This window comes from Triticum urartu, chromosome 3 (assembly GCF_003073215.2).
Source record: "Triticum urartu cultivar G1812 chromosome 3, Tu2.1, whole genome shotgun sequence".
Lineage (NCBI taxonomy): Eukaryota > Viridiplantae > Streptophyta > Magnoliopsida > Poales > Poaceae > Triticum > Triticum urartu.
The window spans coordinates 68,827,269-68,897,771 of NC_053024.1; the positions used below are offsets into that span (position 1 = coordinate 68,827,269).

Sequence of the window (70,503 nt, forward strand, 5' to 3'; positions counted from 1 at the left end):
GACTCAAAACATTTTTTTTTCTAGACTCAACAACGCCAACGATTCGATCAAGCAGGGGGCTCCTAAGTCGGGGAAGGCTCTGATTACCAACTTGTAACGCCCTCGATGCGGCTATATCTCCCACGTGTCGAAGCACGACTTAGAGGCATAACCGCATTGAAAGCAATGTCGCAAGTGAGGTAATCTTCACACAACCCATGTAATACATAAGGGAAAGAGATACATAGTTGGCTTACAATCACCACTTCACACAATACATGAATAAAGCATTACATCATCCAGATACACTCAAGGTCCGACTATGGAACCAAAATAAAAGAAGACTACCCCAAATGCTACACAGATCTCCGATCGTCCCAACCGGGCTCCACTACTGATCAACTGAAATGAAACAACACAATGAACAAGATCTTCATCGAGCTCCTCCTTGAGCTCGGTTGCATCACCTGCACGGTTTCATCGGCACCTGCAAACTGGTTTTGGAAGTATCTGGTGAGTCACGGGGACTCAGCAATCTCGCACCCTCGCGATCAAGTCTATTTAAGCTTATGGGTAGGTAAAAAGGTATGATGTGGAGCTGCAGCAAGCGACTAGCATATTTGGTGGCTAACATATGCAAAAGAGAGCGAGAAGAGAAGGCAAAAGCACGGTCGAGAAACTATGATCAAGAAGTGATCCTAGAACAACCTACATCAAGCATAACTCCAACATCGTGTCCACTTCCCGGACTCCACCGAGAAGAGACCATCACAGTTACACACGTGGTTGATGCATTTTAATTAAGATAAACTTTAGGTTTTCTACAACCGGACATTAACAAATTCCCATCTGCCCATAACCGCGGGCACGGCTTTCGAAAGTTCATAACCCTGCATGGGTGTCCCAACTTAGCCCATCACAAGCTCTCACGGTCAACGAAGGATATTCCTTCTCCCAAGACAATCCGATCAGATTCGGCATCCCGGTTACAAGACATCCTCGACAATGGTAAAACAAGTCCAGCAACACCGTCCAAATGTGCCAACAAATCCCGATAGGAGCTGCACATATCTCGTTCTCAGGGCACACTCAGATGAGACATCCCAGAAGTAAAACCAACCCTCAAGTTGCCCCGAGGTGGCCCAGCAGTCTACTCGGTCGGACCAACACTCAGAGGAGCACTGGCCCAGGGGGGTTTAAATAAAGATGACCCTTGAGTCTGCAGAACCCAAGGGAAAGAAAAGGCTAGGTGGCGAATGGTAAAAGCAATGTTGGGCATTGCTGGAGGAGTTTTATTCAAGGCGAACTGTCAAGGGGTTCCCATTATAACCCAACCGTGTAAGGAACGCAAAATCCGGGAACATAACACCGATATGACGGAAACTAGGGCGGCAAGAGTGGAACAAAACACTAGGCATAAGGCCGAGCCTTCCACCCTTTACCAAGTATATAGATGCATTAATTAAATAAGAGATATTGTGATATCCCAACAAAATATCCATGTTCCAAACATGGAACAAGCTCCAATCTCCACCTGTAACTAACAAGGCTATAAGAGGGCTGAGCAAAGCGGTAACATAGCAAACAATGGTTTGCTAGGACAAGGTGGGTTAGAGGCTTGGCTTCACAATATGGGAGGCATGAAAAACAAGTGGTAGGTATCGCAGCATAGGCATAGCAAAAGAGCGAGCATCTAGCAAGCAAAGATAGAAGTGATTTCGAGGGTATGGTCATCTTGCCTGAAATCCCACAAGGAAGAAGAACGAGTCCATGAAGAAGACAAACGGACATAGACAAATGGATCCTCACAAACGCGACGTTATCGGAACCAACCCGAAGAAGCAACACCGGAAAAAAGCACACAACATAGTAAACAACCAACACATGAACATGGCATGATATGCGGGATGCGGTATGTGATGCATATGCATGATTTGGAAAGGAATGATTGAACCTGGCCTCAACATGGAAATCCAAGAGTGCCACTGGAAAGGTGAGTTGATTTCGGTTGAAATCGATATAAAGATCGCCGGAATCAGATGCACGGTTTGGAAATGGCAAGCAAAACAAATATGGCACTGGTCTGCGATAATCAGCACGAGACCATCTAATGCATCAAGAAAAATATGCTACAACACTCAAACATGGCAACAAAATACATGGCAGGGATCCACTCATGATGCTTGACAAAAGATGAACACTAAGATACGGCTAATTCACTCATTAACAGGTTCAAACAAGCATGACAAAAGAGCAAAAGATAACAGGTTTCAGACGTAGTGAAATTAACAGCATATCAGGAATTTATCATCAGGAAGCAATGTTTAGAGCATGATAACTACATGCTATAGGAACATATCATGGCAAATCAACGCATGGCATGAAGCTACGCAAAACATATAACAAAAGTCCCTTAGTGACCATGAGCCAAAAGGGATCAGAAAATACAATTGCAAGCGTGTGAACATAGCAAAAACATAAACAGATTCAGACTTGGTGAAAAACTGGAGCATGCAAAACAGATTAACAAGTAGGCATGTTTACGAGCTCGATGCACTCACTACAAAGCATTGCATGACAATGTAAGCATACACCCAGCAAATAGATATGGCATAGAAGCTAGAAATGGCAAGAACAACAACATATCATGCATGGATCAACAACAACAAGCTCGGCAAAATCACTAAACATGTTAACAATCTGCCAGGAACATTTTATAGCAAAAGTAGAGCTCGATTAACTCAAGCTAGGGTGCTCCATAATTGCAAACAAAGACATGGATGGATAGAGCACCACAATATTAACAAAACATCCTCACTGATCATCCTCAAAAGAGGCACGGATCACTAGGAAACAACATGAACATATGGCATAAAAATAATAATAGAGCAAGGACTTAGTGAAATTCTAAGTCCCTGAAATCAGCATCATTGAATAAGCTACTTTGCATGCTTGTGCTAGTCACCACAAAGATCACAAAAATACATGGCATACACCCCTGTAAAGATGGCATGGCATATTACAAAACACATCTAGAGCTCAGGATCATAGCATGCACACATTAATCATGGCAAAAATGACAAAAGGCTATTTGCTAAAAGCAGATCTGAAATAATCATCACATAGCCCTCTTCCAACGACATTTTGGGCATCAAGATGAGCTCAAATGAAAATGACGCAATGAGATGAAATGATGTACTCTTCGAGACGAACATTTTGATATGATACACGCACGAATCGGAGCCACGGTGATGAAGTTATGACATGATGAAAATGCAAAATAATACTGGGATCTGGGGACTCAGAGATATTTTGACCTCTCAGGGAAAGTCAACCCGGGACGGAGACGTGCGGGACGGAGGGATCCGGATCTGGACGGAGGCGCGTTTGGATCGGGGGAGTGGTAGATCTCGTCCCACTCTCTCCGGATCCGGCCGGAGTAACTCCGGCGAGCTCGAGGACGAACTCCGGTGGGGTGGCTCGGGCTCCGGCGAGCGTGCGGGGGCGGCGCCGGTGGACGACGCCGGCGAGGCGGCGGATGGCGTCGGTGATCGGAGACGAGCGGGGCGGCGCGGATGAAGGCGGCGACGCCGACGACATCGGGCGGTGGCGCGGCGGTGCACCGCCGAGGTGAGGCGGCGGGGCGACGCCGGCGAGAGGGCGCGGCGGCCGGCGCATGGCGGCGCTGTGAGGAGACGGGCGGCGGGGCAACAGGCGCGCGGGGCGCGGGCGCTCGGGCCCCTGCGCGGCTCGGGCGGGCCACGTCGGCTGGTGGGAGGACGGCGGGACAGGTGGCGGCGTCCGATAGGAGGAGAGCGGCGGCGGCGCGACGTGGCATGCTTCGATTGGTCGGAGTGAGGTGGCGGCGGCGAGCGGACATGTCCGGCGCGGGAAGAAATGTCCGGCGGCGCGGAGGGAGTTGGATCTAGGGTTTGTCTGCGCGAGAATTCGGAGGGAGGCACATATTTATAGGTAGAGGGAGCTAGGAGAGTCCAAATGAGGTGCGGTTTTCGGCCACGCAATCATGATCGAACGACCGAAAGGATGGAAGGGGTTTAGGTGGGTTTTGGGCCAATTTGGAGGGGTGTTGGGCTGCAACACACACGAGGCCTTTTCGGTCCCTCGGTTAACCGTTGGAGTATCAAACGAAGTCCAAATGGCACAAAACTTGACAGGCGGTCTACCGGTAGTAAACCAAGGCCACATGGCAAGTCTCGGTCCAATCCGAAAACGTTTAACACCCGCACACGAAAAGAGGTAGAAAGGGACACCGGGTGACATAGGAGCGCCGGATTGCAAAACGGACAACGGGAAAAATGCTCGGATGCATGAGACGAACATGTATGCAAATGAAATGCACATGATGACAAGATATGTAATGCATGACACGCAAGCAATGACAAGACAATAACAACGAATAACTGGAGGACAGCCGTTTTTTGGATGGTGATAATTTTTTTCACCCATCCGGAGCAATTCAGGAGTCTTTTCAGTTTGATTATCCAGATTCCATCAATTCAGGTTTATTCATTCTCAGCTTTCAGTTATCATTCTCCAATCTTACCAGTGCATCATCCAAGTATTCTCTAATCTGCTCGGGATCTCTTCGTTTCACTTGTATCTAAAAAATTCTCTCAAGTATCTTCATTCATTTTCCAATTCTTCCCGATGAATTGTGCCTTTGCTACTTTCTTGTTCAATTCTTACGATGGTTCGTTCAAGAGTAACTCTTCCTTCGTTATCATATATATGTATTCGTTCTTCCATTCCTACCGGTGGTTCATTGAAGACCTTCCGCAAGTTTGCGCTATATCTATATTTAATCTTTTCTACGAGAATAAGTAGTATGCCAAATCCATTGCTTGTCATCAATCTAAATTGGTGAAGGATAAGCATAATGCAATCCTTATTCTTGTTTCATCGAGTAAATTCAATTCCTTATTCCGGAGGTTCATCAAGTTCTTGGTTTTCAATTGTTTCATCTTTTCTTTCCCGGAGTTCCAAGCTCTCGCATTTATATCACCACGGAGATCCATCTAATTCATTATAAGGCTTCACTTTGTGTTGTCAACTTCTCTTTCTTTTCATCATCCTTTTATTACCGGAGTTCTTTCAGCTTTCCTTTCGTTTGACCATTCTTTTATTACCGGAGTTCTTTGAGAGTTTCTTCATGGTGGCTCATCAAGGATTTAATTCCTTCTCGAAGTGTTCATCGAGATTCTTTTCAGGGAAGCTCATGTATTCTTCATCTTGCAATCCGGAGTGCAATTCTTTTTACCTTATCTTTTGAGGTGGTGTTATGTCATTGTTGATAATTTCCCTTCGTCTTTCATGATTCACAGGTTTTCAAGAGTGACATATCTAAATCCATCATTTTCTCTTCGCTCAAGACATCTTTTCAACCAATTAACCTCTTCATTGGATTTATCTTGGGTTATATTTCACCTAAAGCTTTCCCTAAGGATTTTGCTAATTATGCTGCTTATAAACGCCTAGTCTTCATTTATCCTCCCGGAGAAATTAGTTTCTCGTCTCCTTGTTCATATCTATCCAATCTATTGTTTTAGTTAGTGGCAGAATTTCACCTCATAATTTTGGGATATTTTCCATAAGCCCACTACAAGCTTATTCGTTTTGTTGTTGGTTTTCCAACAACTCCGTTCGACCCTTCTCCTAAGGATGCCTTCTCAAGCTCTTTTGTGGCAGAAGTTGGCATTTTCTTCTCCATTCTTTTCTTTCAATTATCTATCTTCTATTTCTTTCTCCCTGTCGGAGTAATCGACCACAGGTACCCCGAGGACGGCAAGAAAATATTTCAAGACATCGGGGCTAGCAAAGCCCCTCAGTCCGACTGCGCCAGCCAGCCGGCTGCCAACTCCGCCAGCCAGCCGGCTGCCGACTGCAGCCCGAGGCGACATCGACAAGACCCCGACGTGGCAGCCATACCGCGGACGAGACAATTGTACCCGAGCACTATTCACGTGTCATCTCAGCCATCATGTATAGTGTCACTTGTCCCCTGGCACTATTTATGAAGTGACCCAGGGGACAAGGATGACACCCACCATGCCTAGCCCATGCCACTACCTAGCTTACATCCTAAGCTACCTCACACTATAAAAAGAGGCACACATCCATCCATCCAGGGGATGGACACTCACGGGCACAAGGCCTAGCATATACGCAAGCTAGCTAGCAACCATCCATCCATTCATACACACATGGAGACAAACACACTCACGGCCACAAGCCACAGCCATGCATGGCCGGCCACTAGCATGCCTCATACAGGCATATAGGAGGCCAAATGCCTATGGCACTGACCTCAGATACAGCTCTAGGAGCAACTCTGTACCAGATATACCGGATACACTCAGACATGCAGCAGTAGGAGTATTATCTCTCCGGAGAGCTCCAAAGCTGGGTAAACTACCGTGTGCTACTCGCATACCCGCTCCCGGTCCTATCAGCAGCAGTCTTACCCACACACTAAGCCCTTGTGGCATCTGTCGACTCGCAAGCCCCCCGTGAGAAATACCACGACAGTTGGCGCCCACCGTGGGGCGATACTATGCTACCGCGCTGCTGCTGGTTTCGCTGTCCGGGCGGGACCATTTTCGTCATCTCCGCCGCGGCGTCGCGCCGTCTCTCCGGTAGCGCTCGGGGGCTCGACTTCAACTCGCCCCCGGAGCGGCCGGGCGGGACGGCGCGCCCTCGCCGTCATCCTCTTCGTCTTCACCACCGCGGCGTCACGCCGTCCCTCCGATAGCGGTCGGGGGCTCGACATCGACATGCCCCCGGAATGGCCGTGAGGGGCGCCGCGTCCTCGCCGTTGGCCTTGCCTTCTTCACGACCACCGCAACATCGGCCGTCCGTCCGTGCGCGCGCCGCGCGCGGGGCCTCATTTCGGTCGGCCGTGGCCATCCATGCGCCGCTCGCATCTGTTTTCCTCCGTGTTGTGCCTTGCTCCGGCCGAAACGCGCTGTTCCATATACGCTAGCTAGCTAGATGCAAGTCAACAGTCAAACCATTGGCCATACACTAGCAAAATACTACCCCATACACTACCCAGATGCAAACCAGATGAACTTCGCACGTTGGCGCGACCTCGACGCTCGATCTATGCGTGCTGCCACTGGCAGCGCTCCGGCGCGCGCAGCCACTCGCGTGCTCCTCGCCGCTGCGCTTGCACCGGACCCCCTGGTCCTCTTCTCCGGCTCCTGCCTCGTTCGCCCGGCCGTCCCAGGACAGACCGCGTCCGGCCCTCCACCCACGGCAGGCTCCTGTCGCCGGCGCCATTTGGCCCCGCCTCCGGTCGCTCCGCGCCTGGACGGTTGACCGCGCGCGGTCTGCGCCGCCTCGCGACGCCCGGCCGACTCCTGCAGCCTCTACCTCGACTTGGCCGCGCCGCGTCCCGCCTCCTGGCCGGCCCCTTCCGCGCCCGCCGGCTCCGCCTCCTCCCGAGGCCCGGTCGCGCCTGCTGGCTCCCACTCCGCCTGTGGCCGCCTCCGTCGCCAGGTCGGCTCCTGCTCGTCCGTCGTCGCCCCGGACAGCTCCGCTCCGCCCCGCGCGTTGGCGAACCTCTCCGCCTCCGTCCACGCCTCCCGGGTCTCCCGTGCCCTCCGTGCGCCTAGCCCGGGCCGGCTCCTCCCCCGCCGGGTCCTCAGCGCCGGCTCCTCCCGCGCCTGGCCTCCTCCGCCGCCGCCCAGGCTCGCCGACTCGGCCCCGCCCCGGCTCGCCGCCTAAGGCCTCGCCCGCGGCTGAGAGCTCCGCCCACGGCCGGCTCGCCGCCTCCGGCTGCGTCCGACTCCAGCGCCGGCTCCTCCCGCGCCTGGCCTCCTCCGCCGCCGCCCAGGCTCGCCGACTCGTCCCCGCCCCGGCTCGCCGCCTAAGGCCTCGCCCGCGGCCGAGAGCTCTGCCCACGGCCGGCTCGCCGCCTCCGGCTGCGTCCGACTCCAGCTCCGCACCCCACGCTGCCTCTCGCCGCCCAGGCCTGCCGTCTCCCCCGCCGGCCCCGCATGCCCGCGGCCGGGTCGCCGTCGCGCCCGTCGGCTCCCGCTCGCCCGCGGCCGGGTCGCCGTCAGCCGGCCCCGCGCGTGCGCGGACCCCCCTTCGTGGCTGCTCTGGCAGAAAAGAGAGAAAGAAAAAGCAGCCCGGCTGAAAAAGTCAGAGGCCGGCTTACAAAAAAAAAGTGGTGGAGTCCGGCTGCTCGCGTGGAGTCGGATAAAGAAGTGGCCGAGTGCCCACAGCCGGCTGTGAAAGAGAGAAAAAAAAAAGAGAGATAAAGAAGAGGCCGATTGCCTGGTGGCCGACTGCTCGCGTGGCCGGGTGCCTAGCCGGCCGCCCGAAAAGTCAGGCCGGGTTCCCAGCCGGCCGACTGCCAAAAAAAAGTGGGAGGCAGGCTGAAAAGAGAAAAGTCAAGCCAGTTAGAGTTGGACCTGAAAAAAAATAAAAAATAAAGAAGGGTCCAGCTCCCCGCGTGGATTCGGACAGAAAGAAAAAAAAGTGAGAGAGATGTGCGTTCGACAGCATGCAACCGGCTGGAATATGCGTCCGACTGCCAGATGCGCGTCCGACCGCTGACTGCCCGGCCGGCTGTAGAGAGCCCGACTGTTGTGCCGGAGTCCGCCTGCCCGGCCGGCAGACGATAAAAAGAGAAGAGGAAAAAAGAATCAACTTCAACAAAGAAGACAAAGTAGTTGCCGGGAGATCCGGCCCGACTGCTCAGCAGTCGGCCCGAATCTCGGGGGCTACACCCAGCGAGTGCGCTGACGCGCCCCCGCGAGAGAGAAGACAAAGTAGTTGCCGGGAGATCCGGCCCGACTGCTCAGCAGTCGACCCGAATCTCGGGGGCTACACCCAGCGGGTGCGCTGACGCGCCCCCGCGAAGATTGCAGACAAGAGAAGAGTTTTGTCCGGCTGTCAGCAGCCGGCAGAAAAAAAGGGGCGTTGCAAGACGCCTCGCCGCCTGGCCGGTCGAGCCTGACCGGCCGGAACCCCCCTTCAAGCACCCGGGGGCTGCACCCAGCGGGTGCGCCGACGCGCTCCGCGAGCGCCGAGTGACGCCGGCTGTCTTCAACGACCGCGACTACACGAAAATCAATGTGAGCTCCTCACCCGCATATTTTTTGCACCACGCAAGCATGGATAACCACGAGCGATGCTCGGGGGCTGTCTCCGCGTTTTATTACAGTAGCATCACTGTTCGCCCCGGCGCCAGCCAGAGTTGGCCCGGGGGCTGGCCGCTTGGCCTGAGGCGTTAGTTCTCGCAGACGGCTTAGTACCGTGTGCGATACCAAAGGCCCACTCTTAGTCACAGACCGCAGAGCGGCTGTCCGACTAGCGAGAGTGAGCGCTGGAGGTCACCCATGTGAAAAACGTCCGGGAAGAAAAACGGATCAGGCGACCCGGTCGTTTCCTTTACAAGTATCTACTCGGTTGAATCTGCTCCTAGACTCTGAGTACTGTACACTCCACTTCGCGGCCCACTCTTAGCCACATACCGCAGAGCGGCTGTTCGGCAAGCAAGAGCACAAGCCAAAAAGCGGAGGGAACGCGAAAAAGATTAAGGGGGCTCGGACGAAACCGAGTCGGCACCCTTCGCATAAAACTTGCAATGCTAAAAGCAAACATTTGATATATCTGCATGGACTAACTTTGTCTTTTTTTCTTGACAATTTCCATGAACACTCGCCAAAAAACCTCCGCCCAACTTTGCCAAGTTGCCCGGAGGCTCGGGGGCTACTGTCGGAGTAATCGACCACGGGTACCCCGAGGACGGCAAGAAATATTTCAAGACATCGGGGCTAGAAAAGCCCCTCAGTCCGACTGCGCCAGCCAGCCGGCTGCCGACTCCGCCAGCCAGCCGGCTGCCGACTGCAGCCCGAAGCGACATCGACAAGACCCCGACGTGGCGGCCATACCGCGGACGAGACAATTGTACCCGAGCACTATTCACGTGTCATCTCAGCCATCATGTATAGTGTCACTTGTCCCCTGGCACTATTTATGAAGTGACCCAGGGGACAAGGATGACACCCACCATGCCTAGCCCATGCCACTACCTAGCTTAAATCCTAAGCTCTTACATCCTAAGCTACCTCACACTATAAAAAGAGGCACACATCCATCCATCCAGGGGATGGACACTCACGGGCACAAGGCCTAGCATATACGCAAGCTAGCAAGCAAGCTAGCTAGCAACCATCCATCCATTCATACACACATGGAGACAAACACACTCACGGCCACAAGCCACAGCCATGCATGGTCGGCCACTAGCATGCCTCATACAGGCATATACGAGGCCAGATGCCTATGGCACTGACCTCAGATACAGCTCTAGGAGCAACTCTGTACCAGATATACCGGATACACTCAGACATGCAGCAGTAGGAGTATTATCTCTCCGGAGAGCTCCGAAGCTGGGTAAACTATCGTGTGCTACTCGCATACCCGCTCCCAGTCCTATCAGCAGCAGTCTTACCCACACACTAAGCCCTTATGGCATCTGTCGACTCGCAAGCCCCCCGTGAGAAATACCACGACACTCCCGGAGGCCTTGTGATGTTGCTCTTTTCAATCATCATCTCGAATTGTGAAGATCATGATCTTTACTTGCCTACCCTTTTAACCGGAGTGTGTGCCCGCTGCTCAAGTTCTTTTCATCTTATCAACTCTTGTATCACTTTTCAAACGGAGTGCTGTCCGAATTGGTTCTTCCTTGTTCCTCGTTCCTAACGGAGTGTTTTCCAACTTCCATCACCTCCATGGTATTATTCCTTCCAAGTTGTTCAATTTTTTAAGGTTCTTTGGTTTCACTCGTTTGTCAAAGAAGCAATTTAGTTTTACCTTTTCTCTCCCTCTTTCGTTTTCCCTCCGGTGCCATCCTAGATCTCGGGACGAGATCCTCTCGTAGTGGTGGAGTGTTCTAACGCCACAAGACCGGAGCTGCAGATGCCTTCCAGGGTTTCCGGGTTTCGTTGTGTGTTTTGTTTCATCTGTTGCATTCATCTTTGCATCGTGTGCATTGCATCATGTCATCCGCATCATGTTTATAACATTTAAATGGTTAAAAAATTTGTTTGCATTAAATTGCTAAATGCACATGAGGATTTACCGGGATTGTTGTTTGATGTTTCCGGCCTCATTAAAATGCCTAACTGTGTATTTTACTCATGTTTCACCTCTTGCCATGTTTAACAACATTTAATATTGTTGGGTACATAAACGAGAGAGAACTAAATAATTGATGTGGTGTTCCGTCAATATGCAACTCGTTGCATATTGAGCTCTACTTAACTTGTAGTTTTGTTTGTGCCCTTTGCCATGCCATGCATATTTAAACCGGACATGCATCATACTTGGTTGTGCATCATGCCATGTTGATGTGATGGTTGTTTACTATGTTGTGTGCTTCTTTTCGGTGTTGCTTCTTCGGGTTGGTTCCGATAACGCCGCGTTTGTGAGGAACCGTTCGACTACGTCCGTTTGTCTTCTTCATGGACTCGTTCTTCTTCCTTGCGGGATTTCAGGCAAGATGGCCATACCCTCGAAATCACTTCTATCTTTGCTTGCTAGTTGCTCGCTCTTTTGCTATGCCTATGTTGCGATACCTACCACTTGCTTATCATGCCTCCCATATTGTTAAGCCAAGCCTCTAACCCACCTTGTACTAGCAAACCGTTGTTTGGCTATGTTATCGCTTTGCTCAGCCCCTCTTATAGCGTTGATAGTTGCAGGTGAAGATTGGAGTTTGTTCCATGTTGGAACATGGATATTTTGTTGGGATATCACAATATCTCTTATTTAATTAATGCATCTATATACTTGGTAAAGGGTGGAAGGCTCGGCCTTATGCCTGGTGTTTTGTTCCACTCTTGCCGCCCTAGTTTCCGTCATATCGGTGTTATGTTCCTGGATTTTGTGTTCCTTACACGGTTAGGTTATAATGGGAACCCCTTGACAGTTCGCCTTGAATAAAACTCCTCCAGCAAGGCCCAACATTGGTTTTACCATTTGCCACCTAGCCTTTTCTTTTCCTTGGGTTCTGCAGACTCAAGGGTCATCTTTATTTAAACCCCCGGGCCAGTGCTCCTCTGAGTGTTGGTCCAACCTGTCAACTGCCGGTGGCCACCAGGGGCAACTCTGGGCTGGCCTACCGGAACCTTGGACAATCCGGTGTGCCCTGAGAACGAGATATGTGAAGCTCCTATCGGGATTTGTCGGCACATTCGGGTGGCTTTGCTGGACTTGTTTTATCATTATCGAGGATGTCTTGTAACCAGGATGCCGAGTCTGATCGGATTGTCTTGGGAGAAGGAATATCCTTCGTTGACCGTGAGAGCTTGTGATGGGCTAAGTTGGGACACCCCTGCAGGGTATTGAACTTTCGAAAGCCGTGCCTGCGGTTATGGGAAGATGGGAATTTGTTAATGTCCGATTGTAGAAAACCTAAAGTTGATCTTAATTAAAATACATCAACCGTGTGTGTAGCCGTGATGGTCTCTTCTCGGCGGGGTCCGGGAAGTGAACACGGTGTTGGAGTTATGCTTGACGTAGGTTGTTCTAGGATCACTTCTTGATCATAGTTTCTCGACCGTGCTTTTGCCTTCTCTTCTCGCTCTCTTTTGTGTATGTTAGCCACCAAATATGCTTGTCGCTTGCTGCAGCTCCACATCATACCTTTTACCTACCCATAAGCTTAAATAGACTTGATCGCGAGGGTGCGAGATTGTTGAGTCCCCGTGACTCACCAGATACTTCCAAAACCAGTTTGCAGGTGCCGATGTTACCGAGCAGGTGACGCAACCGAGCTCAAGGAGGAGCTCGATGAAGATCTTGTCCATTGTGTTGTTTCGTTTCAGTCGATCAGTAGTGGAGCCTAGTTGGGACGATCGGGGATCTGTGTAGCATTTGGGGTAGTCTTCTTTCATTTTGGTTCCGTAGTCGGACCTTGATTGTATCTGGATGATGTAATGCTTTATTCATGTATTGTGTGAAGTGGCGATTGTAAGCCAACTATGTATCTCTTTCCCTTATGTATTACATGGGTTGTGTGAAGATTACCTCACTTGCGACATTGCTTTCAATGCGGTTATGCCTCTAAGTCGTGCTTCGACATGTGGGAGATATAGACGCATCGAGGGCGTTACAACCGTATACTCGATCGCTCGTGTCAAATACATGGCAACCCCGACAAGCCAGCCAACCACACCAACAGGGATTGTTGGGTGTTCAAGCAGGCCAGCAAGTTAAATGCCGAAAACAAAGATAAGGGGTCGCATAGTGATGACGAGGAGGAGCCCCGGCAGCCGAACACCGGATGACAGAAGAGGTTCCCCCCCACAAGTGCGGACGGTGAACATGATATACGCAACCCACATCCCCAAGAGGGAGCGGAAGCGTGCGCTAAGGGACGTATATGCGTTGGAGCCAGTCGCCCCAAAGTTCAACCCATGGTCCTCTTGCCCGATCACCTTCGATCGCAGGGACCACCCCACTAGTATCTGTCATGGCGGATTCACCGCGCTGGTTCTAGACCCAATCATTGACGGATTTCACCTCACTCGAGTCCTTATGGACGGCGGCAGCAGCCTGAACCTGTTTACCAGGACACAGTGCGCAAAATGGGTATAGACCCCTCAAGGATGAAACCCACAAAAACGACCTTCAAAGGCGTCATACCAGGTGTAGAGGCCCATTGCACAGGCTCAGTCACACTGGAAGTGGTCTTCGGATCCCCGGATAACTTCCGAAGCAAGGAGTTAATCTTCGATATAGTCCCGTTCCGCAGTGGCTATCATGCACTGCTCGGGCGAACCGCATTTGCGAGATTCAATGCGGTACCGCATTATGCATACCTTAAGCTCAAGATGCTAGGACCTCGGGGGGTCATCACAGTTAATGGAAACACAGAGCGCTCTCTCCGCATGGAGGAGCACACTGCGGCCCTCGCAGCAGAAGCACAAAGCAGCCTCTTAAGGCAATCCACTAGTTCGGCGATTAAGGACCCGGACACCTTCAAGCGCGCCCGGAGTAATCGGCAACAAGACCGCCTGGCACGTTCCGAGCTCGCATAGCAATGTGGCCCCCACCCCAGTCCCAGCCAAGTGGCGAAATCCGTGCCGCGCGTACATAATTACGCATTGAAAATACCATGGGCATAGGTGGGGAGGGGGCATGACTACGACACGCCCCAAGACGCGGCTCAACCGCACTAGGGGCTTCCCGCTTTGTTATTTTATCTCTTTCAGGACTTTAATCTCTAGAAACCCTGTCCGGCAGTATGATTGCCGAACACATGATGCAGCAATCAAGGAGGCAGAAAGCTATGTCGCACCACGGAACTCCCAGGTGGATTACGATAACGAGTGAAATACTTGCTTTAATGCCATTCCTCGGCTTGCCCTTGGAGGGGACATGTCAAATAGTCCTACTTTTTGCTTATCGCACTACTTGTATCATTTTGCTTTAATGCACCTTTTTGAATAAACAATGCATAGCACTAGACCATTATCTCATTCTTTATTCTTCCTTATTTATATATATATATGTTCATTTCATGACATCCAGCACCCGTACACTCTGGTACGGCTAATACACTAGGGGCTTAAGCATACCCCATAATACGGCGTGAGAAGTCCGAACAATTTAGACAGTGCGGCACCGCGAACTTATAACATTATATGCATCAGCTCCGAATCATGACTTGGGTCAATAGTTGGGTTTGCCCGGCTCCCATGTTTTGGTACCTTACGTTCCGCTATATCGGCTAAGGTAGCACTGGAAGAACTACTGCAATTGTGCCCTGGTTCAGCTGGGCTAAGCACCTCAGTAGAGAAAGCTAAAACTGACTGTCATGATAAGGCGAGAGACTGGTCGCTGTTCGAGAGGTTTCGAGTCCCTAAAGACTTATGCCGCTTAGAGCAAGGAGTCGTCTTTGTCCGGATTAAGGCGTGTATAGCGCCCCAAATTCGGCCTTCCGAATACTAGGGGCTTCGCCAAAATTTAAAATTATAGAATTCTATGGCTAAGTGAGAGTGATAAAGCATTATAGTCCGATTGCCTTGTTCGTTGTGCTGAGCACCTCCCTCGAAGGACCCAAAAATGGGAACAAGAGTGCTCAGGTTTATCCCGAACACCCCAGCACTCGTGGCATGGGGGCAGAAGCCGACGACTAGCCATCTCTCAGATTTGATAAACAGCCGAACAGAAGGTAATATTTTAAATTCAAACAAGCGTTGCATAGCGCATATGAACAAGTTTTCATACCACGGGATAACACGAGCAAGTTCATTCAAATATTACATCTTTCACACACTCGTCCGCTACAAGACGGGCACCCTTCAGGACACCCTCATAATACATCTCGGGGTGGCGATGCTCCTTGCCCTGCGGCGGCCCCTCCTTCACCAGCTTCTCGGCGTCCATCTTGGCCCAGTGCACCTTCGCACGGGCGAAAGCCCAACGTGCACCCTCGATGCAGACGGACCGCTTGATGACTTCCAGCCGTGGGCAGGAATCCACAAGCCGCCTCACCAGGCCGAAGTAGCTGTTGGGAAGGGCGTCGCCAGGCCACATCCGGACTATAAAGCCCTTCATGGCCTGTTCGGCCGCCTTGTGCAGCTCGACCAGTTGCTTCAGCTGGTCGCTCATAGGCATCGGGTGTTCGGTCCCAGTATACTGAGACCAGAACAGCTTCTCCGTCGAGCTTCCCTCCTCGGCCTGGTAAAACTTTGCGGCATCCGACACGCTGCGGGGCAAATCTGCGAATGCTCCTGGAGAGCTCCGGACTCAGGTAAGTAACAAGTAATTTACTTTCACATGCTTGCTTTGCATATTGAATGCCTTACCCGCCGCTATCTTCCTCATCGCCTCAATCTCCTGGAGGGCCTTTTGGGCTTCAGCCTTGGCACTCTTTGCGCTCTCAAGGGCCGCGGCAAGCTCAGATTCTCGCGTCTTCGAGTCAAGCTCCAACGCCTCGTGCTTCGTCACAAGAGCTTGGAGCTCTTGCTGCACCTCGCCCACCCACGCCTCTTGCTTTTCCCGCTCGATGCGCTCCCGGGCCGCTTTGTTTTCGGCCTCGGACAGCGCTTGCTTCAGGGTCGCCACTTCGGTCGTGGCCCCTGGCAAATTCATAATGATCTTGTCATTTTGCAATCACATCTTTTTTTGCATATATATATATATATAGACAAGGTATTACTTACCTTTGTTCTCCTCGAGCTGCCTCTTGACAAGGCCGAGCTCTTTCTCGGACCCCTCGAGGTCCTGCTTCAGTGCGGCGACCTCCGCAGTCAGTGCGGCAGAGGCCAGCAGCGAAGCCTGCATACGCATATAGACATACTTATATTAGACTCCTGCAGATATTATTTGATCCTCTATTCGGCTTTTCTTTGTGAACACCAAATAGAGCATCAGGGGCTACTGTCTATGCGGTAATATTTTCCCTATATTTTAAATACTTACCTCAAAGCTTGTTAGAAGGCTGGCACAGGCTTCAGTAGCGGACTGAACCTTCTTGATCACCGCACTCATAATAGTGCGGTGATTTTCGTCGATGGAAGCGCCGCGAAGCACTCCCAGCAGGTTGTCCGGTGCCTCTAGATGGACATAGGTCACCGGCACGGGCGTCTTACCCCTTTTGGAAGGGGGCCGCCTGCCCGAGTCCGGAACCACTGGAGGTTCCGGCGCGGTGTTCGGCTGAGAACCGAACTCGGAGCCCCTAGGAGCCTTGCTCCCTTTTCTCCTGGAGTCCGAAAGGTCGCCTTGAGGCGCCCCCAGGACTGTCTCCCCCAGGCTCGGTGCCCCCTGAGACAATACCTCAGCGTTGTCCGTAGGCCAAGGGGAGGAGGCGGTCGGAAGTGGATCGCTATCCATATCCGACGAATCCAAGGAGCCGTCCGACGAGGATACGTCGATACGGGTTTGGGGAGGTCTGCATAATCATATTTGGCGTTAAGGGAAGCGGTGCGACAAAGGTATGCTATGAGTTACTCTGGTATCCGAATACTTACGACTTCGCCAGGGGCTTGGCCCTGAGCAGCCACTCGTCTTCGCCTTCGGCGGCGGTGGTGGAGTAGTCCGGAAGGAGAGTCCTTCCCTTCTTGGACCCTTCGGCCTCCCCGGTCGGGGCGGCCTTCCTTTTCTTGTCTCCCCCGGTTGGAGGGGGAGCATCTTCATCTTCCTCATCCTCATCTTCGTGAGAGGAGTGCGTCTCGGAGTTATCGGACGATGAGTCCGATACCACTTGGCGCTGGGAACTCTTGCGGGTTCCCTTGGCCTTCTTCTTGGTCTTCTCCGGTACCTTATAAGGAGCCGAAGTCAGCATCTCCGTCAGGAGAGCGTCCGCAGTGTCTTCGGGCAGAGGGGTCGGACAGTCAATCTACTCCGATGCCTCCACCCAGTCCTGTCAAAGGCATGGGAGCTCAGACCCTGCACATGGTTAAGTTATAGGAAATAAATACCCTACCAGATGTACAGAACTTACCGGATTCGTGGGGCGCTTTGCGCTTAGCCCGCGGTCCTCGGTGAGAGAGGGGGGGACCTCGGCGCCCTTGAACAGCACCCTCCAGACGTCTTTGTGCGTCGTGTCGAAGAGCTCGCTTAGAGTCTGGTGCCGGGCCGGGTCGAACTCCCATAAGTTAAAATCCCGTTGTTGACACGGGAGGATCCGGCGGAAGAGCATGACCTAGACTATGTTGACAAGCTTAAGTTTCTTGCTTGTCATGTTCCGGATACACTTCTGGAGTCCGTCTAGCTCCACCGATGAACCCCAGGACAGGCCCTTCTCCTTTCAGGAAGTGAGCTGCTTGGGGATTCCGGATCGAAACTCGGGGGCCGCCACCCAGTTGGTGTTGCGCGGCTCGGTGATGTAGAACCACCCCGATTGCCACCCCTTTATGGTCTCCACGAAGGAGCCCTCGAGCCATGTAACGTTGGGCATCTTGCCCACCATGGCTCTGCCGCATTCCGCTTGTTGGTCGCCCACCACCTTCGGCTTGATATTGAAGGTCTTCAGCCACATGCCGAAGTGGGCCGGATGCGGAGGAAGGCCTCGCACACGACGATGAACGCCAAGATGTTGAGGATAAAGTTCGGGGCCGGATCATGAAAGTCCATCCCATAGTAGAACATGAGGCCGCAGACAAATGGATGGAGGGGAAACCCCAGTCCGCGGACGAAGTGGTGAAGGAAGACCACCCTCTCATGAGGTTCTGGGGTAGGGATGACCTGCCCCGCGGCTGGCAGCCGGTGCGCGATATCCGTGGCTAAGTATCTGGCTCCGCGTAACTTTTTGATGTGCCCCTCCGTGACAGAGGAGGCCATCCACTTGCCTCCCACTCCGGACGTGTTTGGAGAGAGTTGAGGAGGAGGATGCGGACTTGGGCGCTGGAGCTTGAGTGCGCGAGAATGGATGAGCAAGGATGAAGAAGGCGTAGGTAGAAAAAGGTGAGATATTATCCCTTTATAAGGGCGGACTAAACTATGCGCCTCCATTAGCCTGGTAAAACTCGCTTGTCCACCAAGCGTTGTAATTGATGGCGCGGTTGGGTAACCCACGTCCGTATTGATGAGAATCCTGTAATAAGGGGAACATGATCTCTGCTTTGACAAGACGTGTCAAGAAACCGCCTTGCGTTATGTGCGGGGCTGGTTGAAGAAAAACGGTTCAAATAATTACCGGGCCGTGGCATGATGTCATGCTGCCAAAACATGTCGGCAGATTAGATTTGTGGAAATATTATTCTCTCTACGGTGGTATGTGGAACTTATTTTGCAGGGTCAGACACTATCCTTGTATTAAAATTCTTCCGTGGTGTATTCGGAGGAGGAACCCTCCTTGCAATGCCGAAGACAACACTGTGCGCCGGACTCATCGTCATTGAAGCCTGGTTCAGGGGCTACTGAGGGAGTCCTGGATTAGGGGGTCTCCGGACAGCCGGACTATATCCTTTGGCCGGACTGTTGGACTATGAAGATACAAGATTGAAGACTTCGTCCCGTGTCTGGATGGGACTCTACTTGGCGTGGAAGGCAAGCTAGGCAATACGGATATGTATATCTCCTCCTTTGCAACCGACCTTGTGTAACCCTAGCCCCCTCCGGTGTCTATATAAACCGGAGGGTTTTAGTTCGTAGGACAACATACAATCATACCATAGGCTATCTTCTAGGGTTTAGCCTCTCCGATCTCGTTGTAGATCAACTCTTGTACTACTCATATTATCAAGAATAATCAAGCAGGATGTCGGTGTCAAAACTGGCGGATCTCGGGTAGGGGGTCCCGAACTGTGCGTCTAGGCCGGATGGTAACAGGAGGCAAGGGACACAAAGTTTTACCCGGGTTCGGGCCCTCTCGATGGAGGTAAAACCCTACGTCCTGCTTGATTAATATTGATGATATGGGTAGTACAAGAGTAGATCTACCACGAGATCAGAGAGGCTAAACCCTAGAAGCTAGCCTATGGTATGATTGTTGTTGTGTATGTTGTCCTACGGACTAAAACCCTCCGGTTTATATAGACACCGGATAGGGTTAGGGTTACATAGAGTCGGTTACAATGGTAGGAGATCTACATATCTGTATCGCCAAGCTTGCCTTCCACGCCAAGGAAAGTCCCTTCCGAACATGGGACGAAGTCTTCAATCTTGTATCTTCATAGTCCAGGAGTCCGGCTGAAGGTATAGTCCGGCCATCCGGACACCCCCTAATCCAGGACTCCCTCAGTAGCCCCCGAACCAGGCTTCAATGACGATGAGGCAGATTGTCTTCGGCATTGCAAGGCGGGTTCTCCTCCAAATTCCATGTACCTGTTGAATAAAGTCCAGTTTCTTGTAGATGTTGCGCTTCTTGGCTTCTACGCCCAATAATGGCCGCTTCCCACATGTCAAACGAATATGAAAGGTCTGAGTGTTTTTACATTCACACCCCTAGCCGCGTAAATGAGCTAACCTATTTAAGGAGACGGGGATTTAGATCCAAACCACACCTTCCCCCCTTCGCGAGTGTTCATCGGAGCGCATTCGACAAAGGTCCATTCCACCATGGCCAGCCGTCGCGACTCCTCCTCTCGCCCTTCCAGCCCTAATCCTGGATATTGGGAAAGATTCTCCATCCCGCATAGCAAGCTAGTGACGCTCCAGACCAAGGGGTTTCTCCCCCCGGCCTATATGGTCCCGGTTCGAGCCGGTCTCGCCGTCTATAACGGCGGAAAGCAAGCGGAGAGTGCCCCTAATCCCTCCAAAGGAGAGCGGGTATTCCTCGTCCCTTATTTAATAAGGGGGCTCGGGTTTCCAATCCATCCATTTCTCCGGGGGCTGCTGGAGCTCTACGGCCTCCAGCTACACAATCTCACGCCTGCCTCCGTATTGCATATCGCGGGCTTCGTAGCCCTCTGCGAGCTGTTTTTGGGCGTCGAGGCTCATTTCGGGCTATGGAAAAGGTTATTCTGCCTTGTGCCCCGCTCAAAGAGGGGTCAATGTATCAAGTGGGCGGAGCCAAAGTGTGGCGCATCGCCGGGACCAGATATCTGTCCGGAACCCCAAAGAAGGCGTTCGAAGACTAGCCCTCGGAATGGTTCTATATAGAAGACGTCCCACTGCCGGATCTTGTCCGGATCGGCCTCCCTGAATTCGATAGTGCTCCCTTAAAGAAGCGCCTAAGCTGGCGTCCATGGAGCCCTCAGGGGGAAAGTGACAGGGACATCATTTACCTGATGGGCCGAATAAGATTGTTAGCCCATTCCGGACTGACCATGATTGGAGTCATGGCCGCATGCATCATGCGAGGGGTGCAGCCGCTACAGTATAGAGGCCACCCCATGTGGGACTTCAACGGGGAGGACGACACCACCCGCTACGGCCGTAAGGGGCCAGATTCGGCTGCGGCTCTAATAAAGACCTTGTCCGCTTTGTACAAGGGAGAAGAGGAGGATTTTCTCCACGTCGACCCAAAGGGTGGATTTTCTATGTACAATCCTCCAAGCTGGGTAAGTGGTCGCATCTTGCCCATCCGTTTTACATCGCCATTGTTAAATATTCAGTCCAGCGATTTCAACGCAGGAACTGCGCCAGGCTGTTAAAGAGATAAACAACCCTCCTCCACAACCCGAGGACCCAGGACGGTCCCTCGACCCGGACTCTCAAGAGGATCCGGACTTTTTGGTGGATCAGATTGATGGAGTGTTCCATCAATTGAGCAAGGACAACGCCTTGGTGGCCATTACGGCTGATTACCCAGGGCTAATCCCGGCCTCTCAAAAACGGGAGGCCGAACCTGTGGCGACAAGCCAACGAGGGGCCGCAGGGCCCCGTGGGCAGAAAAGAGGTGCAGTCCAGACCGAGACGTCAGCGCAAAGGTATGTCGCGCCCCCTTATCCCAGGTGTTACACCTTCGAGGCACATTAACACTCGTGCTCTCTTCAGGACAAAGAGACCTCGCCGAACTATATTCGGAGAGACTGCCAATCGCACCTCCACCAGCCAGGCTCCAAAGCCTGGTCCGGAAGCGGAGCCGAACACAAGGCGCGCGCCGGACGCTCCTCCGATGGAGGATGTGGACAGGTTGTCTGCCACCAACTCTGAGGTGGAGAGTGCCATGAACCACAGGCGTCGCCGGACAATTTTTCGCGACGCTTGTTTCTCCCAAGAGGCGTTAGATGCCTTCAAGTCGGGAGATGCGTACCTCCGTGCCGCTCAAAATGGTCTAGCCAGAGCCACGGATCAATATGTAAAAGACATACGGGTAAGAAAATTTTGGTAATTATATATATATACCAGTAGCCCCCGAGACTTGAAATAGTTAGAGTAACTGATTTAAGGATCATTTGTTAAGCAGGTTCTTACAGAAAAGAATTTCCTACTGTCCAAGGAGCTGGAAGAGTGCAAAGCCCAACTTGAGGCCGCACTAGCCGCGGCAGGGGAGCCCAAGGAGACCCCCTCTGGTAATATACACTTCGAAAGATAAGTATTTTGCGAAGCACGACATGGGTGCGAATCTGACAAATGAAATTGTAGATGGCGCCGGATTGAATCCGGAAAGGCAACACCTCCTACGCCAGCTAAAGGCTGGTGAGAAGATGCTGACAAAGGTGAGGCGGGAGAAGAACGATCTCCAAGATGCCAACACCAAGCTGGGCGTCAAGATGAAAGATGTTCGTGCCCAGCTGTCAGACTCCGTGAAGGAGAATCAGCAGCTTCGGCGCGGCATATTTAGTAAGTGCTTGAACGAACCTTTGAAAGAAAGTTTGGCGGGGAAGTCGACTAACAGAGCAATGTCTGTAGGTGTGATAACAGGTCGTCCTGCAGAGGAGATGCCTGGTTCTATGGGTGATCTTCTTCCCGAGCTCTCGCAACTGCTCGATCGAGTTTGGAAGGCGATGCAAGGCGTCGCCCAGGCCCTGTGGCCATCCGTCTCCATGCCCGAAGGTCTTGGAGAGTTTGCGGAGAAGCTAAAGGGAGCACGGTGGCGCTTCCGATTGTGGAAGATATCGGCCTGCCGTCAAGGCGCTAGGGAGGCCTGGGCCATGGTGAAGACGTTGTATGCAAAGGCTGACCCCAGCCACATGGCCGAGGTCGGTCCGGTAGGGCCCGATGGGAAGGAGATCCCTGTAAGCTTAGTATACAGCCAAGTAGAGTTGGCCGCAAAGTATTCCCAGCAGGACTGTAAATTAGGCAGCCTGTTAGATGGTATTGAAGAGGAATACAATCAGTCAAAATGACTATGTAATTTAATTGACATTTATAATGCCTTCTAGCCGGATTGTAGATCATTTGTCATGGCCGACCTTTTCGCTTCAGCCTCGGGACCTGACGGTCCAGAGTGTGTCCGAATTCCCATGCGGTTATATAGGAACCGGGGAATGCATGGAGACCAGGCGTAGGGGTCATTAGTGCGTGAACGGACAAGTGCCCGACTAGTTATGTTATATTACATGGTTAGTAAGAAACATCTTCCAGGGAGAATAGTTCCGTTAGGGGTTCCTTTCCCTGGGAGGCATGCCCTAAAGTGCATGTCCATGCTGTGAAAAGAAACGCAGAAAAAAAACATCTGGGGGCGTATAGATAAATAAAATGAAAAAAGATCATCTTTAGTTCACCGACCAAATATTCCCTTAAGAACGCTAGCTTTCGGCTTCACCCAGTCTGAGGTACACGTCCGGCTGACCCGGCAGTAACAATCATAGAGGTGCTCCCTTTACCACCTAGCCGAACAATCGGGAACGTAGGGGTAAGCACAGGAGCCAGGCAACCCAGCTTGGCCAAAACTTAAGTCATATCGATGCATATAATGGTGAATAAAAGGTACATGCGGAAGTGTGACACATGTGTTGGGCATGAAGCCCGTATGAATAGGCTTCTGTTTAAAGAAGCCCCCATGTTTAATGAGCGCGGATAGCGCGTCACTTTATGAGCCTTTAAAGGCTATAAGAGAGAGAGAGAGAGAGAGAGAAGAAGAGAAATGTAAGACAGAAAATATAAAAAATGGACAGAGGAGGGAGACGAACACAGAGTCCGGCGCTAGGCATAGAATCTTCGGAGACGGGCTGCGTTCCATGGGTTCGGCTCGAGTCGGTTATCCGATGCATCCCGCAGGCGGTACGCTCCACCAGTCAGGACTTGATCAATTATGAAGGGACCTTCCCACTTGGGCTTGAGTTTGTCCTTTTTCTTGTCCGGTAGTCATAGAACTAATTCGCCAACGTTGTAATTTTTGGCCCGTACTTCTCTGCTTTGGTATCTTCGAGCCTGCTGTTGATAGAATGCGGAACGGGCTTTTGCCACGTCGTGCTCCTCCTCCAATGCGTCCAAGCTGTCCTGCCGATAAATCTCGGCTTCTCTTTCTTCGTACATGCGCACTCGAGGTGAGTCATGAATTATGTCGCAAGGCAAAACTGCCTCTGCGTCGTACACCATAAAGAATGGTGTGTATCCGGTGGTGCGATTCGGCGTGGTCCGCAGCCCCCAAAGTACGGAGTCGAGCTCCTCTACCCAGTGCGTGTTAGATTCCTTGAGGGACCGCACTAATATGGGTTTGATGCCGCTCATGATAAGACCATTTGCACGTTCGACCTGGCCGTTAGTTTGTGGGTGATAGACGGAAGCATAATCGAGCTTGATGCCCATGTTTTTGCACCAGAGTTTTACCTTGTCGGCCGTGAAGTTCGTGTCGTTATCAGTGATGATGCTGTGGGGAACGCCCTAACGGTGTATGACCCCGGATATAAAGTCTATCACCAGTCCGGATTCGGCCGTCTTAACAGGCTTGGCTTCTATCCATTTGGTGAACTTATCCACCATGACCAGTAAGTATTTTTGCTTGTGGGTTCTGCCTTTAAGGGGTCCAACCATGTCAAGCCCCCAGACCGCGAAGGGCCAAGTAATGGGGATAGTTTGGAGGGCGGTGGGTGGCATATGGCTTTGGTTTGCAAAGAGCTGGCAACCGGTGCATCGTTGGACTAAGTCCTGAGCGTCTGCCCGGGCCGTCGGCCAATAAAAGCCTATACGGAAGGCCTTGCTTACAAGGGACCGAGCTGCAGCGTGATGACCGCCCAGTCTGGCATGAATTTCAGCCAGGAGGTTCCGCCCCTCCTCTTCGGAGATGCACCTTTGAAGGACTCTGGTAGTGCTTTTCTTATAGAGCTCTCCCTCGTGGACTCTGTAGGCTTTGGATCGCCGCACTATGCAGCGTGCCTCATTTTGGTCCTCGGGGAGTTCCTGCCTAGTAAGGTAGGCGAGGAATGGTTCTGTCCATGGGGCGATGACGGCCATTATTACGTGGGCTGAAGGTGTTATTTCATTGGCAGAGCCTCCGATTGTGTTAGAATGTTCGGTGTCGGGCAGTGCGGTTGGGTCCGGGCTGTTATTGTTCGGCTCCCCTTCCCATACTACGGATGGCTTGAACAGCCTTTCCAAGAAGATGTTGGGGGGACTATATCGCGTTTTGTGCCGATGCGTGCCAGGACATCTGCCGCCTGATTATTTTCCCACGCTATATGGTGAAATTCAAGCCCCTCAAACCGAGTTGACATTTTTAGGACGGCGTTGCGGTAAGCTGCCATTTTTGGATCCTTGGCGTCGAAGTCTCCATTTATTTGGGATATTGCGAGGTTCGAGTCCCCGCGCACCTCTACGCGTTGAATGCCCATGGATACTGCCATCCGGAGACCATGTAAAAGGGCCTCATATTCGGCTGCATTGTTGGAGTCCGTGTACATAATCTGGAGTACGTATTGAACTGTGTCTCCTGTGGGGGATGTCAAAACGACGCCAGCCCCCAGTCCGGCCAACATCTTGGAGCCGTCGAAATGCATGATCCAATTTGAATATGTGCCGTACTCTTTAGGGAGTTCGGCCTCCGTCCATTCTGCGACGAAGTCGGCCAAGACTTGCGACTTGATGGCTCGCCGTGGCTTATAAGTTATGTCTAACGGGAGGAGCTCAATGGCCCATTTTGCAATCTGGCACGTTGCGTCATTGTTGTTTATAATATCGTTAAGTGGTACTTCCGAGGCTACTGTTATTGAACACTCTTGAAAGTAGTGTCGTAGCTTCCAGGATGCCATGAATACCGCGTACGCGATCTTTTGATAATGCGGGTACCGTGATTTGCAAGGAGTGAGGACAGTGGACACATAATAGACCGGCTTTTGAAGGGGGAATTTGTGTCCGTCCGCTTCTCGTTCGACGACGAGCACTGCGCTTACAACCTGATGTGTTGCTGCAATGTATAATACCATTGGTTCGCCAATGTTTGGCGCGGGCAGGACTGGGTTTGTTGCCAGTATGGCTTTTATTTCATCGAGTCCGGCCGTGGCTGCATCCGTCCATTCGAAGTGTTCGGTGCGCCGAAGGAGGCGGTAAAGGGGTAGGGCATTTTCTCCCAAGTGGGAGATAAAGCGGCTTAGAGCCGCCACGCATCCGGTTAACTTTTGTATTTGTTTGAGGTCCTTTGGGATATCCAGTTGCGACAGAGCTCGGATCTTGGCTGGATTTGCTTCAATTCCTCTACCGGATACAATGAAGCCCAAGAGCTTTCCGGCTGGAACGCCGAAAACGCATTTTTCCGGGTTGAGCTTGATGTCGTATGTTCAGAGGTTATCAAATGTGAGCCTCAAGTCGTCTACTAGAGATTCGACATGTCTTGTTTTGACGACACATCATCTACATATGCCTCCACTGTTTTGCCGATCCGGCTTGCCAGACATGTCTGGATCATGCGTTGATATGTTGCGCCAGCGTTTTTGAGCCTGAAGGGCATCGTGTTGAAGCAGAATGGGCCGTATGGTGTGATAAATGCCGTTGCAGCTTGGTCTGGTTCTGCCATCTTGATTTGACGGTACCCGGAATATGCGTCGAGGAAACACAACGAATCGTTTCCTGCGGTAGCGTCGATAATTTGATCGATGCGGGGGAGGGGGAAGGGATCCTTTGGGCAAGCCTTGTTAAGGTCTTTAAAATCAACACACAGGCGCCAGGATTTGTCCTTCTTTGGTACCATCACCAGGTTTGCTAGCCAGTCCGGATGTTTTATATCTCTGATGAATCCGGCCTCCAATAGCTTTGCTAGCTCCTCTCCCATGGCATGTCTCTTAGGTTCGGAAAAACGTCGAAGATCCTGTTTGACAGGTTTGAATCCTGTTTGGATATTTAAGCTGTGCTCGGCCAGCCAGCGTGGGATTCCTGGCATGTCTGAAGGGTGCCAGGAGAAAATGTCCTAGTTCTCTCGTAGGAACTCTCGCAGTGCGGCGTCTACATCAGGGTTTAACTGTGCCCCGATGGAAGCTGTTTTATTGGGGTCCATTGGATGGACTTGGAATTTGACTATTTCGTCCGCCGGTTTAAAGGAGGTGGACTTGGATCTTTTGTCGAGTACCACATCGTCCCTATTCACCGTAGAGCGCAGCGCAGTCAGTTCCTCAGCCGCTAGGGATTCGGATAGTGCCTCAAGGGCCAGTGCGGCTGTCTTGTTTTCGGCGCGGAGTGTTGTGTCCGGATCACTAGCGAGAGTGATGATCCCGTTAGGCCCGGGCATCTTGAGCTTCATGTACCCGTAATGGGGTATTGCTTGGAACATTGTAAATGCTTCTCGCCCTAGCAGAGCGTGATAACCGCTACTGAACGGAGCCACATGGAACATGATTTCTTCGGACCTATAATTATCCGGCGTGCCGAACACCACATCTAGTGTGATTTTTCCTGTATAGCGCGCTTCCCGACTGGGGATTATTCCTCTAAAGGTTGTGCTACTTCGCTCAATGCGGTTCCAGTCTATTTCCATTTCTTGAAGGGTTTCCTCATAAATGAGGTTCAATCCGCTGCCGCCGTCCATGAGTACCTTGGTAAGACGAAAGTCATCCACTATTGGACTGAGGACCAATGCGGCTGGTGCTCGGGCTGTTCGGAATTTAGGTTCATCACTGGCGTTAAAGGTAATAGCCGTGTCACTCCATGGATTTATTGTTGCTACTTGGTAGACTTCGGCAAGGCTGCGGAGTGTCCTTTTTCGTATATTGTTTGATGCGAAAGTCTCGAAGACTGTTAATACCGTATTGGTGTCTCTGGGGTGGCTTCTGTGGCCTCCGGAATTAGGGGATTTTCGCCAATTTTGGCCACCTGCCGGAGTATCCAACATGCTCTAAGGATGTGAGTTGGTGTGGCGTCCTCTGTACTGTGAATTTTACAGGGTCCATTGAGCCATCCTTCCAGTATGGTTCCATGCCCTATAGAGGGTTTTTGCTTTTTAGTGCTTGACCCGGGCGTCTGGTGATGATGCACCATTTTATTTCGGACTGGGTTTGTATTCAGGGCCGAATTGTCCCAAAATTTGATTTCGGTTTTCCAGGCGCTTTCCATCGCACAGTACTTTCGTACAATGGATGCCAAGTCAGCGAAGTGTGTAATATCGCGGCGACTTATGGTGTTGAGTATTCCCTTGTCCGTGCAATTATTGCAGAAGATTGAGATTGCGTCTTCCTCGCGGCAGTCCCTTAGCATGTTCTTAACCAGGAGGAATCTGGCCCAGTAATGGTGTACTGTTTCATTGGGCTCTTGCCTAATTTTGGATAGATCGCTTATGTTGGGGTGGGTGGGTGGAGTTAAATCCGAAGCCTCACCCCATCTGAGGCTCAGAGGCCGAGGAATTTCCGAACTCGAAAATTTGGATTCCTGGATGTTGTCCAATGAATCCAGCTCGTTGCCTGACTCTAAGTTCAGGTCTTGAGTGATATCCTCCCCTCCGCGGGTATCCGGCTTGGAGGGATCGGGAACCCGGACGTAGCGAGTCCTTAAGATAGACGAAGGGTCGCCGCACTGTCCCTCTACCACGGCAACGTGATGGGTGACTTGGGGAGAGTTAATCTCTCTCAGATCGGGTTTAGGCCCAATCTGGTCGTAATCCGTAGCGACTCCCAGGGCGGCGAAGCGATCCAAGAGCTCATTTATGGAGGAGAGATCCATTGGATCTAACCGCTCGGCGAGTTCCGAGCTGACATGAAGATTGTTTTCGATGGCTCGAGAGGTCATCGTTGGCACAGAAGCCGAACAGGCGGTCATAAGAAAACCACCTAGCCGGAGGGTTTGGCCGACAGCCAAAGCTCCCTTAGCAACGGTGCCGTCTTTAAAGACGGGGCAAGGCATCCTTCCTGAGGCGACGACACAGAGGAACTCTCAATGAAAGCACCAATGTCGGTGTCAAAACCGGCGGATCTCGGGTAGGGGGTCCCGAACTGTGCGTCTAGGCCGGATGGTAACAGGAGGCAAGGGACACGAAGTTTTACCCAGGTTCGGGCCCTCTTGATGGAGGTAAAACCCTACGTCCTGCTTGATTAATATTGATGATATGGGTAGTACAAGAGTAGATCTACCACGAGATCAGAGAGGCTAAACCCTAGAAGCTAGCCTACCCTGGACTGCATCGCTATTGATGATCGTAGGAGCCATCGAGCCTGACGGCGACGACACAGAGGAACTCTCAATGAAAGCACCAATGTCGGTGTCAAAACCGGCGGATCTCGGGTAGGGGGTCCCGAACTGTGCGTCTAGGCCGGATGGTAACAGGAGGCAAGGGACACGAAGTTTTACCCAGGTTCGGGCCCTCTCGATGGAGGTAAAACCCTACGTCCTGCTTGATTAATATTGATGATATGGGTAGTACAAGAGTAGATCTACCACGAGATCAGAGAGGCTAAACCCTAGAAGCTAGCCTATGGTATGATTGTTGTTGTGTATGTTGTTCTACGGACTAAAACCCTCCGGTTTATATAGACACCGAATAGGGTTAGGCTTACATAGAGTCGGTTACAATGGTAGGAGATCTACATATCCGTATCGCCAAGCTTGCCTTCCACGCCAAGGAAAGTCCCTTCCGGACATGGGACGAAGTCTTCAATCTTGTATCTTCATAGTCCAGGAGTCCGGCTAAAGGTATAGTCCAGCCATCCGGACACCCCCTAATCCAGGACTCCCTCACAGGACGTAGGGTTTTACCTCCATCAAGAGGGCCTGAACCTGGGTAAAACATCGTGTCCCCTGCCTCCTGTTACCATCCACCTTAGACGCACAGTTCGGGACCCCCTACCCGAGATCCGGCGGTTTTGACACCGACAGTTCCTTTGCAGCAACCCATGATGTTTTGGGATACTGCTCAGGTTTCCAGTAGGTCCCATCAGTATTGATTTTCCTCTCAAAGGCAATACCCTCTTTCCTAGGGTTCCTGTTGAGGATCTGCTTTTTAAGCACGTCACAAAGAGCTTGATGCCCTTTGAGGCTTTTGTACATGCCTGTCATATACAATTCCTTCAGCCCTGCATCATCAGTGATACTAGCAATGTCCTCAGATGAGGAATTAGTGATAGCAGAGGCAGTTGAAGAATTTGCAGCAATGGAAGTATTTGAGCATTCAGGTGAAGAATTAGCAGTTTCACGTTCAATGCACTTCAAACATGGAGGAACAAATTCATCCTAAGTAGCACTGATTTGTTGAGCAAGTAATGAATCACGCTCCTTCTGAAGATCTTCATATCTCACTCTTAGCTTCTCAAGATCTTGCTTTCTTTGAAGAAATTCGTAAGAAAGCTTCTCGTGATCAGATAAGAGAGTGTTATGATGACTTTGAAGGGTGTCAAACTTAGACTGAAGTCTTTGAAGACTATCAGCCAAAGCTTTCGACTGATCCATTTCTTCACCCAGCATATCATCGCTTTTATCCAGCATGTATTGAACTTTTTTCTAAAGCTCTTTGTTGTTTAGTGGCAAGGGAAGCAAGTTTGACATAACTGGGTCCAAATTCATCACCAGATTCATCATCACTAGACTCAGTTAAGTAGCATTCAGTTACCTTGGCACCTTTTGCCATAAGACATGGTGCAGAGGATGATGATTCTGGATCGAAGGTCATAGCCTTGCGCGATTCCATGAATTCTTCGAACCAGGGTTCATGGTGAGATCGATGACCTTCATAGACCTCAGAGAGTCGGTCCCAGATGAGTTTCGCACGGCTGAGATGCATAACGTTCCTGAACTGATTTTGTGACAAGCTGGAGCAGATGATGTCCTTCGCCGTGAGGTTGAGAAGTGTGTATTTGCGAATATCATCAGCCTCCGCCATCTTGCATAGGTCAGTAAGACCAATCTCGGTGACGGTCCAGAGTTCGCTGTTCATCGCCATGAGGCGCTTCTTCATCATGGCCTTCCACTTGGGATAATCATGACCGTCAAAGATGGGGCAAATCACAGTCTTCATTCCTGTGATCGACATAACTAAAACTCCAGGCGGTTAAGCCAAAATCACACAGAACAAGGGAGTACCTTGCTCTGATACCAATTGAAAGTGCGTTATATCAACTAGAGGGGGTGAATAGGCGATTTTTATGAAATCTTCACTGAGGAATTTCAGGGTGAGGAAATTCCTGAGTGAAGAACTACTTGCGGCGGAATAAGTACTCAGAAGTAAACATAACAGTGCATGAGCATGGTCTTCATGATGAAATGAAAACAAGCACAGAGTACAGAAAGCGTAAACACGGGATAACACAGGGTAAGACAAACAGACTGAAGAAATTGAACTGAGGAAATAGAGAGAGTCTTCAGTCAAAGTCTTCAAACAGATATGAACAAGCACTCAACACATAAATGAGGAAATGGAAGAGTTGAGGAAATGGAACCAGGTAGCTTGGTGAAGACAATGATTTGGTAGACCAGTTCCAACTGCTGTGACAGTTGTACGTCCGGTTAGGGCGGCTAGGTATTTAAACCTGAGGACACACAGTCCCGGACACCCAGTTCTGAACACGCAGTCTAGAACACTCAGTCCTCACCGTATTCCCCTTGAGCTAAGGTCACACAGACCTCGCCCAATCACTCGTGGTAAGTCTTCAAGTGACTTCCAAACCTTCACAGACTTGGTCACTCGACGATCCACAATTTTTCTCTTGGATGCTCTAGACCATGACGCATAATCGTCTGGAAGATGCATAGTCTTCAAAGGTAACAAGCATCGGATCCACGCAGGATCAATCTCTTCAGTGGTGCTCAATCACTTCGGGTTTGTAGGTGTTTGGGTTTTCCTCACTTGATGATTTTCACTCAAAGTCCTCGGAGGATGGGATGCTCTCAAATGACAAGTGTCGGTTTCTCTCGGAGCAGCCAACCTGCTAGTGGTTGTAGGGGGCGGCTATTTATAGCCTAGGGAGCAGCCCGACATGATAAGACATAAATGCCCTTCAATGATATGACGTTAGGTGGTAGATATTTTGAGACAGCTGGCGCATAGCACAGCAATGGTCGGAATTTTGAGTATCAAATTACTCAGGGCTATCATGTTCCTCACTGTGTAGGCAATCCGCACTGGCGAATTCCTAACTCCTCAGTCAAAACAAATTCCTCAGAGACCAGAAGAGCTTCGTCTCTGTCACTGAAGAATGTGACTGAACTGTATGAGATTTCCAATGGCTTCACTCGAAGGGATTGGTAGGTGTAGGATTTGAGTTGAGCATCACATGGAAATTTTTTCTTAGTATTTCCTCGACCCCCTTTAACAGTACGATGTTTCCTATGATTCAATAAAGAGAAAATGAAACTACAAAAACAAAAGTCTTCATGCTTCATGTTCCTCGAATGAATACCAAGTTTTCAGGATTGCACCAATTTCTTCACTTTTAAAGTCTTCAGTCGAAGAACTTCATTGTTAGGGGTCGACTTTCTGTGTAAATATCAAACTTCTCATAGACTTGTGGACTTGTGTACACTCATAAACACATTAGTCCCTTAACCTATAAGTCTTCAATACACCAAAATCACTAAGGGGCACTAGATGCACTTACAGTTCTGGAATTACTGAATTGCTAATTATTAATTATAAAAAAATCGGGATCCGCTCGGTGGAGCGGCGGGGAAAGGTTGGCTCTGCCTGGTGTGTTGTCGTTCAGTTCTAACTCTTCGGGAACCGCGCAGCACAGATGTGGTTTATCTGTGGAACCCATAAATAAAAGTTTTCTTCTTATATTAAATGACCAATCAGACAACCTAATCAAATCACTGACCTATCGAAAAAGATATTTCAGAAATGTGACACTCCACACTCGCCGGTCCCGTTGCCAGCGTGGCACCTACGTGTCCCCGCCTGACGAAAAGGCTAGATACTTAGGCCACTTCCAATGCATAGGTGTTTAGATAAGGTGCTAAGCATATTAAAAAAGTTTAGCAACTAAGACCTCCTCCAATGCATAGGTGCTTCACTTGTTGGTGCTAAGACCTCCTCCAATGCAAAGGTGCTTAGATGAGGTGCTAAGTATATTAAATGCCTTAGCAACTCAAGTCCCCAATGCAAAGGTGCTAAGCTTCATGCATTTAATTAGTTGTAGACTCAGAATTGTGCTTCCACCTAGGTACACGTTGAAAGGATCGATATGGTTGACTAGAGGGGGGGTGAATAGGCAACTACCAATTTTTACTTTTCTTTACCAAATTAAACTTTGCATCAAAGTAGGTTATCTAGATGTGCAACTAGGTGAGCAACCTATATGATGCAATAACAACAAGCATACAAGCAAGCAAGAGAAGTAACACTAAAGAGCTTGCACAAGTAAAGGTAAGAGATAACCAAGAGTGGATCCGGTGAAGCCCAGGATGTGTTACCGAAGTTCCTTCCTTTTGAGGGGAAGTACGTCTCCGTTAGAGCGGTGTGGAGGCACAATGCTCCCCAAGAAGCCACTAGGGCCACCGTATTCTCCTCACGCCCTCACACAATGTGAGATGCCGTGATTCCACTATTGGTGCCCTTGAGGGCGGCGACCGAACCTTTACAAACAAGGTTGGGGCAATCTCCACAACTTAATCGGAGGCTCCCAACAAAACCACGAAGCTTCACCACAATGGACTATGGCTCCATGGTGACCTCAACCGTCTAGGGTGCTCAAACACCCAAGAGTAACAAGATCCGCTAGGGATGAGTGGGGGGGATCAAAAATCCCTTGGTGGAAGTGTAGATCGGGGCCTTCTCAACCACTCCTGAGCAAATCAACAAGTTTGATTGGCTAGAGAGATAGATCGGGCAAAAATGGAGCTTGGAGCATTTAATGGAGCTTGAGCAATAAATGGAGCTTGGGGGAGGAAGAGGTAGGTCAAAGAGAAGAAGGGGACCCCCTTTTATAGTGGGGGCAACAATCCAACCGTTGCCCCTCACCAACCAGCCCCGCACAGGGCGGTACTACCGCCCAGAGGGGGCGGTACTACTGCTAGGTTAGCGGTACTGCCGCACCAGCCAGCGGCACTGCCGCGCAGAGGAGATTAGTAGGGAAAAGGACCCAACGCGGTACTGCCGCGGTGGTAGGGGCGGTACTACCGCTCCTGGAATGGTACTACCGCCTCTACAACCGCAACTAGTGCCGCAAAACCCGACACGAGAAAAAGACCCCTCGAATCGAGGCGGTAGGAGCCAGACTGCCCAGCGGTACTACGGCAGCGGGGTCACGGGCGGTACTACCGCTGAGGAGCGGTACTGCCGCTTGTGACCCTTCGGCCGTACGACCGCTTGTAGTGTGGTACTACTGCTGGGACACAGAAGAGAGAGAGAGAATCTCTCCAAAGAGGCTGAGGACAAGGCGGTGGTGCCAGGCACCCCAGCGGTACTACTGCTGTGGAGACACGGGTGGTACTACCGCTGTGGAGCGGTACTGCCGCTTGTGGCTCCTCAGCGGTACTACCGCTGGGTGGCACGGTACTACCGCAAGGACCCAGACAGGACAAGGAAGAGAGGAGAGATCTCTTCAATGGAATGGAAAAGCTCGAAGGGTGAGAAGCTGATGTGTACGTGTTGATTCCACCCATGCAATACCCCAGCGGACCCCCTCTTGATAGTACGGTGCCCTCTACGCAACTAGTCCACCGAGAGAGAAATGAAAGAGCTACACCGTCTTGAAAGACACTCCGAGGGGAAGAAAACGTCTCGTGCCAGGGGAGAATCTGTGAACTATTCAAAGCACATGATTAGTCCGCAAACATGTTGTCATCAATCACCAAAACTACCTTGAGAGAGATATGCCGTAACAATCTCCCCCTTTTTGGTGGATTGATGACAACAAGGGATTTGCACAAGGAAAAGAAATAAATGTAAGAAAACTAAGAACTACAAAATATAGACGGGCTCCCCCAAAATGTGTGCACCTAGTGAGAGGAGCATTCGAAAAGCAAGACACACACATCCGGATCAACACTCCCCCTATATTTTATAGTCCAACAATTCTAAGCACAATTCTAAGCACAAGATATATGAGAGAAGAGAATATAATAGGACAAGCATGCAACTCATAATAAACTACAGTACTGAATAGACATAAGTAATAAGGTAGCGATAGGGAGCATATGTCTCACACCATATGTCTAGAACTTAGGTCTCACGGGCACCAAACCAAACCAAACAAAGACACCGAGAGAACACACAAGAAAACACAAGACGACAAACACAAAGCACGACACAAATCCCTACACTCTCTCCCCTTTGGCAGCGAGACACCAAAAAGGGGAAAGAGCGATGCTACAACTCCAGGTGATGGCAAGCTGAGGATCTCGAAACATCAAATCTCAGCGTGATCGTCTGCATCTCCATCATGGGTTGAAAACTGCTCGGCATCGGAGTCGGTCCAAGGGCAGTGCTGATGAATCCACTCCTCCTCTTCAGTGATCTGACCCTCAGAACCACTGGCAACTGTCGCTCCCAACTGACACATGAGCTCCTTGTGGTGCATCCTGGCATGCTTCTCCGCCACATGAGTCATGTACTGACCATGAGACTTCATGCAGAAAAGCTTCTTCAATTTGTTTTTAAGCTTCTTCGCCCACGAGGGTTCAGCACTAGAGGGGCCAATATCCTCCTCGTGATCATCAATGGCTGCCCCACCCTCGGTCTCCATGGCAGCAGTAGCAGCAGCAGACGGACCCCCTGTTTGAGGCGCTGGGGTGACCCAATTGTCCTTCTTCCTCAGACGCTTGATCTCATGAGAAACCAAGTCTCCAGTCTCTAGCAACACTCTGGGATAGGTCTGTGCCCAGGCCCTCTCAATGAGCCTCATGATGAATGGACCATATATCGGGCACTTGCGCTCAGACACGACAGAGAGAAGTTCAGACCACATGACATGAGAAATATCCAGGTTCTCTCTCCAGTGCTTGCTTCCTTCTCATGCTGACAGAAAAGGAGCATGTCCATGAGGTAAGAGTGGACCATATCGAGATTCCCGATCCGAGGGAAGAGTCTCACGGAAGATGCGATGAAGAATGTCCAGATACGGAGACAGCTCATAGGTCTTCTTCTCAGTTACCGGGTGAACTTTCACAGTGCAGTAGGGCCAAAGGGCTTGCTTGTGGGTGGACGTAGCATTGCGGTGAGGGCGGAAACCGACAGGAGTCTCAAGCCCGTGATCCACCACATCAAGTAACTCCATGAAAGCCTTCCACTTGACGGAAAGCAGCTTGCCATTGGTCATCCATGTCAGAGTCCTGTCGACATCCGTCCCAAGATGGACGGTGGCATAGAATTGAGCCACCAAATCCGCATCGAAATCCTTGTTGAATTGCATGATCCTGAGAATGTTCAGCTGAGTGCACATCTGAAGGGCTTCGCCAAAGTACTCCGGGTCCTTCTCCATAGCATCAGTGTCAATGGAGCGAGTATCAACAAAGAGATTCTTCTTGGCCTTGATCACATCAAAGTAGATGGCAAACTGAAAACGGTTCCAGAACGGGCGGTTGACCAAAGTGGGTTCTTGGTCCACTGCATAGGGGTTGCGGCGACGCTTCTCCCAAAACTCCTTGTTGGTCATCTCAGTCACAGTCTTCCCTTTTGGCTTGTTGGCGGATCTCTTCGTTTGCTGAGGAGGTGGAGGAACACTTGCAGATGCGCTTGCTGGAGGCGGTTGGGTGCTCGAGGAACCACCGGCTGGCTCAGAGATGCGGTAGCATTTTGATGTTGCACGCTCGAGGTTGATACGGCGAGCTTGATGCTCAGAAGGGTCATCACTTGGAGCCAAACACAAGAACACGCAAAACAACCAGAAAGAACGAGCATAAGCCAACAAACACAACAAAAATAATCAAGGTAAGGTAGGAATTTGATGGAATTTGGCATGCAGCGGCAGTACCGTGACATGCCCGCGGTAGTACCGCCCCAAAGAGAGCGGTAGTACCGCTCGAGGTCAAGCGGTAGTACCGCTCCAACGAGAGCGGTAGTACTGCTCGAGCCCAAGCGGTAGTACCACTCCCGAGAGCGGTAGTACTGCTCGAGGCCGAGAAACAGCAGTTTCCTACAGCACGAGGCAGAGAAACATCAGTTTCCTACTACCGTGATCAGATCCGGCACTACCGGCCTGCCAAATTCAAAAATATTCCTACCAAACTCTAATCGAGATAGTCTAGTTGCCTTCTCCAACCAACTCAAGCCTAGATTTAGCCAAAAATCTAGAGATGCAACCACCATTGCCCCTAAGAAACAAGATCTGAAAACGAGACAAAAGGAAAGAAGGAACGGGGGCAATACCGGCATCCATGGCAAGAGAACGGGGTGGGGATCGACTCCACCAAAGGAAATGGAGAGGGACGCCCCGGAGACGGAGATCCGCCGGAGCCCTCCTGCGGCGAGTGGAGGCTGGAGAGAGGAAGAAGAAAGAGGGGGGCGAATGGGTATGGGGGAGAGGAAACCTCCCCCTGCCCCGATATAACCCCCTGGTCCCGTCCCTCAGCGGTAGTACCGTGCTGGAGGGCGGTAGTACCGCTTATGAGCGGTAGTACCGCGCACCACCACCGGTAGTACCGCCCAGCACGCCACGGCAACCAAACAAACAAGGCTTTTGCTCGAAGGAAAGACACAAACGGCAAGAAAAGAGAGCACATGAGCAAACGACCAAGACACACCTCTTCAAAAGAGGGCGGTGGCCGAGGCCACCTATGTTTGAGTCAAGAGGTATGGCGCCGCGAAGATTTTAACCTTGGGCCCATGACCAAAACTCGTCTTTGAAACACAAGTACCATCAACAATGGCTAAAGTGAGAGACTTGATCAATTTATGCATAATGGGGGGAGGGAGAGTTCATTGAGAGAACAACACTCCCCCTATGTCCATGCCTACACCTAAACTAGACAACAAATTGAGTGTGGAGGGGTGTGCAAGGGTTCAAGCCACATTGCTCGAATCAATGATATTTAGCTCATGCCTTAACTCGCGAAATCTTGCTTCATCCAAGGGCTTCGTGAAAATATCTGCAAGGTTGTCATGAGTGTTGACATAGTTGAGCTCGATCTCTCCTCGCCTAATGTGATCCCGGATGAAGTGATACCGAATCTCAATATGCTTCGTCTTGAAGTGTTCCACCGGGTTGAGAGAGATCTTGATGGCACTTTCATTGTCACACCAAAGAGGCACTTTGTCACAAGTGACACCGTAATCCTTTAAAGTTTGCCTCATCCATAGGAGTTGTGCACAACAACTACCGGCGGCAACATACTCCGCCTCAGTGGACGAGAGAGACACACAACTTTGCTTTTTGGAAGACCAACTCACCAAAGAGCAACCAAGGAATTGGCACCCTCCGGAAGTGGACTTCCTATCCACTTTGTCTCCCGCCCAATCGGAGTCCGAGTACCCTACAAGCTTGAAGTTTGATCCTCTTGGGTACCATAAGCCAAAGTTTGGGGTATGAGCCAAATATCGAAAGATTCGTTTGACCGCCACATAGTGACTTTCCTTCGGTGCGGCTTGAAACCGTGCACAAATTCCCACACTCAACATGATGTCCGGTCTAGATGCACAAAGGTAAAGCAAGGATCCAATCATGGAGCAATATACCTTTTGATCCACCACTTTACCATTGGGATCTAAGTCAAGTTGGCACTTGGTGGGCATTGGAGTGGAAGCCGGCTTGACGTCACTTAGCTTGAATCTCTTGAGCATGTCTTGAGTGTATTTGTATTGATTAATGAAGGTTCCTTCTCTTCTTTGCTTCACTTCGAACCCTAGAAAGAACTTCAACTCTCCCATGGAGGACATCTCGAACTTTGAGGTCATGAGAGCGGCAAATTCCTCATTGAAAGCTTTGTTAGGAGAACCAAAGATAATATCATCAACATATAATTGGCACACAAACAACTCCCCTTTGACCTTCTTAGTAAAAAGAGTGGGGTCGATTAGCCCAACTTCAAAACCACGGTCTTGTAACAACTCGGTAAGGTGGTCATACCACGCACATGGGGCTTGTTTAAGGCCATAGAGTGCCTTATCGAGTTGATACACATGATCTGGAAAGTAGGGATCCTCGAACCCGGGGGGTTGCTTGACGTAAACCAATTCATTAATAGGACCATTAAGAAAAGCACTCTTCACATCCATTTGTTGTAACTTAAAGTTATGATGAGAAGCATATGCAATCAACATGCGAATGGATTCAAGACGAGCAACGGGAGCAAAGGTTTCACCGTAGTTGATACCCTCGACTTGGGAGTAGCCTTGTGCTACCAAATGAGCCTTGTTGTGAATGATAATCCCATGGGCATCTTGCTTGTTCTTAAATATCCACTTGGTTCCTATGACATTGTGATTCCCAGTTGGTCTTGGCACCAATCTCCACACTTTTTTGCGCTCAAAGTTGTTGAGTTCTTCATGCATTGCATTGAGCCAATCCGGATCTTCTAGCGCTTCATAGACCTTGTGGGGTTCCACACAAGAGACAAACACGTGATGCTCACAATAATTTGCTAATTGTCTACGAGTGCTTACCTCCTTTCTTAAGCTTCCAAGCACATTCGTCATGAGATGATCCTTGGTGGAGAGCTTGGAAGCAACCTTGGCGGCACGACGCTCTAATTCCTCCTCGGGGGTGAGACGAGGAGTGGTCACTTGATCATCTTGAGCGTCGTCTTGGGCTTGTTCTTGTTCTTGAACTTGCTCGGAGGAGAGAACTTGACCTCGGGCATCACTTGATGTGTCAAAACCGTCTTGAGCGTGATCTTGCCCTTGGTCATGTTCTTGAAGATGAGGGCCTTCATGTTGAACTTCGGAAGCGTGTGGGCCTTGGGTTGGTGATGGCTCCACTTGAGTGGAGCTTTGTCCTTCTCCTTCGGCCAAAAGGGGTTCCTCAATGGGTAGGATAAAGCCAACACCCATTCTTCTTATGGCTTGGGGAGGAATTTCATCACCTACATCACAAGTGCCACTTTGCTCCACTTGGAGCCGTTATTCTCATCAAACTCCACGTTACACGTCTCCTCAATAAGTCCCGTGGATTTATTGAGGACACGGTAAGCATGAGAGTTTGTAGCATAGCCAACAAATATGCCCTCATAAGCTCTAGCCTCAAATTTAGACAACCGAACATCTTTCTTGAGAACGAAACACTTACACCCGAATACCCGGAAGTACTTGAGGTTGGGCTTGTTACCGATGAGTATCTCGTATGGAGTCTTGTTCAAGCCCTTGCGGAGGTAGAGCCGATTGGATGCATGACACGCGGTGTTGATGGCTTCGGCCCAAAAGTTGTACGGAGACTTGAACTCCGCCATCATGGTCCTTGCCGCATCCATCAACGTCCGGTTCTTCCTCTCTGCAACACCGTTTTGTTGAGGGGTGTAGGGTGCGGAATATTGATGCTTGATTCCCTCATCACTAAGAAACTCATCCAAGGTGTAGTTCTTGAACTCGGTGCCGTTGTCACTTCTTGTTGTCAAGATCTTTTTATTGTGTTGGCCCTGTGCTTCATTTGCAAAGTCAATGACGGTTTGTTGGGTCTCGCTCTTCCTCTTGAAGAAATACACCCACGTGTACCTTGAGTAGTCATCCACAATCACCAAGCAATACTTCCTACCTCCAAGACTATCGAAGGATGGAGGCCCAAAGAGATCCATGTGAAGGAGCTCCAAAGGCCTCTTTGAATAAATGATAGTCGTGGGAGGGTGAGCCTTCTCATGTAGCTTTCCTTCGATACAGGCACTGCAAGCACGATCTTTAGCAAAACTAACATTCGTTAGTCCACAGACATGGTCCCCCTTGAGGAGACTTTGCAAAGATCTCATATTGACATGGGCTAAATGGCGATGCCAAAGCCATCCCACATCAACTTTAGCCATTAGGCATGTCGCGGTCTTAGTGGGTCGCTCCGAAAAGTTAATCACATATAGACCATTCTCGACATGCCCAACAAAAGCTACTTTAGGAGTCTTGCTCCACAAGAGGGCCACGGTATCGATATCAAAGAAGTGGCAAAGCCCATGATTGCAAGTTGACGAACGGAAAGTAAATTGTATGCAAGGGACTCAACAAGCATGACCTTCTCGATCGTGAGATCATGAGAGATGACCACCTTGCCAAGTCCCAATACCTTAGAAGATGAGGCGTCACCCCACTCGACATTGGTGGGCATAGATGGAACCTTGTGCACGTCCACCACCAAGTCCTTGCTTCCGGTCATATGATTTGTAGCTCCGCTATCGAGCAACCATGATCCCCCACCGGAAGCAAACATCTACAAGAGATCAATGCTTGGTTTTAGGTACCCATTTTTGTAATGGGTCCTTTGATGTTAGTAACAAGGGTTTTTGGAACCCAAATAGACCATTCAATGTATTCATGAGGAGAACCAACAAATTTGGCATAAACATGCCCATCACTAGCACGGCATAACACATAAGAAGGATTAAAATCGTCGGCTTTGTTGGGAGGGGTGACATTGCCCTTCTTGACATTGTTCTTCTTCTTTTCCTCGGAGGCACTCTCTCCCTCCTTCACAAAGGTTTGCATGAGAGGAGGAGGTCGTTTGGTCTTGTCATTCTTCTTCTTGTTCTTGGAGTCGGGCACGTACCCAACCCCTTCCTTGGCCACAACTCCCTTTTGGTTGATCAAGAGATCGTTGAGGTTCTTCTTGCCTTGTATGCAAGTCGCAAGACCTCTCTCAATTTGCCCCTTTAGCTTAGCGTTCTCCTCAACGAGATGCACATGCTCACAACACGGGTTAGTAGCATTTGCATTATCAATTAACATCATACGAGGGAAAGTGGCTTTTTCCTTTGTTAGCTTTACTTGAAGTTGATCATGAGACTCTTTGAGGCTATCATGAGCACCCTTCAAGACCTTGTGAGCCTTGTCCAGTAGATCAAACTCCTCTTTGAGTCTAGCAAAATCAACCTCAAGTTCGGCCTTCTCGGAGTTTAGCACATGAGAAACTATGAGGACATGATCATAATCTTTCTTTAACTTAGCATGATCAACGTTGTGTGACTCCTCAAGAGCCAAACGAAGACCACGCTCTTCCTCAAGAGCATTGGAAAGATCCGAAATCTCATCGGCATAGTCATGACTATGCCCTTCCATCTTAGTGATGGTGTCTTCGTGAGCCTCGATCATGTCATTGGCTTCACCAAGTTGTTCCAAGAGAGCAACAAAGTGCTTCTTGGATTTTCCCTTGAGTTTGCCCATAAAGGCCTCAAACTCGTTAGCCTCCACATTAGCTCCCTCAAGTTCATTAATGTTATCCATCGGAGAAGGACGATTAATGATGGTAGTTTTGATATTGGGGGTTACCTTATTGGTGGCTTTAGCCATGAGGCACTTGGCGGTGATGCTCTCATTGGGTGAGTTGAAGAGAGACACCCGTGAAGTCGTCGCAATGGCAACGGAGGCCATGGCAACCGACTCATCATCTTCATCATCCTCATTGTACTCTTCTTGTACAACCAATGCCTTGGGAGGAGTCTTCTTGGTGAAGTTGTTCTTGTTGGGGAACGACTTGGCCTTGTCCTTTCAGATGAGCTTGCCACCATTGTCTTCCCTCTTCTCATATGGGCATTCCGCAACAAAATGACACTCGAGTTGTTTTTGCTAAAGTTTGGCCTCGAGTTTTTATTGCTCCAAAATTGCCTTGAAGCAAGTGCCATGTGTTCATGATATGCATACTTCGTATCTTCGGGGTTGCTCTCCTCTTCTTCCTCTTCTTCTTCTTCAACGGTGAGCTTGGCCTTCAATGCAAGGTTAGGCTTCTTTGCCCGTTGAGAATGGAGCACCGCATTGTCGGCGGTCTTATCCAAAATGTTCATGGCCACAAACTCATCCAACACTTCGCTTGAGGTCAAAGTGTGGAAGTCCGGTCTTTGACGAATGAAGGAGGACATGGCCTTGTGGTAGGGTATCATTGCCTTGAGTAATTTGTGCTTGATCCAATTGTCATCCGTGTCCTTGCTCCCGTGATCTTGTAGTGAGACCGTGAGTTTGGTTACTCTCCGATAAAGCTCACGAGGTTCTTCATCTTCTTTCATAGCAAACTCATCGGCCTCATCTTGCACCACTTCATAGTTGGAGCGTCGAATGCTTGTGCTTCCCTAGTAGAGAGAGACAACACAATGCCATGCATCTTTGGCCAAGGCGAAGGGACGAAGATGAGGTAGGTCTTCGGGTGGAATTGCATCTTGAATGATGAAGAGAGCATTCTCATTGAATTGATTATCCGCGGCTTCTCGAGGAGTGAAGTTGCTTGGATCATGCGGATAAAAACCTTCTTCAATGATTCTCCAAAGGTTAGTGTTCACATGATTTAAATGACGTTTAAAGCGGTAAACCCAAGAATCAAAGTCCTCATTTTTCACAATCTTAGGGGGAGGACCGGCATGATTCAAATGAGTAGAAGGAACCGGTCCACCATAAACAAGTGGTGGTTCCACATGAGCAAAGATGTCGGTGCCATTTTTACCACTAGAAGATGGAGCCTTTTCACTACTAGCTTCCCCCTTGTCGGGGATAACATCCGTCACCTTGTTGGTGGGATCACCCACTTTCAACGGTGCGGTGGAAAGTTTAAGCCCCTCAAGAAATTTAGTAAACATGCTTTCAACCTCGGTCGTCATGGAGGTCTTCAATGTCTCTAAGGCCACATTGAATTCCTCACGAGAGACCGAGGTTCCCCCATCGCCCGTGGACGAGATCGGATTCACACCAGAGTGTTCCTCCACATCATCTACGGTATCAACCATACTCTTTGGACGGTAAAGTCCTTAATAAAGAGACGAGGCTCTGATACCAATTGAAAGGATCGATATGGTTGACTAGAGGGGGGGTGAATAGGCAACTACCAATTTTTACTTTTCTTTACCAAATTAAACTTTGCATCAAAGTAGGTTATCTAGATGTGCAACTAGGTGAGCAACCTATATGATGCAATAACAACAAGCATACAAGCAAGCAAGAGAAGTAACACTAAAGAGCTTGCACAAGTAAAGGTAAGAGATAACCAAGAGTGGATCCGGTGAAGTCGAGGATGTGTTACCGAAGTTCCTTCCTTTTGAGGGAAAGTACGTCTCCGTTAGAGCGGTGTGGAGGCACAATGCTCCCCAAGAAGCCACTAGGGCCACCGTATTCTCCTCACGCCCTCACACAATGCGAGATGCCGTGATTCCACTATTGGTGCCCTTGAAGGCGGCGACCGAACCTTTACAAACAAGGTTGGGGAAATCTCCACAACTTAATCGGAGGCTCCCAACAAAACCACGAAGCTTCACCACAATGGACTATGGCTCCGTGGTGACCTCAACCGTCTAGGGTGCTCAAACACCCAAGAGTAACAAGATCCGCTAGGGATGAGTGGGGGGAATCGAAAATCCCTTGGTGGAAGTGTAGATCGGGGCCTTCTCAACCACTCCCGAGCAAATCAACAAGTTTGATTGGCTAGAGAGATAGATCGGGCGAAAATGGAGCTTGGAGCATTTAATGGAGCTTGAGCAATAAATGGAGCTTGGGGAGGAAGAGGTAGGTCAAAGAGAAGAAGGGGACCCCCTTTTATAGTGGGGGAAACAATCCAACCGTTGCCCCTCACCAACCAGCCCCGCACAGGGCGGTACTACCGCTAAGAGGGGCGGTACTACCGCTAGGGTAGCGGTACTGCCGCACCAGCCAGCGGCACTGCCGCGCAGAGGAGACTAGTAGGGAAAAGGACCCAATGTGGTACTGCCGCGGTGGTAGGGGCGGTACTACCGCTCCTGGAACGGTACTGCCGCCTCTACAACCGCAACTAGTGCCGCAAAACCCGACATGAGAAAAAGACCCCTCGAATCGAGGCGGTAGGAGCCAGACTGCCCAGCGGTACTACGGCAGCGGGGTCACGGGCGGTACTACCGCTGAGGAGCGGTACTGCCGCTTGTGACCCTTCGGCTGTACTACCGCTTGTAGTGTGGTACTACCGCTGGGACACAGAAGAGAGAGAGAGAGAGAGAGAGAGAATCTCTCCAAAGAGGCTGAGGACGAGGCGGTGGTGCCAGGCACCCCAGCGGTACTACTGCTGTGGAGACACGGGCCGTACTACCACTGTGGAGCGGTACTGTCGCTTGTGGCTCCTCAGCGGTACTACCGCTGGGTGGCGCGGTACTACCGCAGGGACCCAGACAGGACAAGGAAGAGAGGAGAGATCTCTTCAATGAAATGGAAAAGCTCGGAGGGTGAGAAGCTGATGTGTACGTGTTGATTCCACCCATGCAATACCCCAGCGGACCCCCTCTTGATAGTACGGTGCCCTCTACGCAACTAGTCCACCGAGAGAGAAACGAAAGAGCTACACCGTCTTGAAAGACACTCCGAGGGGAAGAAAACGTCTCGTGCCAGGGGAGAATCTGTGAACTATTCAAAGCACATGATTAGTTCGCAAACATGTTGTCATCAATCACCAAAACTATCTTGAGAGAGATATGCCGTAACACACGTGCTTGGCACCGTTTCTTCCCGGGTCACCATAGTACTCTCTTTCTTCTTAACTAGCATGCCACATCAGATTTTTTGCTTAGTTGGCAACCTTAGCACCTGTACAAGGTGGAGCATTGGGAGGGGCCTAAGCTCCCCTCATTTAATGCTTTAGCAACTAAACTATTTCATTCATTGATGGGTTTCCTTCATTTAATTGCTTTTTCCTAGGTTCATGTGCTTGGCATTGGTTCTTCCTGGGGTCACCAAACTTACATCTCTCTTCTTTATTACCTTGCCACATATCAGATTTTTTACCTGCATGGCAGCCTTAGCACCTGTACAAGGTGGAGCATTGGGGAGGGCCTTATTACTCGTAAAAAAAGGTGAGATACTTATGATTAATTTATTTGATAATTTATGTTTGATGACAATTGTCACACGCATTGTAATTTTTTGGTATGTATAAGGATCATTTTTTCAAATACTCCCTCCGTAAACTAATATAAGACCATTTAGATCACTAAAGTAGAAATCTAAACGCTCTTATATTAGTTTACGGAAGGAGTAGATGATTACCATTCCCCTCCCATTTTTTGTGTTTGACAACTACTTTTCTCATACACATTGTTCATCTTTGGTATATGCCCAAAACATATTTTCTACATTTTTCTGATATATATGATTAATATTTTTCGTGTTTAACCTTTTGAAATATATTATTAACATTTTTCTGATACACGATCAACATTTTAAAAAACTTATATTTTATGTTCAATTGGTTTATGCGTGTTCTATATTTTTCGTATACATCAGGAATATTTGTTGTATATACATTTAACTTTTTTTAAATACATGGTCAATTTTTTTTCATACACATTGTATTGTATACATGATAAACAATTTTCTATGCATATTCAACATTTTTCAAATGATTGATGAACTTTCTTCAGACACATTGTATATTGTTTTGTATACACTTTTCATAAACATGAGAAACATTTTCTATATACACATTTAATTTGTTTCAAATCTTTGGTTAACATTTTTTATTGTTTTATGTAAGTTTTTTTTAATATATATATTTAGAAAATTAGCAATTATAAATATAATTTAAAAAGAAAGCAAAAACAAAAACAAAAATGTGAAAAAATGACAGGAAAAAAACGAGGCAATGGCATCCCGCGCACTGCGCAGGCCCATTTAGGGAGGCGTGTGAAGCGAGCCGACGGCTCCGTCTCGCTTCAAGCGAGACATAGTCGCGTAGGCCGTTTTGTTTTTTTATATAAAAGAAGGGTCTCCCCCCTTCCGATGTCCATTCATAGTACCAAATGCTTGCTTTCCATGCTACTTATGGTGTGCGTGCATACGGACCTAGGGTTTTGCAAACAAAGAAACAACTAGAAGGCGACCTAGGGTTTTGATCGCCGCCGCCGCCGGCGGCGGCGGTTGACGGCCTGGTTTCTGCCCCGGCAGGTGGGATGGGTCTCTTTGGGAAGTTAGGCTGATTCCCTGACGGAGAGGAGGAGAAGAGATGAGTTCGATGTGTTGCTGTTTCTGTGGTCTAGTTCTCTCGGTGGCTTGAAGGATCGGGCAACTCTGTAAAGTATACGTCCCAGCAAGAATCTGACATAGCTGGTTTTCTATCCCGGCACAGCCCCGTTGCTTCACAAGGTGTTGTGATCGGTTTTTGTCCCTCCGTATCATTCTGTATACGGTAGGTTTCCTGGTTTCAGGTTGTCTGCTCAAGCGACTTCTTCGTATTGTTCAGACTGACCGCAATGAAAATTTTGAGTTGGAATTGTCGTGGGATGCGGAAACCCGCGGCGATTCGAGCGCTCATGGGGATCCAACTGCGGGTAAGACCAGATGTGCTGTTTATGTCTGAAACACATCTGGACAAAGCTAAGGCAGGCAAATTAATGCGACGGTTGAAGTTTGATGAGATGGAAATCCATGAAAGTGATGGTAGAAGTGGGGGTCTGCTTATGATGTGGAACAGCGATATTAATGTGACATCACGTGAGGTTCATCCAAATTATATTGATATCAGGATTGATGAATTGTCAGATAATGGATGGCGGTTTACGGGTATATATGGTGAGCCAAGTGCTGATCGCAAACACCTTACTTGGGACTATATACGTGAGCTACAAGGGATGACCAGTCTCCCATGGATCGTTGGTGGGGATTTTAATGAGATATTATTTGGGAGTGAGAAAGAAGGAGGCAACATGCGGCCCCAGAGATGCATGCAAGGATTCAGGGATGCATTAAACTTCTGCTCCCTTGAAGATCTTGGCTATATTGGGGACGTTTTCACATGGATAAGAGGAAGAATTAGGGAAAGGCTTGATCGTATTGTGGGTACTCAATCATGGAAAGACATGTTTCTGATGCATGGGGTGGTCCATGAAGAATTTGATAAATCTGACCATCGGCCAGTTCTGATTGATACAGAATACTACAATGGGGCTCAAACTAATAGGCCGGTGGGGACAAGAAAGTTTGAAGCTCGGTGGTTGCGTGAGGATTCAATAGATGTAATTGTGCAGTCAGCTTGGGATCAAGCAAATGGTGATCCAAACACACCGCTTGTGCAGAAACTGGAAGAGGTCCATAGAACCTTGCATCGGTGGGATCATGAAGTTCTCAAGGGGCCACATTCGAAGCTGCGTGAGTTTCAGAAAGAATTAGATGCGATTCTATCAGGTCCATTAACTGATGACACCGTGGTAAAACAAAGAGAACTGCAGATTAAGATTGAGGACTTACAGGAGAAAGAAGAACTCTTTTACGCGCAGAGAGGAAGAGTGGATTGGCTGCGCTTCGGGGACCAAAACACTTCTTATTTTCAAAACTTTGCGTCTGCTAGACGCAAAAAAAATTATATTAAGAAACTGAAAGATGATGCGGGTGTTTGGATGGAGGAAGAAGATAAATTGGCCGGTGCCGCAGCGCATTATTTTGAAGGTTTGTTTACTGCAGAGGTTCAAAATCCAAGCCAAGATACTATAAACAAAATCCAGCCGAGGATTAGTCAGATGATGAATGACACTCTTAATGCACCTTATACGCGTGAGGAGGTAAAGAAAGCACTCTTCAATATTGGTGATCTAAAGGCACCAGGTCCTGACGGTCTTCACGCGATATTTTATAAGAAATTCTGGCATGTTATTGGTGAAGCCTTAACTGATGCAGTGATGACAGCTATCAATTCAAAAAAAATGCCAGAGAGGTGGAACGATACCACGATTGTGCTTATCCCAAAGGTATCAAATCCTGAGCATATTTCTAAGTTTAGACCCATTAGCTTGTGTAACGTAGTTTACAAAGTTATTTCAAAACTACTTGCGGCAAGACTAAAATTGCTTTTACCGGAAGTTATTTCACCCATGCAAAGTGCCTTTGTCCCGGGAAGATTGATCACTGATAATTTTCTACTGGCCTATGAATGTTTTCATTCTATAAAGAACAGAAGAACAGGCAGTTTTGGCACTTGCGCAGTGAAACTTGATATGCACAAAGCATATGATAGAGTGGAATGGAAATTTCTTGAGATGGTTATGCTGAGGTTGGGTTTTTCATCAGAATGGGTGAATCTGATCATGGAGTGTGTTTCTTCAATCAGATACAGAGTTCGATTAAATAATACTATGTCCAGTTTAATCACTCCTTCGAGGGGCCTCCGTCAAGGGGACCCTCTGTCACCCTATTTGTTCTTGCTTTGTGCAGAGGGATTGACTAGCCTAATTTGCCATGAGGAGAACCTAGGTAATCTGGAGGGTGTGAGAGTTTGCAGAACGGCCCCTTCTATCTCACATCTTCTTTTTGCCGATGACTCTCTTATTCTTATGAAGGCAAATGGTGGAAATGCAAATAGCTTGAGAAGAGCCCTAAATGAATATTGCTATGCTTCTGGACAGTTGGTTAGTGAGGCCAAGTCTAGTATTTTTTCCAGTCCATGTACATCCGAGGACACGAAATCAGAAGTGTGCTCTATCCTGAACATCATGACTGAGGCTGTTACTGAAAAATATTTGGGGCTCCCACCCATTGTTGGGGTGGACAGGACAGAGTGCTTCCAATTTCTTATTGACAGAGTTACAAAACTTTTATGTGGATGGAAGGAGAAAATGTTGTCCTACGGTGGGAAGGAAACACTTATTAAATCTATCATCCAAGCTATTCCAACTTATGCTATGTCAGTTTTCAGGCTCTCCAAGCAGGTATGCAAAGGGATAATCTCTGCAATATCCCAATTCTGGTGGGGAGATGATGACCAACAAAAGCATATACGCTGGTTTGCATGGTGGAAAATGTGCATTCCAAAAAGACAAGGAGGTATGGGGTTCAAGGATTTGGAGAGTTTTAATTTGGCTATACTAGCTAAACAATGTTGGAGACTACTTTGTGAGCCAAACTCCCTATGTGCCCAAGTGCTTCGAGCAAAATACTACCCATCAGGGGACCTTCTGAATTGTGAATTGAAGAAGGGAAGTTCCTATACTTGGCAAAGCTTGTGGGAAGGTATACAAACTTTTAAAAGAGGACATATTTGGCGAGTTGGAGATGGAAACAATATTGATATATGGGATGATTGCTGGATTCCGAGCAGTCCGAACAGGAAGATTTTGACTAGGAGAGGGAATATTGTATTCACAAAAGTTGGTGAACTGATTGATCACGAAGCTCGAGTTTGGGATGAAACACTAATCAGAGAGCTGTTTTGGGCGGTAGATGCGGAAAGGATTCTCAAAATACCCCTAGCTATAGGGATGATGGAAGATTTTGTGTCATGGAATCATAATAAGAATGTATTGTTCACAGTTAAATCAGCTTACTATTTTGAATGGGATCATCAGCATGGTCGGAAGTTACGAATCACAAGACCATATGATACTTCCTCATGTAATCCGGTATGGAAGGCCTTATGGGATTTAAAAACTCCAGCTAAGGTTAAGATCCATTGTTGGCGTGCTTTGTATGGCACAATCCCATGCTATGGCGTACTTGCAAATCGTCATATACAAAGCTGGAGCGAATGCCCTATCTGCTCAATTGATTGTGAAATCATTGGCCATATGTTTTTTAAATGCCAAAGAGCAAAAGAAATCTGGTCTCACCTGGGTATGAATGGAATTGTTGAGGAGGCTTGTTTTGCGGAGGTGGATGGGATTGGCCCCCTTGAACGGCTACTGTTAGACACTAACAATGTGCCTATGATGGCAGGTATCCGGAGGTGTGATCTTGTGGCTGTAGCCTCCTGGTACACATGGTGGGAACGGAGGAAGTTCACAAGAGGTGAGGCGCTGCAAGCACCGGTCAGATCAGCTCAAGCCATCTCGGTGCTGGCTTTAAACTTTGCTCGAGTGAAGAAACTCAGAACTGCCAAAGTGATCAGACATGGCTGGGCTAAACCATCAGAGGGATTTGTGAAATTAAATGTTGATGCTGCTTTTAATGAGGAAACAGGTACAGGGCGAACAGGGGCAATTATTCGTGATTATACAGGAGCTCCAATTGCCGGGGGTAGCTCATGTATGTCATTCATTGATACACCGGCGACCGCTGAAGCGTGTGCACTTCGTGATGGTTTGATCATTGCAGGTAATGTAGGATGCAACAAACTCCTAGTCGAAAGTGATTGTATGGAAGTAGTGGAAGTCATGCAAAATGGCGGCAATTCTCTAGGTGTGGCGGCAGCCATTTATGAAGAATGTACTTTTCTATGCCGAAATTTTACACGTGTAATTTTCTCACACTACCCTAGGGAAGCTAATAGAGGAGCCCATAATCTGGCTAGATTTAGTGAGGGGAACCATTCTTGGCAGGAACCTCCAGGTTTTATTCGTGCTGTGCTAGTTGATGATGTAACTGTGATTCCAGATCAATAAAAATCGCCATGATGGCTTTCCTAAAAAAAAACCAAGCATTCATCCAGTGTCTCTACCCTCGCGCAGCCCTGTAAACATCACTTGCTACTCGCTCTAGCAATTCTGCCCCCAACTCCAGCACCTCTTTGTTTGGCTCTTTGTCTACAATATATACCAGTCACCAATCCAGTGACACATGAGTTTAACAATAGCCATAGGATCAGTAGTGTTTTTATTGTAAAAAATAATGCCATTTCTACACTTCCAAATAAACCAAAACAATGCCGAGAGCCCAACTAGGATCATTTTCTTATCTTCCTTACGGAAGGTTCGGATCCAATCCCCAAAGCATATTATGCTCCAGATAACTGAAGCAGCAGAACAAGAGAAAAAAAAGAGGCGATTCACCGTTTCATTTTTACCACACAACACGCATTGTTTATTCACTTTCCAGCCCCTTTTGAGCAGAGAATCCTTGGTCAATATACTTTTTTATTGACCAACCACATAAAACATTTTAATTTTCTCAGGTACTTTGGCTTCCCACGGATATTTCTATGGATAGTTACACCCATCATCAATCATTTTCCTATATAGTGACTTGACAAAGAATTTCCCATCCGCACTCAATGTCCATATAACTTGGTTTCTATCTCTCCCCATTTTAACTATTTCACATCTACTATTCAGAATGTTCCATAGTTTTAGAGTTTCACCATGGAGTGTTCTCCTACAAGTAAAGCCCCTCCACCCCAACTGAATGGCCTCAGCCACAGTAATATTATGATTAAAACAGGGATTGTAAAATCTTGGGTAAGCATCTTTAAGAGCTTTTTTTTAATTCTACTAGATGCGTAGGCCGTCTGTCGCCCATTTCTTTTGCTCGCCCACTCAAATCCTCCCGGGCCGGGCCGGGCCACCAACGTTCTTTTGCTGGGTGGCCTTGCGAGCCCTGGCTTCTTCCTCTCCAAACGCCAGCGAAACCCGCAAATTTTTCGAAAACGGAAAAGCTGGCGCTCCCTCCCTCCCTCCTCCCGCACGCCGCGCCTCCACCCGATTTCCAATTCCAGTTTCCCTCCCGTCTCCCCCCCCCCCTCCCCCCCCCCCCCCTCCTTTTAAATTTCGAACGCCTCTCATCTCACACCTCCCACGCCATCCACCGGATTAATCCCCCGCATCTGGCCTGCGCATTCCGCCGAGCGCATGGACTGCGGCGGGATGGACGCGCTGCCGGACGGCGTGGTGCAGGCCATCCTCTCGCGGCTCAGCAGCGCCCGCGACGTGGCCGCCTGCGCGGGCGTCTCCCGCGGCTGGCGCGACTGCGTGCCCTTCCTCCCGTCCCTCTATTTCCCGCGGAGCGCCTTCGACGCCGCGAGGGGCGCCGGCGCCGCGTGCGCCGACGACGCCATCGGCCGCATGGTCCACGCCGCGGCGCGCCTCGAGGAGCTCGTCATCTACTGCCCCTTCTCCGCCGCGTGCCTCCCGCGCTGGCTCGCCGCGCGCAGCGCCTCGCTGCGCGTGCTCGAGCTGCGGGTCGACTCCGCAGGCTCCGGATCCGGATCCGGCCACCTCGACTGCGTCGCCGCCGCCCCCAACCTCGAGGAGCTGAGGCTTTGGGGGCTCACCATGACGCGCGGGCCGGCCTGGGGCCGGCTCGACCGGCTCCGCGTGCTGGAGATCGTCGGCGCCTCCCTGGCGGACCTCGCCGTCAGCGGCGCCGTCGACGCCTGCCCCAACCTCACCGACCTCGCCCTGCTCGGCTGCGAGTGCTCCGGCTCCGTGTTCCTGGCCACCCCCCTGCTCCAGCGCTGCCGCCTCGACTTCGTCGGCTCCGGCACCTGCTCGCTCGCGCTCGCCGCGCCCCTCGTCGAGTCCCTCGAGGTCCAGGGTTTCAACTATATCACCCTGCACGGCGGCGACCGCCTGAAACGCCTCACAATTTCCAAGAACACCGGTACGCACTGTACTGGAACCTCCTACCCATGGCCTTCCAAGGCAGTTATCATTCGTTTCACTCTGGTCTAATGTCAATTTCCGTTCAATCTTTCAGGGAGGGTGAACACTGTGGGGATAGACAGGCTCCCGGTGCTGGAGCAGCTGTCTCTGCGTGGCGTCCAGTGGAGCTGGGGAGCCGTCAGCCATGTGCTGCAATGCGGCGCCGAGGCGAAGCATCTGGTGATGAAGGTCGAGTTCTGCGGTGACGCCGACACTCTCCAGCCGTTTCCCGAGGTCGACCTCGTCGAGTTCTTCAACAGCCACCCGAAGCTCTGCAAGTTTGAGGTCCACGGCGCCATGTTTGCGTCGCTCTGCCAGAAGAACAGCCTGAAAAATGTGCGTCATATCCTACTGATTATCAACCGCATCCTTTCACTTCACGCTTGTGTATGGCATGGCTAATTTGTTTCTCCGACATTGCAGTTGGACTCGAGGTTCCTGATATCTTCATTGGAGGAGGTCCTGATCACCGTGCGCTCACCCTTGAATGCTGAGCAGAAGCTGATCACCATTGAGTCCCTTGTCAGGTACAGTCCTAGGCTGCGGAGGATGGTCCTTAGGATCTCGCAGATGAAGAACTGCCACGAGGCTGCAGATGAATTCTTTGAAGAGGTTTCCAAGTTTGCGCATATGAGTAATGGCAGAGTGCGGATTGAATAGAGGCGTGCTGCTGCATGGCTCTGTGCTTTGGCCATGTTTGCTACTATTGAGCTCAATTCTGCTCGAGTAGTTATGCTGTTTTGTTTGTCATTGTTCACGTGTGCTGGATCTTATCAGCATGCTTAGGGTGATTGTTTTGTCCTCTACTTGTTAAAATTTTGTACCTCGAATCTGTATTGCTCCTTGTTTTATGAGAGATAAGAAACTGCTTTACTTCATTGCTCCTGCAACAGCAACTTATGTTCAACCCTTGTGTATTTGATTCCATCCAATATAGCCTTGATTGATATGACAAAGTGTTGATGATCTCAATGGGGTGTGTGAAAATTATGTATAATTTGAATAGGATATACCTAGAACCACCAATAGTTTCTGAAACACCACCTGACTTCCGTAGTCGTTGCCTCAGCTGTGTTTGCACCCTAGTTGATATGTTTGGTTATCTTTTGAAGTTGATGTGGACATTGCTATGCTTGATAAATTGTGATAATGTATACTCCCTCCGTTCGGAATTACTTGTCTCGGATATGGATGTATCTAGAACTAAAAGACGTCTAGATACATCCATTTCTGCCATAAGTAATTCCGAACGGAGGGAGTAGTTTGTGTTTCCATTAATACAAAAACAATAAAACCAAAACCCAAGTTATGTAAAAGCTGCTCAACAAAATGTGAATCTCAATTTATTGGGATTTAATTAACAATCAGAAAAGTCCATGACAAAGGGAGTGGTATCTTGTATTATCTCAAGTGATATTATGCTTAGCAATCTTCTGTCCTCTTCCAACTGAGTACAATTTTGTTATGATTAGTAGTTTGTATTCACTAGCCAGTATACAGTTGCAATAAGATGATGCTCAGATCTAAAGACATGATTCATATTACTAGTTTATATTAATGATATCAATATCCTTAAAAATGAGTGCTGCATTTTTGGAGATTGCCTTGCATTTCAATCTTGCATCCCCCAGTCACAAGATCACAATGGACAATGGGCATGATTATGTCAAGGTAAATACTCATTAACTGACCTGTGTTTCTTGCAATCCTTTCTACTCATATACAAGGTCCAAAGCTTGAGAAGTTGCGCCAATGAATGAAAAACCCTTTGTCATCTTGAACATGATCCTTGGTTCTGCGATTTGATTGGGACTAGATTAAACCAGGTAAAAAAAGGCAATAGGGTTTATATTTGGAATAACCTAACAGTCAGATATATGAGTAGGACTGCTTTGTTCTTTAGAGCCTTTATTCACTGAATGATTGTATCCAGACCAGTACCATGTTTTCTTGCCTGGCATACTGCATTGTATTATACAGCATAGAAAACAGGAGCATATTGCAGGTTGTTTGTACTAATTACTTGCGCGCATTATTACCGATAATCTGGGCATTGCCATTGGCATGGTTAGGACTTGGGAGGAAGGTTATTGGGGCTACTGTATCAGTTGTTTATAGTACCTATTACTTGCACCACTATTTTAGTGTCGCAAATAATGTGACAAATGATGTTACTTCTGTTGTGTTACCTATGATGCCTGGTGATGGTAAATAGTATTGGGGCTTTAATTATTATTTTCTTTGGATCAGGTCATGCCATCCATGAACCTATTTCTACCCAAGGCCAAACATCGACTGTCATTGGTTTGCATTTTAAAACCCGTCTTAGTGCTTTGAATAGAAATCCATGAATATTGTCTTCAACCTGTTACAAATCTGACATCTTATCTAAACCTTGCCATGACCCCAATATGAGCATCTCTTTACTTAGTCCATGTCCTCCAAGATAGTATCCAATAATATTTTTAGTGTTTCCATATTGTTCTCTGGGTCCTTACCGCTTTCCCAAGATGTACTTTATTTGTCATTTGTCCCTAAATGCCTACTATTTTCTTCACCTGGCAGTGTTCTTCTTTTGCAGAATGGATTGAGCACAAAAAATAAGGTATGCTTCTTTAGATCAATAGGAGGATCTATGGTAAAATAAATTAATAAACAAACAAACTGCTTGGATGAAGTGACATATCTAATGCATGGTCAAAACACACTTGAGATTTTGGTTTCCCGTACTACTTGGTTTGGAAATAGTTATTAACTTATTGTCCATGGACCAAAGATGATATTTTAGAAACATTTATTTATAGATATAGAGATTGTAACCTCCATATTGGTCCAGATAAAGCTTTCAAATTTGTTTGTATATGTTATTTGATGGTTGCTAACAAAATGCAACCATGTGCTTTCAATTCCCTACTCAGAAAAGAAAAATGGTTGAGTTGATTTTCCTCATTGGAATTTAGACCATCAGCTCTGCGTGAATAAGACACGAATATCTGGTGCCAGCGGGACAACAATACGAGTATTCCTGTCAGAGCTGTCAACCCCCCCGCCCACCCTCCCACCCCCCAAAGAGCAGCAATGTGAGTATCTGCAACACAAATGTTCAGCTTTGGCGTGCATGCATGCAGATGTGGTAAGCAATTCAAACTATCTGAGAACAAATAGGGCAAATGCATGAGTTGTGAGATTGCTGTTCTGCATGCAAGAGAAGTCCAAATGCATCCTCCTTTTCGAAAACATTGAGTAGCCTGTTGCACATGCAAGAAGAAACCAAATATATGAGTCTATGCATTGCTGATTTGTACATGCAACAACAAACCAGGAAATGGAGCTCTGTTAGCTTCTTGATTCACCGCTGCAGAACATATAAATCAGCGAAAATTAACATGGATCGAAGGGGAGTACCAAATTCTCAGGCTAGAAGCCTCTTCCTGCCGCCGCCGCCATTGCCATGGCGTGATTCGCAGCCGCCTCTGAAGTCTCTGATCTGATTCAGTGTGATCTAATCTAAAAAAATAATTCAAAAGAGCTGCTGGGGAGAGCTGGAACGTGCGGGTACTAAATACATGTTGTAAAATCTTCATTTATCAAAAGTGCCACATGTTGCTGTTGAAGTGATACATGTAAAACTGCAGATTAGTTGATTGCAAGGTTCAAGACTTCATATGTTACAGGTTGCAAACAAGCAAGAACAACACAATGATTCTCCCTGTCATGCTGCACAAAATTATTCCAGGTTCGTATGTGCAAATCAGATCACGTACATGGTACATACACCACACAGAAGTGTGGATCAATCTTAAGCAAGGCTTTGTCCCTCATGATATACATTTACATGCTATTTACAGAGCGAAGCAAGCACACGCCGCGGGGGCTCAAATGACCGCCGAGAGTGCAGCACGGCCCAGTTGTCGATGAGAAGGATGTCACCTTGCTGCCACGGGACCGCGACGCATTCCTCTTCCAGGATCTTGCCACATGCCTCTATGACATCGGCAGGCAAGAGTGAGCCGTCGCCGAAGGTGACGGCCTTAACTGGATCGTTACGGGCATCCTTCCACCCCGTGTAGGCAGCGACCATGCTGTTGAACCATATCTTCCTCCCTCGGCTCTCGTCCCACTTGACTGCTGGTATCGGACCCATCACTGTTTTGACCCCGTCGTCGGTCCATTCCAGCTTCATCCCAAGCTTCACAGCCCTGTGGACGACAGGAGGGTGAAAGTTCAGTTATCAGCATTGCGAAAAATAGATATGGAACTCTATTTCAAAATCTTATTACTAAAAAAATCGGCATTTTTTATGACCGAAAAGGGACATGTGTTTTGTGATGTCCTGCACTCATGACAAGATAAAAGAAAAATTATAGTATTAAATAATATGACAAAATGCCTTTAAATAAACTAAAATGGGTTAAATAATTGAAGGCCGTTTGAGTACCAGAAAAATGTTATAAGCTTGTACTGCGCTATAGATGTAACTAAGACAGAAATACATGATTGCAATCTTGAACTCTAGATACACCTTGTAACACACTTCTAATCAACAATCAACATTGACTCATCCTGAACTTTGCAACGAAGACAAATGACAGCTCAATCTTGAGCTCTAGATACACACTCAAACCGCTCATGCACTGATGCATATCTAGTGAAATACGGAGTACAATGATGTTACAGTGGATTTCTGACCGCAAATGTAAATGTCCAGAACTGATAACAGAACTAATATATTACTGAATGCAAATGTAAATGTTCAGAACTGTACAAAGTTGTGGATTTCTGAATATATTACAGTGGATTTCTGAACTTTGTACTAAGTCTGCGACAATTAAGATGGATCACAGGGAGTAGCTCTGTTTTATAAAGGAACAAGAAGCCAGACCTTTCCTCGGCGACGGATTTATCTTTAGTGAGAAATGTGGATTGCCATCCACGGCCGATTGGAGAAGATGGGTCGTCACCCTCTCCCAATACCCTTGTGTATATCAGGCCATGCTTCTCCAATTTCTCCACAAATTCAGGGAAGTTTTCCTTCATCCTCTTATACACATAGTGGCTGAGGACTATTGGTGTCTCTCCACCACTTTTTGGTTCCACCTCACAGAAGAAGAAGAGTTTCGCCGGAAAAGTTGGAACCTAAGGAATGATGAGAATCAAGATTCCAGATGAGATTTGTTTTACATAATTCAAGCTTGTGTGGTAACACTAACATTTGATCCTTAACATGACAACAAAACAAAATTCTAGTGCCAGTATCTTGCAATTCAGGGTTTCTTTATATTGGTACATACGTAATTAGTTCTGAATATTCATCAAATGCAATTCAACACAGATAAGATATGTGAGTGGCTTGCCATCAGCTCAGAGCTAGTGCAATATTATACTATGAAGCTTAACCATTATAGTAGTTTCGAAATTTTCAATTTGCTATGGTGTTTATATGGAGTTGGGCTGACGCAGGAGGCCGGCTGACCTGCGCCATCTCGTGGTGGAAGGGGATCTTCTGGTCGGGCGGCGACTCGTTGGCGGTGAACACCCGCCCCACCACGTTGGTCCGGGGGGCCGCGCCGCCTACGTAGGGCAGCTCCTCGTACCCGAACGCCTCCACGGCGGCGTCGAAGTCCGCCGCGGTCCGCGCGGGGAACCCGCGCAGCAGCACCGCCCCTGCCTCCCGCAGCAGCGGCTCCACCCGGGACGCCCGCTCCGACCGCACGGCGGCCAGGAACTCGTCGAGGCTCCCCTCTCCCGGCCCCGGGGGCCCGCCGCTCGGGACGAGCACCGCGGGGAAGGCGACGCCCTCGACGGCCCGCTGCTCCGGGAGCCGCGCTTCCCGGAAGAAGCTGCTGCTCGCCACGGGCGCCATCTGCAGTGCAGGGTTTGGCTCGCGAGGTTTGGGCTGTGGTGTTCTGCGAGACTGCCAGTGTGTGTGACTGAGGTGAGAGGCGTGATGAGGATGTTTTCAGGCTCAGCGTTTGGTTTGGATGAACGTGGACGGGTTCTGGAGCAGGGCGGGACGAAGGTTGGAGTGACATGTGGGACTCGTCCGTGTTCAGTGAAGCTGGAGAACAGAGGCGCCCTGTTGGTAGGGGTGGACCAAAACTGTTTCTTACAGTTCATTTTAATTTTATTTTACTACGCAAATTCTGGACCGACCACTGGATCGAGAGGAAGTCAGTGGCCGAGCTAGCCCCTCTCGTCTTCACACTTGTTCATCGTTGCCGGTGCAAGACTTGTACCGTGCAGGACGGCATCCACCTTCGGTCGTGGGTGCAAGATATTCAAGGCGCTAGGCCCCACCGCCATGGTGCAATAGATAGACCTCTGTGCCGTGTGTGCCACACGGAGCTTTCGGACACCCTGCACCTGCGCTGGACCTCCACGGCATCCTACCTAACTAGTTATTGCTATCAGTCACTCTTCCTTGATGCTTGTGAAAACCCTCATTGAAAATTGACCTGGAGATTGTGGGCACCACTTTGCATCAAGTTATGACAACTGTTGGACGGTCGATCATCTTGCCCGTCATGGCCTGCCTCACGAGTCCATTTGTGCCTTCTGCGACCAAGAAGAGGAAATACCATGCAACATTTCATGGCAAGCCGCTCTTTCTCTTGGCAGGTTTAGCATGATATTCTCGGTTGGGCTCGATCACCTACCGACCTACCACATAGTGGCACGGCTTTTCAAACATGGTGGGCTACATCCTGCTCCCAAGCACTCGCTCCTACTTGCAAGGGATTGACTTTCCTCATCATCCTCACCGCTTGGTGGCTTTGAAAGCATCGGAACACATGCATCTTCAACGGCGGTCGACCTTCGATTTCCCGTCTCTCCAACATCATCAAAGAGGAGTTGCGCCTTTGGGCAAAGGCCGATGCAACCGGGATAAAAAACATCATCCAAGAGACTTAGCTTAGTCCTGTTCGGGGATAAGTGTTGGGGAACGTAGTAATTTTAAAAAATTTCCTACGCACACGCAAGATCATGGTGATGCATAGCAACGAGAGGGGAGAGTGTCGTCCACGTACTAAGCGGAAGCGTTATGAGAACGCGGTTGATGTAGTCGTACGTCTTCACGATCCGACCGATCCAAGTACCGAACGTACGGCACCTCCGAGTTCAGCACACGTTCAGCTCGGTGACGTCCCACGAACTCCGATCCAGCAGAGCTTCGAGGGAGAGTTCCGTCAGCACGACGGCGTGATGACGGTGATGATGATTCTACCGACGCAGGACTTCGCGTAAGCACCGCTACGATATGACCGAGGTGGATTATGGTGGAGGGGGGCACCGCACACGGCTAAAAGATCAACTGATCAACTTGTGTGTCTATGAGGTGTCCCCTGGCCACGTATATAAAGGATGGAGGGAGGAGGAGGCCGGCCCTCATAGGGCGCGCCCAAAGTGTGGAGTCCTACTAGGACTCCCTGGTCCTAGTAGGATTCCACCTCCCACATGGAATAGGAAAAAGGGAAGGGAGAAGGAGAAGGAAGGAAGGGGCGCCCCCTTTCCCTAGTCCAATACGGACCAGTCCATGGGGAAGGGGCGCGACCACCCTTGAGGCCTTTCTCTCCTTTCCCGTATGGCCCATTAAGGCACAATACGAATTCCCGTAACTCTCCGGTACTCCGAAAAATACCCGAATCACTCGAAACCTTTCCGATGTTCGAACATAGCCTTCCAATATATCGATCTTTACGTCTCGACCATTTTGAGACTCCTTGTCATGTCCCCGATCTCATTCGGGACTCTGAACAAACTTCGGTCATCAAATCACATAACTCATAATACAAATTGTCACAGAACGTTAAGCGTGCGGACCCTACGGATTCGAGAACTATGTAGACATGAACGAGACTCATCTCCGGTCAATAACCAATAGCGGAACCTGGATGCTCATATTGGTTCCTACATATTCTACGAAGATCTTTATCGGTCAAACCGCATAACAACATACGTTGTTCCCTTTGTCATCGGTATGTTACTTGCCCGAGATTCGATCGTCGGTATCTCAATACCTAGTTCAATCTCGTTACCGGCAAGTCTCTTTACTCGTTCCATAATGCTACATCCCGTAACTAACTCATTAGCTACATTGCTTGCAAGGCTTATTGTGATGTACATTACCGAGAGGGCCCAGAGATACCTCTCCGACAATCGGAGTGACAAATCCTAATCTTGATCCATGCCAACTCAACAAACAACATTGGAGACACCTGTAGAGCACCTTTATAATCACCCAGTTACGTTGTGACGTTTGGTAGCACACAAAGTGTTCCTCCGGTATTCAGGAGTTGCATGATCTCATAATCATAGGAACATGTATAAGTTATGGAGAAAGCAATAACAACAAACTAAACGATCATCATGCTAAGCTAACGGATGGGTCAAGTCAATCACATCATTCTCTAATGATGTGATCCTGTTAATCAAATGAAAACTCATGTCTATGGCTAGGAAACATAACCATCATTGATTCAACGAGCTAGTCAAGTAGAGGCAAACTAGTGACACTCTGTTTGTCTATGTATTCACACATGTACTAAGTTTCCGATTAATACAATTCTAGCATGAATAATAAACATTTATCATGATATAAGAAAATATAAATAACAACTTTATTATTGCCTCTAGGGCATATTTCCTTCAGTCTCCCACTTACACTAGAGTCAATAATCTAGTTCACATCGTCATGTGATTTCACACCAATAGTTCACATCTTTATGTGATTAGTTCACATCTTCATGTGACTAATACCCAAAGGGTTTACTAGAGTCAATAATCTAGTTCATATCGCTATGTGATTAATACCCAAAGAGTGATCATGATTTGCTTGTGAGAGAAGTTTAGTCTACGGGTCTGCAACATTCAGATCCGTATGTATTTCACAAATTTCTATGTCTACAATACTCTGCACGGAGCTACTCTAGCTAATTGCTCCCACTTTCAATATGTATCCAGATCGAGACTTAGAGTCATCTAGATCGATGTAAAAGCTTGCATCGACGTAACTCTTTACGACGAACTCTTTTATCACCTTCATAACCGTGAAATATTTCCTTAGTCCTCTATGGATAATTTTGACCGCTGTACAGTGATCTACTCCTAGATCACTATTGTACTCCCTTGCCAGAATCATGCTAAGGTATACGATAGGACTGGTAAACATCATAGCATACTTTATAGAACCTATTACTGAGGCATAGGGAATGACTTTCCATTCTGTTTCTATTTTCTGCTGTGGTCGGGTTTTGAGTCTTTACTCAACTTCACACCTTGCAACACAGGCAAGAACTCCTTCTTTGTCTGTTCCATTTTGAACTACTTCAAAATCTTGTCAAGGTATGTACTCATTGAAAATATATCAAGCGTCTTGATCTATCTCTATAGATCTTAATGCTCAATATGTAAGTAGCTTCACCAAGGTCTTTATTTGAAAAACTCCTTTCAAACATTCATTTATGCTTTCCAGAAAATTCTTCATTATTTCCGATCAACAATATGTTATTCACATATACTTATCAGAAATGTTGTAGTGCTCCCACTCATTTTCTTGTAAATATAGACTTCACCGCAAGTCTGTATAAAACCATATGCTTTGATCACTTTATCAAAGCATATATTCCAACTCCGAGATGCTTGCACCAGTCCATAGATGGATCGCTGGAGCTTGCTTACCTTGTTAGCACCTTTAGGATCGACAAAACCTTCTGGTTGCATCATATACAACTCTTCTTTAAGAAATCCATTAAGGAATGCAGTTTTGACATCCATTTGCCAGATTTCATAAAATGCGGCAACTGCTAACATGATTCAGACAGACTTTTAAGCATCGATACGAGTGAGAAAATCTCATCGTAGTCAACACCTTAAACTTGTCGAAAATATTTTGCGACAATTCGAGCTTTGTAGGTAGTAACACTACTATCAGCGTCCGTCTTCCTCTTGAAGATCCATTTATTCTCAATGACTCACCGATCATCGGGCAAGTCAATCAAAGTGCATACTTTGTTCTCATACACGGATCCCATCTCAGATTTCATGGCCTCAAGCCATTTTGGGGAATCTGGGCTCATCATCGCTTCCTCATAGTTCGTAGGTTTGTCATGGTCTAGTAACATGACTTCCAGAACAGGATTACCGTACCACTCTGGGGCGGACTGTACTCTGGTTGACCTACGAGGCTCGGTAGTAACTTGATCTGAAGTTTCATGATCATCATCATTAGCTTCCTCACTAATTGGTGTAGGAATCACTAGAACTGATTTATGTGATGAACTACTTTCCAATTCGGGAGAAGGTACCATTACCTCATCAAGTTCTACCTTCCTCCCACTCACTTCTTTCGAGAGAAACTCCTTCTCGAGAAAGGATCCATTCTTAGCAACAAAATATCTTGCCAAGGTATACCCAACAGTTTCTTTTGGGGATCCTATGAAGACGCATTTCTCCGATTTGGGTTTGAGCTTATCATGGCTGAAACTTTTTCACATAAGCATCGCAACCACAAACTTTAAGAAACGACAGCTTAGGTTTCTTGCTAAACCACAGTTCACATGGTGTCGTCTCAACGGATTTAGATGGTGCCCTATTTAACGTGAATGCAGCTGTCACTAATGCATAACCCCAAAACGATAGTGGTAAATCGGTAAGAAACATCATAAATTGCACTATATCCAATAAAGTACAGTTATGACGTTCGGACACACCATTATGCTGTGGTGTTCCAGGTGGCACGAATTTGTGAAACTATTCCACATTGTTTTAATTGAAGACCAAACTCGTAACTCAAATATTCGTCTCCGCGATCAGATCGTAGAAACTTTATTTTCTTGTCACGATGATTTTCCGCTTCACTCTGAAATTCTTTGAACTTTTCAAATGTTTCAGACTTATATTTCATCAAGTAGATATACCCATATCTGCTCAAATCATCTGTGAAGGTCAGAAAATAACGATACCCGCCGCGGGCCTCAACACTCATCGGACCGCATACATCAGTATGTATTATTTCCAATAAGTCAGTTGCTCGCTCCATTGTTCCGGAGAACGGAGTCTTAGTCATCTTGCCCATGAGGCATGGTTCGCAAGCATCAAGTGATTCCAAAAACCCATCAGCATGGAGTTTCTTCATGCGCTTTACACCAATATGACCTAAACGGCAGTGCCACAAATAAGTTGCACTATCATTATTAACTTTGCATCTTTTGGCTTCAATATTATGAATATGTGTATCACTACGATTGAGATTCAATAAACCATTTATATTAAGTGTATGACCATAGAAGGTTTTATTCATGTAAATAGAACAACAATTATTCTTTGACATAAATGAATAACCGTATTGCAATAAACATGATCCAATCATATTCATGCTCAACACAAACACCAAATAACATTTATTTCAGGTTCAACACTAATCCCGAAGGTAAAGGGAGTGCGTGATGGTGATCTTATCAACCTTGGAATTGCTTCCAACACATATCATCACCTCGCCCTTAACTAGTCTCTATTTATTTTGCAACTCCCGTTTCAAGTTACTACTCTTAGCAACTGAACCAGTGTCAAATACCGAGGGGTTGCTATAAACACTAGTAAAGTACACATCAATAACATCTATATCCAATATACCTTTGTGAAGGAAATATGCCCTAGAGGCAATAATAAAGTTATTATTTATTTCCTTGTATCATGATAAATGTTTATTATTCATGCTAGAATTGTATTAACCGGAAACATAATACATGTGTGAGTACATAGACAAACAGAGTGTCACTAGTATGCCTCTACTTGACTAGCTCGTTAATCAAAGATGGTTATGTTTCCTAACCATAGACATGAGTTGTTATTTGGTTAACGGGATCACATCATTAGGAGAATGATGTGATTGACTTGATCCATTCCATTAGCTTAGCACTTGATCGTTTAGTCTGTTGCTATAGCTTTCTTCATAACTTATGTATGTTCCTATGACTATGAGATTATGCAACTCCCGTTTACCGGAGGAACACTTTGTGTGCTACCAAACGTCACAATGTAACTGGGTGATTATAAAGGTGCTCTACAGGTGTCTCCGAAGGTATTTGTTGGGTTGGCGTATTTCGAGATTAGGATTTGTCACTCCGATTGTCGGAGAGGTATCTCTGGGCCCTCTCGGTAATGCACATCACTCAAGCCTTAAAAGCATTGCAACTAATAAGTTAGTTGCGGGATGATGTATTACGGAACGAGTAAAGAGACTTGTCGGTAATGAGATTGACCTAGGTATTGAGATACCGACGATCAAATCTCGGGCAAGTAACATACCGATGACAAAGGGAACAACGTATATTGTTATGCGGTCTGACCGATAAAGATCTTCATAGAATATGTAGGAGCCAATATGAGCATCCAGGTTCCACTATTGGTTATTGACCGGAGACATGTCTCGGTCATGTCTACATAGTTCTCGAACCCGTAGGGTCCGCACGCTTAAAGTTCGGTGATGATCGTTATTAGGGTTTTTGTGTTTTGATGTACCGAAGGTTGTTCGGTGTCCCAGATGTGATCACGGACATGACGAGGAGTCTCGAAATGGACATAAAGATTGATATATTGGAAGCCTATATTTGGATATCGGAAACATTCCGGGTGAAATCGGGATTTTACCGGAGTACGGGGGGGGGGGGGGGGGGGGGGGGGGGGGGGGGGGGGGGGGGGGGGGGGGGGGGGGGGGGGGGGGGGTTACCGGAACCCCCCGGGGGTTATTGGGCCTACATGGGCCCTAAGGGAGAAGAGGAGGGCCGGCCAGGGCAGGCCGCGCGCCCCCTCCCCCCTAGTCCGAATAGGACAAGGAAGGGGGGGCGGCGCCCCCCTTTCCTCTTTCTTCCTTCCCCCTTCCTTCTCCAACAAGGCAAGAGGAGGGAGTCCTACTCCCGGTGGGAGTAGGACTCCTCCAGGCGCACCCCTTGGGCCGGCCGCACCTCCCCCTCTCCCTCCTTCATATACGGGGGCAAGGGGGCACCCCATGACACACAAGTTGATCTTCGTGATCGTTCCTTAGCCGTGTGCGGTGCCGCCTTCCACCATATTCCACCTCGGTCATATCGTAGCGGTGCTTAGGCGAAGCCCTGCGTCGGTAGAACATCATCACCGTCATCACGCCGTCGTGCTGACGAAACTCTCCCTCAACACTTTGCTAGATCGGAGCTCGAGGGACGTCACCGAGTTGAACGTGTGCAGAACTCGGAGGTGCCGTACGTTCGGTACTTGGATCGGTCGGATCTGGAAGACGTACGACTACTTCCTCTATGTTGTGTCAATGCTTCCGTTGCCGGTCTACGAGGGTACGTAGACAAACACTCTCCTCTCTCATTGCTATGCATCACCATGATCTTGCGTGTGCGTAGGAAAATTTTGAAATTACTACGTTTCCCAACAGTGGCATCCAAGCCTAGGTTTTATGCGTTGATGTTGTGCACGAGTAGAACACAAGTGAGTTGTGGGCGATATAAGTCATATTGCTTACCAGCATGTCATACTTTGGTTCGGCGGTATTGTTGGATGAAGCAGCCTGAACCGACATTACGTGTACGCTTACGCGAGACTGGTTCTACCGACGTGCTTTGCACACAGGTGGCTGGCGGGTGTCAGTTTCTCCAACTTTAGTTGAACCAAGTGTGGCTACGCCCGGTCCTTGCGAAGGTTAAAACAACACCAACTTGACAAACTATCATTGTGGTTTTGATGCGTAGGTCAGAACGGTTCTTGCTAAGCCCGTAGCAGCCACGTAAAACTTGCAACAACAAAGTAGAGGACGTCTAACTTGTTTTTGCAGGGCATGTTGTAATGTGATATGGTCAAGACATGATGCTAAATTTTATTGTATGAGATGATCATGCTTTGTAACCGAGTTATCGGCAACTGGCAGGAGCCATATGGTTGTCGCTTTATTGTATGCAATACAATTGCGCTGTAATGCTTTACTTTATCACTAAGCGGTAGCGATAGTCGTGGAAGCATAAGATTGGCGAGATGACAACGATGCTACGATGGAGATCAAGGTGTCGCGCCGGTGACGATGGTGATCATGATGGTACTTCAGAGATGGAGATCACAAGTACAAGATGATGATGGCCATATCATATCACTTATATTGATTGCATGTGATGTTTATCTTTTATGCATCTTATCTTGCTTTGATTGACGGTAGCATTATAAGATGATCCCTCACTAAATTATCAAAGTATAAGTGTTCTCCCTGAGTATGCACCATTGTGAAAGTTCTTCGTGCTGAGACACCACGTGATGATCGGGTGTGATAGGCTCTACGTTCAAATACAACGGGTGCAAAACAGTTCCACACGCGGAATACTCAGGTTAAACTTGACGAGCCTAGCATATAACAGATATGGCCTCGGAACACGGAGACCGAAAGGTCGAGCGTGAATCATATAGTAGATATGATCAACATAATGATGTTCACCATTAATACTACTCCATCTCACGTGATGATTGGACATGGTTTAGTTGATTTGGATCACGTGATCACTTAGAGGATTAGAGGGATATCTTTCTAAGTGGGAGTTCTTAAGTAATATGATTAATTGAACTTAAATTTATCATGAACTTAGTACCTGATAGTATCTTGCTTGTCTATGTTTGATTGTAGATAGATGGCTCGTGCTGTTGTTCCATTGAATTTTAAAGCGTTCCTTGAGAAAGCAAAGTTGAAAGATGATGGTAGCAATTACACGGACTGGGTCCGTAACTTGAGGATTATCCTCATTGCTGCACAGAAGAATTACGTCCTGGAAGCACTGCTAAGTGCCAAGCCTGCTGCAGGAGCAACACCAGATGTTATGAACGTCTGGCAGAGCAAAGCTGATGACTACTCGATAGTTCAGTGTGCCATGCTTTACGGCTTAGAACCGGGTCTTCAACGACGTTTTGAACGTCATGGAGCATATGAGATGTTCCAGGAGTTGAAGTTAATATTTCAAGCAAATACCCGAATTGAGAGATATGAAGTCTCCAATAAGTTCTATAGCTGCAAGATGGAGGAGAATAGTTCTGTCAGTGAACATATACTCAAAATGTCTGGGTATCATAATCACTTGACTCAACTGGGGGTTAATCTTCCTGTTGATAGTGTCATTGACAGAGTTCTTCAATCACTGCCACCAAGCTACAAAAGCTTCGTGATGAACTACAATATGCAAGGGATGAATAAGACTATTCCTGAGCTCTTCGCGATGCTAAAAGCCGCGGAGGTAGAAATCAAGAAGGAGCATCAAGTGTTGATGGTCAATAAGACCACCAGTTTCAAGAAAAAGGGCAAAGGGAAGAAGAAAGGGAACTTAAAGAAGAACAGCAAACAAGTTGCTGCTCAGGAGAAGAAACCCAAGTCTGGACCTAAGCCTGAGATTGAGTGCTTCTACTGCAAGTAGACTGGTCACTGGAAGCGGAACTGCCCCAAGTATTTGGCGGATAAGAAGGATGGCAAAGTGAACAAAGGTATATGTGATATACATGTTATTGATGTGTACCTTACTAATGCTCGCAGTAGCACCTGGGTATTTGATACTGGTTCTGTTGCTAACATTTGCAACTCGAAACAGGGGCTACGGATTAAGCGAAGATTGGCTAAGGACGAGGTGACGATGCGCATGGGAAATGGTTCCAAAGTCGATGTGATTGCGGTCTGCACGCTACCTCTACATCTACCTTCGGGATTAGTATTAGACCTAAATAATTGTTATTTGGTGCCAGCGTTGAGCATGAGCATTATATCTGGATCTTGTTTGATGCGAGATGGTTATTCATTTAAATCAAAGAATAATGGTTGTTCTATTTATATGAGTAATATCTTTTTGCTGGGGAACGTAGCAGAAATTCAAAATTTTCTACGCATCACCAAGATCAATCTATGGAGTAATCTAGCAACAAGGGGAAGGAGAGTGCATCTACATACCCTTGTAGATTGCTAAGCAGAAGCGTTCAAGTGAACGGGGTTGATGGAGTCGTACTTGTCGTGATCCAAATCACCGATGATCCTAGTGCCGAACGGACGGCACCTCCGTGTTGAACACACGTACAGCCCGGTGACATCTCCTACGCCTTGATCCAGCAAGGGGAGAAGGAGAGGTTGGGGAAGACTCCATCCAGCAGCATCATGACGGCGTGGTGGTGGTGGAGGAGCGTGGTACTCCAGCAGGGCTTCGCCAAGCACCGCAAGAGACAAGGAGGGAGAGGGGTAGGGCTGCGCCAAGAAGGGGATTGAATCGTGTCTCTGGCAGCCCAAAACCTCAAGTATATATAGGGGGAGGGGAGGGGCTGCGCCCACACCTAGGTTTCCACCCCTAGGGGTGGCGGCCAGCCCTAGATCCCATCTAGGGGGGCGGCCAAGGGGGGAGAGAGGGGGGGCGCTCCACTAGGCGGGCCTTAGGCCCATTTGAGCCTAGGGTTTGCCCCCTTCCACTCTCCCTTGCGCCTTGGGCCTTGGTGGGGGGGCGCACCAGCCCACCTGGGGCTAGTCCCCTCCCACACTTGGCCCATGCAGCCCTCCGGGGCTGGTGGCCCCACTTGGTGGACCACCGGGACCCTCCTGGTGGTCCCGGTACATTACCGATAAAACCCGAAACTTTTCCGGCGACCAAAACAGGACTTCCCATATATAAATCTTTACCTCCGGACCATTTCGGAACTCCTCGTGACGTCCAAGATCTCATCCGGGACTCCGAACAACATTTGGTAACCACGTATATCTATTCCCTATAACCCTAGCGTCATCGAACCTTAAGTGTGTAGACCCTACGGGTTCGGGAGTCATGCAGACATGGCCGAGACAACTCCCCGGTCAATAACCAACAGCGGGATCTGGATACCCATGTTGGCTCCCACATGCTCCACGATGATCTCATCGGATGAACCACGATGTCAAGGACTTAATCAATCCCGTATACAATTCCCTTTGTCTAGCGGTACGATACTTGCCCGAGATTCGATCGTCGGTATCCCGATACCTTGTTCAATCTCGTTACCGGCAAGTCTCTTTACTCGTTCCGTAATACATCATCCCGTGATCAACTCCTTGATCACATTGTGCACATTATGATGATGTCCTACCGAGTGGGCCTAGAGATACCTCTCCGTTTACACGGAGTGACAAATCCCAGTCTCGATTCGTGCCAACCCAACAGACACTTTCGGATATACCTGTAGTGTACCTTTATAGCCACCTAGTTACGTTGTGACGTTTGGCACACCCAAAGCACTCCTACGGTATCCGGGAGTTGCACAATCTCATGGTCTAAGGAAATGATACTTGACATTAGAAAAGCTTTAGCATACGAACTACATGATCTTGTGCTAGGCTTAGGATTGGGTCTTGTCCATCACATCATTCTCCTAATGATGTGATCCCGTTATCAACGACATCCAATGTCCATGGTCAGGAAACCGTAACCATCTATT

At 48.5% G+C, this 70,503-nt stretch overlaps 2 protein-coding genes across 2 annotated transcripts; one reads left to right on the plus strand and one right to left on the minus strand.

The window, feature by feature from the left end:
• Window positions 1–52,175: 52,175 nt before the first annotated feature.
• LOC125547992 (F-box protein At1g10780-like) lies at window positions 52,176–53,927 on the plus strand. Its single transcript, XM_048711712.1, has 3 exons — window positions 52,176–53,008; window positions 53,105–53,385; window positions 53,473–53,927. Exons 1-3 carry the CDS (start codon window positions 52,258–52,260, stop codon window positions 53,707–53,709), a joined length of 1,269 nt encoding a protein of 422 aa, XP_048567669.1. The 5' UTR covers window positions 52,176–52,257; the 3' UTR covers window positions 53,710–53,927.
• A 2,815-nt stretch (window positions 53,928–56,742) lies between these two features.
• LOC125542913 (clavaminate synthase-like protein At3g21360) lies at window positions 56,743–59,004 on the minus strand. Its single transcript, XM_048706139.1, has 3 exons — window positions 58,523–59,004; window positions 57,932–58,185; window positions 56,743–57,248 (listed from the first exon to the last, which is right to left on the minus strand). Exons 1-3 carry the CDS (start codon window positions 58,910–58,912, stop codon window positions 56,888–56,890), a joined length of 1,005 nt encoding a protein of 334 aa, XP_048562096.1. The 5' UTR covers window positions 58,913–59,004; the 3' UTR covers window positions 56,743–56,887.
• Between the last annotated feature and the right edge of the window lie 11,499 nt (window positions 59,005–70,503).

Bases quoted from the DNA above. Each gene is read 5' to 3' on its own strand.
- LOC125542913 (XM_048706139.1), bottom strand. From the start codon at position 58,912: ATGGCGCCCGTGGCGAGCAGCAGCTTCTTCCGGGAAGCGCGGCTCCCG. The intron at 58,186-58,522 runs GTCAGCCGGCCT...ATCATTCCTTAG, and splicing joins TCCACCACGAGATGGCGCAG to GTTCCAACTTTTCCGGCGAA. The intron at 57,249-57,931 runs GTCTGGCTTCTT...TGTCGTCCACAG, and splicing joins AAATCCGTCGCCGAGGAAAG to GGCTGTGAAGCTTGGGATGA.
- LOC125547992 (XM_048711712.1), top strand. From the start codon at position 52,258: ATGGACTGCGGCGGGATGGACGCGCTGCCGGACGGCGTGGTGCAGGCC. The intron at 53,009-53,104 runs GTACGCACTGTA...TCAATCTTTCAG, and splicing joins CACAATTTCCAAGAACACCG to GGAGGGTGAACACTGTGGGG. The intron at 53,386-53,472 runs GTGCGTCATATC...CCGACATTGCAG, and splicing joins AGAAGAACAGCCTGAAAAAT to TTGGACTCGAGGTTCCTGAT.